General features: G+C 37.6%; 6 protein-coding genes, 1 long non-coding RNA gene and 2 other non-coding genes across 20 annotated transcripts; 4 read left to right on the forward strand and 5 right to left on the reverse strand.

The window, feature by feature from the left end:
- Positions 1-10,108: 10,108 nt before the first annotated feature.
- Positions 10,109-15,456, reverse strand: LOC110841964 (zinc finger protein 729). Of its 3 annotated transcripts, XM_035858951.1 has the most exons (12): positions 15,259-15,456; positions 14,915-15,047; positions 14,426-14,851; positions 14,094-14,360; positions 13,889-14,027; positions 13,754-13,810; positions 13,499-13,680; positions 12,773-13,214; positions 12,584-12,672; positions 12,123-12,522; positions 11,242-11,544; positions 10,109-10,724 (listed from the first exon to the last, which is right to left on the reverse strand). In XM_035858951.1, exons 2-12 carry the CDS (start codon positions 15,036-15,038, stop codon positions 10,304-10,306), a joined length of 2,850 nt encoding a protein of 949 aa, XP_035714844.1. In that variant the 5' UTR covers positions 15,039-15,047; positions 15,259-15,456; the 3' UTR covers positions 10,109-10,303. The 3 variants fall into 3 exon arrangements, with proteins under 3 accessions (XP_035714844.1, XP_035714840.1, XP_035714847.1); XM_035858947.1 differs by having other exon boundaries at positions 13,889-14,360; XM_035858954.1 differs by lacking the exons at positions 10,109-10,724; positions 11,242-11,544 and adding an exon at positions 11,910-12,064 and having other exon boundaries at positions 13,889-14,360.
- Positions 15,457-16,624: 1,168 nt separating this feature from the next.
- On the reverse strand, positions 16,625-16,698 carry Trnan-guu. Its single transcript has one exon. It is a non-coding gene; the product is annotated as a tRNA-Asn (tRNA).
- Positions 16,699-17,103: 405 nt separating this feature from the next.
- On the forward strand, positions 17,104-17,177 carry Trnan-guu. Its single transcript has one exon. It is a non-coding gene; the product is annotated as a tRNA-Asn (tRNA).
- Positions 17,178-17,866: 689 nt separating this feature from the next.
- On the forward strand, positions 17,867-36,230 carry LOC110861576. 9 transcript variants are annotated; one of them, XM_035847019.1, is made up of 14 exons: positions 17,867-18,098; positions 18,193-18,310; positions 18,387-18,794; positions 18,865-19,225; positions 19,312-19,386; positions 19,479-19,660; positions 19,872-20,316; positions 20,429-20,517; positions 20,592-21,000; positions 21,551-21,865; positions 24,178-25,601; positions 25,673-26,026; positions 26,096-26,917; positions 26,993-27,699. In XM_035847019.1, the coding sequence occupies exons 2-11, from the start codon at positions 18,202-18,204 to the stop codon at positions 24,356-24,358; spliced, it is 2,574 nt and encodes an 857-aa protein (XP_035702912.1). In that variant the 5' UTR covers positions 17,867-18,098; positions 18,193-18,201; the 3' UTR covers positions 24,359-25,601; positions 25,673-26,026; positions 26,096-26,917; positions 26,993-27,699. The 9 variants fall into 9 exon arrangements, with proteins under 9 accessions (XP_035702912.1, XP_035702906.1, XP_035702913.1 ...); XM_035847013.1 differs by having other exon boundaries at positions 26,096-26,627; positions 26,726-27,699; XM_035847020.1 differs by having other exon boundaries at positions 25,673-25,724; positions 25,783-26,026; positions 26,096-27,699.
- LOC118434014 lies at positions 25,881-27,485 on the forward strand. Its single transcript, XM_035846645.1, has 4 exons — positions 25,881-26,026; positions 26,183-26,436; positions 26,496-26,670; positions 26,726-27,485. Exons 1-4 carry the CDS (start codon positions 25,881-25,883, stop codon positions 27,483-27,485), a joined length of 1,335 nt encoding a protein of 444 aa, XP_035702538.1.
- Positions 28,399-33,196, reverse strand: LOC118434184. Of its 2 annotated transcripts, none has more exons than XR_004833820.1 (3): positions 33,091-33,196; positions 29,050-32,992; positions 28,399-28,978 (listed from the first exon to the last, which is right to left on the reverse strand). It is a non-coding gene; the product is annotated as an uncharacterized LOC118434184 (long non-coding RNA). The 2 variants fall into 2 exon arrangements; XR_004833819.1 differs by lacking the exon at positions 33,091-33,196 and having other exon boundaries at positions 29,050-32,217; positions 32,348-32,462.
- Positions 36,231-36,526: 296 nt separating the features above from the next.
- LOC110857247 (zinc finger protein 729) lies at positions 36,527-41,095 on the forward strand. The gene is made up of 10 exons (XM_035847041.1): positions 36,527-36,620; positions 36,681-37,072; positions 37,143-37,494; positions 37,551-37,625; positions 37,712-37,914; positions 38,320-38,740; positions 38,831-38,916; positions 39,001-39,415; positions 39,485-39,793; positions 40,164-41,095. Exons 2-10 carry the CDS (start codon positions 36,886-36,888, stop codon positions 40,555-40,557), a joined length of 2,442 nt encoding a protein of 813 aa, XP_035702934.1. The 5' UTR covers positions 36,527-36,620; positions 36,681-36,885; the 3' UTR covers positions 40,558-41,095.
- A 70-nt stretch (positions 41,096-41,165) lies between these two features.
- On the reverse strand, positions 41,166-43,628 carry LOC118434181 (transmembrane protease serine 9-like). Its single transcript, XM_035847051.1, has 4 exons — positions 43,468-43,628; positions 42,810-43,193; positions 42,191-42,379; positions 41,166-41,896 (listed from the first exon to the last, which is right to left on the reverse strand). The coding sequence occupies exons 1-4, from the start codon at positions 43,475-43,477 to the stop codon at positions 41,217-41,219; spliced, it is 1,263 nt and encodes a 420-aa protein (XP_035702944.1). The 5' UTR covers positions 43,478-43,628; the 3' UTR covers positions 41,166-41,216.
- Positions 43,629-54,535: 10,907 nt separating this feature from the next.
- Positions 54,536-57,287, reverse strand: LOC118434019 (serine protease nudel-like). The gene is made up of 4 exons (XM_035846660.1): positions 57,275-57,287; positions 56,796-57,015; positions 56,008-56,189; positions 54,536-55,677 (listed from the first exon to the last, which is right to left on the reverse strand). The coding sequence occupies exons 1-4, from the start codon at positions 57,285-57,287 to the stop codon at positions 54,932-54,934; spliced, it is 1,161 nt and encodes a 386-aa protein (XP_035702553.1). The 3' UTR covers positions 54,536-54,931.
- Between the last annotated feature and the right edge of the window lie 2,496 nt (positions 57,288-59,783).

Genomic DNA, 59,783 nt, shown 5'->3' on the forward strand with positions numbered 1-59,783 from the left:
CCAATGTATCGCGCAACATTATTAAGGAGCTCGTGCAGAAAAGGATTATCAAGGCGAGGAATCTGAACATTTCGGCGGATATTGCGAAGATAAGATAGAATCTGAAGATGCGTAGGAGAGGATTCGTTATGTTGAACATGGACAAGATGTAGTAGAATGGGTCCAACGTAAAGACAATTCCGGCTACCGAGACTACAAAGGGGTAGGTCGTGAAGGCCCAGACGAACACGGTCAGTATTCGCCAAACTGGATTTGTTGATAGGCGATGACATCGTCCTAAAATAATATAAGTTATTTGAGCATTTCAATTCGTAATTTTAGCATAATGGCACAAACACAAAATATTTAGGTGTTTGAACCCTGCAACCTTTGGAACGCTGATGCAAATGTGACATCAGCATTTCAAAGGTCAAGGGATTCAAAATACATAGATTTAAGTTTCATGAGTATCTCGCCTCTCATGTGTGTCCAAACCATATTGTGTGCAGGAGGAGATCTTGAAGGGGAAGAGAGGATAGGAATGAGGAGCACAGAATGATGCCTACGTCATCATGATCATCAAGATCATGAGGGCGTAGTTTGTGCATATGTAGCGTAAGTAAAGGTAGTGATCAAGAAGGCGTGGTTTATGTGATCACGTATATATAGAGTAAGCAGAGAGAAGAGAAGAAGAGTGTAGTTTTAGATTCAGGATCAGCAGGTTAGGTTTAGTGATCATCAAGATCAAGTTCAAGGTTTTAGATCTTCGGAAACTTAATAATAAGTTCCTGTCTGGATAATTAGTTAAAATATAAATTATAGCATTAGCTCTCCCACGTATTAATAATACGAGCATTTCTGTAAAGTCAATATTTTTTCAGTCGGTATTGATGTAAATAAATATATTCATAATTCTTATAAAAAAGTGAGTTTCTACTACGAATTTCTTGCACAACGTCACAAAGAAAAGGGGCATCCGCGAAAGTGGATGTGAATCAGGACACGCAATCCCATAAAAGAATAGGGAGCGTTACAACCCTTAATGTCAAAATTCAAAATATTTAGCTACGAGTCAGAATCTAGATCGGGTAGATACATATATTAGTCCTTCGAAAGTTATTGTCCCCACAGTTCTGTAGCACATGTTTCAAAATGAATTGCATGTTCCAGTATTTACCTCTACGTTGGAGATTAGTCTGCATCTCGAGCAAAGCGTTCCAACCCATGACACACTCCCTCCCGTACAAAATCATTCCCAGGTTGACCGCAAATGCAGCCCCAGAAGTGGCCAACTCTATCCCAAAGATGAATAAGTAAGCTAGTGGGACGGGTGGATAAAATTGGAAAATTTGTGACAAAAGGATGACCACTACTCCACCAGCTGTGCAAAATCCGAGGCCAACAAAGGTGTGAAAGTACCAGAGAAAATTTTGAAGAGGGCAAATGCTGAATAAAAATTTTGATTTTATGGGACACCACTTGATCGGGGGTGAAGTAAAATGTTGCATCCACTTGGAGTACGTTTCAAGAGCGTGAAGCATTACATATATTGATTAATTTTGGCAAGTTAACTCAGATTTTACAAATCATTCCGGTTAGAAAAATGTGTAAGTTGATATCTACATACACAGAATTTTATTTTGGATGGTAGCTAATCCTAAGTACGAAAGCAAGAGTGCTCAATGTATCTGTATATGCAGTGATAAGCAATGATATTGATGATAATCTAATGAGATTTTCAGCTCTACATAGATCCTCGGAATAATAACCTTGAAGATTTTCAAGACTAAAGCAGAGAGTCTAAGATATCAGGATTATGGTTCTCTTTATGTAGATAGATAGATAGATATAAAGCTGATCGATCTGAAGTTATTAGGATGCTTGGCGTGTGTAGAATATTGGGAAATTGCTAAATTGAATACCGGAAAAACAACGCATGGAATATTGATCGGATACATTTATCAACAATGATAAGTAAGTATGCAACAAGACACGAGTAATAATTTTAAATATTGTTTATACCAAAAGCAGTGTGGTATTAACCAGTCGGGAAAATGTATGTGGACAAATTTGAAGGGCAACTTAGGTAGAATTACATATTTATTAAGCGACCTTCTAAAATATATTATGTAGTCTTAGGCGCGTGGGATTTGAAGCAATTGGTCAAATTCATGTGTGTATATTAAATTAAGATAAACACGTGAATGGGATGTGCAGAACGTATGTGAGACAATTCATCCTCAGTATTTTGGCATAAATTGGAGTACAAGAAGTTCGCAAAATATAACAGAAATGAATTTGAGGTGGTAAGGTGAAAGTTAATTAAGCGACTTGAAGAGGGTGGTTCGGTCGCGTTGCATAATTTTCCTTGCATAAACTATATTTACATAATTATTTATTATTTTACATATTGTCAGCACCACTTAACATATAATTACACATTGCATAATTGCATCTAAATTCCACTACGAATCTATTCATACGTAACTGTCATTTAGACTGCGAAGGACGGACATCCTAGATTTTGATACATAGCCTTTGAATATGATTTTTTGGAACTAGGTGTGAATTTCTGAATAAATTGAATTGAATAGCTTGACATTACTTATGGGACGATTTTGAAAAATCGTTAAAATTCGTCTTATTGAGAAAATTTATTGTACATAGTGCACCGAAAACTATATAAATGTTGATCATCTGTCACGCAGTCCCGATTTTCGATTCTTGATTTATAAATCTCAAATCTATACAAAAAACTCAAAAATCTGCATTTGTTAAAGCCTGACTTTGCAATTTCAAACCTTACTCTTAACTTCTCTTAAAAATACCAGGAAAGCAATTCCATTTCCAACCCCGATAATTAAGAAATAGTAGAATGTTGTTGATTGGTCAGGGACGTTTTCGTCATCCTGGGATAATTGCTTGTTCAGCCCGGCTTTTGCGTTCTGTTGCCCCTTAATTCTGTAGTTCTTCCATGAAAACCAGGTTCGGAGAATGCCCGACTCCACGTAGGATCGAACACCTCGGTCCAATGTAACTAGAAGTAAAAAAGTAAATTAATGCATAAAATTAAATTTAAATTTAAATTTAAATTTAAATTTAAATTAAAATTTAATTTAATTTAAATTAAATTGTACCTTGTAAATGGTCCATGTATTTCGAAAAGTGCAATACGCTCAGAACCGGTAGCATGACATCGGCAGACTTGAGAAATAAAATCTCTCCAGATTTAGAAATTAATGATTGATACGCATTCTGTAGCCCAGCTTGAATCGGTCCCATGCAAACGATCCCCCATATTTTCATCCTTGAGAAACATTGCCTCTGAAAGGTAGCATAGTTAGTGTAATTTTCAGTAGTGTAATTCCAAGAAAAGATCTCTGATTCTCACATCTTAAATATGTACATATGTAGATATGTATGTATGCTATGATAATTGTGTACATCGCATGTCATTATTAATGGCATGCATTTTTACCCCACTACTTGGCATGATGAAAAAAATATAATTAATCCTAGATTGTATGACTTTTATCCAACACTAATGTTCATCCAATATTAATAGTCGCAATTTCTTGGAAAATTTTCTGAGAGGTTATTTGGTTTCTAATTGAAAAATAAATAATCTGCCAGGTAACCTTTCAGAATTTGTTGCGACTAATAATACTGGACGAACAGTAATTTTAATGTGACTTAAAAATTAAGAAACGCACCTTCACAAAAATATCTGCGAACGTCCAAGCTGATTCAATTTTGGTTTCCAGTTTCCCAAAAAATGATTCCTTTCCCTCCTCGGCAGAAAGGGTTCGAATAATTTTACTCGCCCCCGTATCGTTTGCAAACAAGGCGATTGAAAATCTTGACCCAACCAATTCTTCAAAATTCTTCGGGGCAACGGCAAATTCAGGGGTGGACAAAGACGAAACGATGACAGACTGCATGTCGGAACTTAGCAAAATTAAAGAGAGAAGCCACGGTCCAAGGACGAGTTTTATCTTTCCTTGAGCTAATTGTCTAAAAATGCGTGTGATATTTAAAAAAAATTTTAAACTTTTAAAACAGTAATACCTATGTACAATGGGGATGCATACTATGTTCAACACTAATTTTTCCACGATATCACTTCAAAAGGCCAACTCTTTAGAAATATTTGACATAAAGTTCGACACTTGCGCAGAATTCAGAGCGTTATGGGCGACTTAAGTTCGCGAAAACTCTCGGTTGCTAACACAAGGCGCTAACGCTCGGGTTCCGCTTGAAACCCAGCGTTTTCGTGTACTTCCGGAGCACATAACACTCTGAATTTTGCGCACCTGCGAAAGTGTCGTACTAAATATTGTTTCCAAAGGCTTGCTATTTCTAACTGAGATTTTCTTAAAAAAATCTGGGTTGAACATGGTTTGCACCCCAATTGTTAATATCTGCATAGATATTTATATACTTTTCAATTTCTACGTTTATGTTCTGTTGTGGAACTAGGCGACAAATTCCTGCCAGCGTGGAAGCCCATAATTCCCCCTGGGTCCATTTTTCCCTTGGATTTGCCATCATAAGGGTGACCGCAATCAAAACTATGCAGGCCACGTGATACGCTATGACGACGAGGTCAAGTTCATTAAATAGGGTGACGATTGGGTGTGCATTCCCAAAATTTTTGGGGAGACTTGTAAAAAACGTGAAACCGTCAGTTATGCCGTCCGACGTGGTCGATACGAATTCTTCAATTGAGTTTGTGGCAACCATCCAGAGAGAGATGTGAACCTCGCCGTTTTCAAGGGAGCCGTATAATCCGTTGTACATTTTTGTGGTGGAATTTAGAGCACCGTAAGTATCGTAGAATGCGTGTGGGGCTAAAGTAGCGTTTAAGTAGTTGGTAAATGCCATAAGAGAAGCAATATAACTCTCGGCAGGGTATAATCCTTCCCTGTAAAGGGAAGGTAACGACCATTAGGTTAGTTTCTTAGTGAAATATTTTTTTAGAAATTTCAGGCGATATTTATAATATGCATTCTAAATATTTTTTGCTAGTCTTTGGGATTTTGTGAGATATCTTATTTTGTATAATTCATGCCAAATTAAAAATTCAGCAAAAGCGTAAATCTGACTGAGATCGATCCATGGGTGGGCAGCTTCCAAGACGTCGGAAACGGAAGAGGTTGGAAGCTGCACACCTATGGACCAATCTCATATTTTATACAAGACTTACCTAAATGATTGAATGGCATCTTTCGTAATAATGTGTCTTCCCACGGACGGATGACCCCATTTGATCGGACGACCTTGGAAGTTTGATCGTTTACGGTAATAGTTACTTTCGTCTTCTACAAATTCTAAAAGGTGCTTGCCGAACATATCAAATTCGTAAATTTTGAATACCTCACGCACCCCTGGGGTGATAATAAATATAATATTTGCATAACCAGAAAACGGGTATGATTTAGCTTCTTGAAAACTTGTACAGATAACGAGATGATAATTAGTACTCCTGCTGCCAAATTGGACATAGTTCCAAGGCATATTTCTCCTCGATAGGGTAGCCGTGATTCCTTTGTATTGGATAAAATTACACATTTTGCCGTATTTTTGGAGGAATTTTGTCGCTAGTAAGACAGGCCGTGAGTCAGCAGTTATGATTAGGTGGACCTGGTATTTTTTAGCGGAAATTGTATCAACACGACCCCAGCGAGTATGTAAACAAGTCGAGTCAGTGTCAACTTTTTGCTTAATTTGTGCTAATTTTGTGGATAAATGTGATCTGCAAAATACTGAGGAAACAAAAATACATAGAATACTTATCAAGAAATATTTCATGATTTTAATGTTACTTATTTGAATATTATATAAATAATGCTTCAAAAGTACTTAAAACAGAAACTTAGATAGTTCGTGAAATTGTAAGTATCGTACAAATATTCGAACTGGTGGGATATTTACTTATGTACATGCTCCCTTTACCGAGTGTGTTTTCTTTGAGACGGAAATACCACAATTATTTTTGTAATGATAAAATGTATATGCAAATAGATATGTATAATTATGAGGATACATAATTCCAATTGCAAACAGAAATTTCATCCGGTACGATAGCAAACTACTTAATAGGAGAAATTGTCGTGTATTTACAGTTTGATTATTTTTTGTTCTAGTATGAAATGCATGAAATTTAGGCCTATGTATATGTACATATATAATATGTATGTAGCTAGCTAGTATTAAATCGGCTTTACTTGAAAATATATGTATTTCCATGTTATGAAACAGTCGGATAATTAAACCTGTTCCTACTTGAATATGTACATATGCGCTGCATCTTTACATAACTCTTTGAATATGCTGCATATCAACTTGAGTCCTCAAATGATTCGTTCTAATTCAGGAAATTTTTGACCGGTGAGCTGGCGCCATGCTCTTATGACCTACGGGGTCCAACTTATAACCATTTTGTCTGACATAAGGAATTCGCTTTCAAAGCTTCAAGTCTCTATTTCGTTGCGCTCGCGAGTTATCGGATCTACAGGCAGACGGACGGACATACGGATTTTATACATAGATGTGGCAGTCATAATTACAAAATTTGCATTTAGTCAATTACTGGTCGGTATAGGATTATGCGAATGGAATTTATGTATACATACATGAATGTGCATACATATACGTATGCACACGTATGTATGTATAACGTATATAACGTACACACGTATGACGAGATGATTAAATTCATAACTTTTGCAAAATGCTTGATCTGAAAAATATTGGTATTTTTGTATTATAAATATTTCACCTTAATTTCAACTGAAACCGGGTTTTACCGGCGACCGAAAATTAGAATAACTTTCAACTCTGCCAAATATTTAGCTAGTACTTTTTTCATTAATATACCCAGGTATATTATTATCTTGAAATGGTTACCTTAGACTAAGCATGCTTTCCAATATGTACATACATACACATGTAAATAAGTATTTAAAAAAGATATTGGCCTGCTCAATGGAAATAAAAAATAGCTTAAGTCTTAAGCTACCAGAACATAAAATAACCCAATCCAATCCAGGTGCCGCGGACATCTGGGGACATTAACATTGTAAGATTGGGGAGGAAGGGGTTTATATAACACGGGCAGATGATGGGGACATCGAATAACCGTGGGAACACAGGCTTCCGCGGCCATTAGTCCAGTCAATATATTATCTAATTAGATAAATTTACTGATATTCTACGTCGAAACTTGGAACTCCACAAAAGTTTTGTAAATACTTTTTTCATTTTCTAATGGAATGGGTGCTTAAGACCAATTTCGTTAAAACCTTGTTTTAAAATTAGTTATCTTTCAGACGATTCCTATCCCATGGACTGCATGTATACATCCTATGAAAACCTTCAATTTAAATTTTTTTTAAATCAATGTTTCACGACGACGCCCTCAAACATCTTCGTCGTGGCGTCCATGTCATTCAGCGGAGTTGCTTCGGCCTGGCGTACTGTTTCGAATGGGATGCCAAAACGAATCGTGCCATCCCACTGCGAAATGGCTCAAAATATCGAAGCTTTCAAATTCTTTGCTATTTGTTCGTATTTTTCGTGGCGCCCGCATTTCTCGCGAGAAGTTATCACTTGGCGGTGATGTCACCACCTGGACAAGAATCTCCGGCCTCGATAGGGGTCACGTACGCAGCTGCGATTATCATAACCGGTTTCGTTCCGATGGCGTGGAATTTGAAGAGAGCATCCGGCCCGAGAAAATATGTTTCCGTGTATCAGGCAACGATGGAGATGGAAAAGCATTTTGAAGGTAGATAAAAGTACAGTGGGGGTTCAATTCAAGTTCGCATCATAGCATACATATTTTTTTAAATATGTTAAATCATTGTGTTTATAAAACGTTTCCTAATCTAATTTTTAGCCCGAGTCAGGGCTTATGGAACCGTCATGTCCGTCCGTCCGTCCGTCCGTCTGTCCGGCACGATAGAGCCAAAACGGCTGAACCGATTGACTTGAAATTTTTACCATATGCATATTGGACAAAATTAGGAAACGAGTTCGAAGATGGGCGAAATCGGTCAAGTGGATGACCGGTGGGGGTCATCGGAGTGGGTGGGGTATCATGCACCAAAATTTCAAAATTGTCGTAGAAAGCTGAAATTTGGTACAGAGGTTGCTAATGGCTCCTAATAGAAAAAAATAACTTCAAGTTGGAAAAATTTTCATATTGAGGGACCCTACAGGGTTACCCATACCGATTTTTCAAAATCGTCATACCAAGCTGAAATTTGGTAGATAGATTGCTAATGGGTCTTAATAGAAGAATATGGCATGAAATTGGTAAAATTCTTATCTGGAGCGACCCTATGGGGTGACCCATACCGATTTTTAGAAATTACTTTAAAAACATTAAATCCGGCACGGTTATACCTAATGGCTTCTCAAGAAAGGATATGAAGCTAAAAGTGAGCAAATTTTAACCAGAGTGACCCTGGAGGAGTCAGGGACTCTGTCCCTGACTCGGGCTATATGGAGTCTGCACTGTAGGTTTTTGTCAAGTGTTTAGTTTCTTGCGGGTCTAACCAATCAAGACATGCTACCACTTCTTTTATATCGGGAGTGGAAATGGAGCTGCTTTTAGGAAAATACCAGGACTTGTATTTTTAAGAGAAGTTAGTAGTGGTAGGGTTGGAATTGAAAACCCATGCTAAATATATAAAAAAAAACATGAATTTTTGTATAGATCTGATCTGTTTCGTCCTTGCAAAAAAAAACTGCAATAAAATGCAGAGCAGTAACGCGACCTGCCGCCCATGACATATAGCGGCGGGAACTAGGTTCTTGCACCTAACTACAGGTCAAAACAGCGAAGTACATAAAACCACCTTCTTGAAAGTCTTCCTTTGCACGCAAATCAATGCTTGAAAACCTCTTGAAATTTAGTTGCCAGATTTTAAAACTCTTGATTGTGAAAACCCGCATTAGAAAAGGACCACCTATAGTATCAATGGTTAGCGATTAATTAAATTATAACATGCTTTCAGCTCTCTGTCGAAATTACGACCTCAACCCAGCAGCCCTTACCGCTGTCCAGACATGCAGCAAAATGTTATCCTCCTACTTCTACCAATTTGACTACATGGCCCCATTGTCCTTCGCAATCATCTCATTCACCCCCATCAGTCCTGTATACACGACAATTCACTCAATTTCGAAAGCTCTAAACCTCAAGTTGATCACTGGTAAAATCGGTACCATTCTAATCTCTGGAGTCCCAGCCTCTCTCGGTGGCATATTCTTAATGGCGACGATGGGGGCCTGCATCCTGATCTCGGGGTATGGCGTGGTCTGTCTGTACGTCTGGACGTTGGCCATCATACCAACTTCGAATCGGGTAGAATTGCCGTTCGAAACAGCCCTTCACGTGTACACGTGCCTCCGCCACGTGACGATACTGCATTCCGAAATGGCCCATGATTTCGTGGCGGTCTGTCTGCACCATGGCACGATGGTCGTCCTATCAACGGGGGCCTTGTTCAATATGATAACCGAGCTGGCGAAGGGGGCAGAGATGTCGGCGATCCTGATTTTTGCCTGTGTCGCACTCATCCTTGTGTGTCTGTGGATCGAAATATTTGCGATTTACTTCACCGCGATGTCATCAACAGCATCGAAAGAGTTTTTTAGGCAGATGCGACTGATACATGGGGAAAATAAGTATAAAAGGAAAGCTTTGAGGTGTCTGCTGCCAAATTATGTCAACTTGGAAGCCGTGAGTTCTGCAGATACTTTTCTGAATGGGGTACAGATGGAGTACTTTTCAAATTATTTGATAAGGGTGACCGATAACACGATAGACTTACTGTTAGCGTATAAATAATGGCTGGGTTAGTACATAAGCTCGACTGTATAAGTGTGTAAAAATTAATTACGAGTACCTCAATTAATTGCACGAGAATGATCTCGTGCAATTCATGTATGAACCATCGTAATTGCAGTGTAGACAAACAGTAATGAAATGCCGGACTAATTACTATGGTAATCCTAAATAAGCATGTATGCCATGTATGCAAATGTATGCAAATTTTGTAGAATTTCAGAAAAAATTGCGAAAACTGTTGATATAATTCGGCGACATTGTTTAGAATTCTTGAGTTCATGTAACTTTTAAATACAGCAGTTTCGGTTCCGTATTTATTTAATTTTTTAGCAAGTATCTAACAATAAAAAAAGTTTTCATTATGTATAACAGTTGGATTCGTTGAATCATTTATGTATAACATGTCATGTGTACTGCATTTCTAATTCACTCTCAAAAACTATTTGCTTTTCGAACGTTAACCAATCACATTCTACCCTCCTCCTCTTCAGTACTGATAAATTGGTCGACGATTATTTCTGCTCCTTTCGAAATATTAGATTTTCGCCTCCTTTTCGGCGCAGTAGTTGGACCACCGGAAATCGCCGCCGCCGCCGCTGCTGCCTCTCTTTTTCTCTGAGTTTGTAGCCTTTTTTCAACCAGAATCCGATACGGATAATGTTTCGTCCAACGATCCGGGTCATGACTGTAATTATGAAGCGTTAAACTGGTACTCGTCTTGAACGCTTTTCCGCACTGGGAGCAAAGGAAGGGACGCTCTTCTCCATGAATTGGTCGATGAGCAGCAAGGTTAGACTTTTTAGTGAAACGCTTCCCACAAATGTCGCACATATGCTTTCCTGGCGCCTTTTCGTGCCCGTGTTTCACGTGGTGGTTGAGATGAGCGCTGTGAATAACGAATAGATAAATGTACATAGATATGTAAAATAAAGACTAATTATTCAATCAGATGTTAAACTGTGCAAAAATATTTTGAAAACTTTTCAAACAAAAAAAACGTGCATGATTTTACAATGTGGGAATCCATATTATATTCCATGTCACCCAAAACTGTTGCTTCGCAACTTAGGATTAGTCTAGACGTTCTCATGTGAATGACATATATATTTTAAATGAAAATTTATAAAGTGAAAATGATACAGAAATTAAACTTTACTTAACGGCGAGTTTGCGAAAAAAACAGGTTACGACTATAATACATGCCTTTTGTATCGCATAAATAAGTCGCAAAAAAAGGATTCTGATTGATAGTCGCATCGTAACTCTTCGCAAAGTCGCGAAGATATGTTGCGAAACGAAAGTTTACGAAAAAGGTGACGTGAATACGGACAATTTAACTGTTTTTTTAGCAAAAATTTGCCAACACGTGAGTGAATCGGTACAATTTTTTTTAAATGACTTACAACTCTGAAAAAACTCTGCCACATTGGTCACACTTGTGTTTTCCTACTCCGTGCGTGGACGCCATGTGTCTTGCGAGTCGACCTTTATTGTTAAATAGCCTCTCGCAATTTTCAACGCGACACTGATGCACAATTGGATGTAAAGTTTCTGCATCGGTTAGAATGTATTTATGACATCGGACCTTGTGGTGTAGGAGGAGGTTTGGATCCGCGAATTTAAAATGGCACTGGGTGCATTTAATTTTCCTATGTTCGGCCAGATGGGCATTCAACTCGGCTTGGCCACGGTACTTGTGCTCGCATCTAAATTAATTTCACATTAAAAATTAAAATCAAAATATTCAACGAGATTTCTAATGGGCGTAGTCACGACGACGTTAGGTTATCGAAGCTCAAAAAATTGAGGAGATTTTGAATTTCAAATCTTGAATTTCACAAAACTATAAAAACAATAAGGAAATTGACGCCGTCACTGGTAACTTGTAAAATCCGTTAGTTTTGTAAAACAATTTTACAACGTTTACAAAATAAAAAGTTTTACTTAGCTTACAAGCATTTGTAAGCTAATTTTCCTATCGATACTGTGAATTATTGGTAAATTTTGTAAAAGTTTGTACTTTTACATAATTTGTGGATTTTACACTGTTACCAAGCACTGCGTGAACTGGTTCCATATTTAATCATGATTTTATTTCCATTAGTTTAATTTTTTCTGTAATTTATGTATGAAGAGGATAACTTGGCGAAACAAAAACACGTCCAGTTTCAGGGTAAATTTGAGAAAAATCGAATCCAGAATTTTTTTGTGAAATCTTGCAAATTTCTGAAATTACGAAAATTGTCGTGAATAAGCCAAATATGAATTTATAAACTTAACAAACCCATCTCTTGGACATTCCACTGGTTCTCCTAATTCCATCATTTTTGCGTGCTCCTCCGATTTGATATGATTCTGCAGCACGGGAAGAGAGATAAACCGCAGCCGACACGGTTTACATATAAAAGGCCACATCCAAAACTTGTTTTCTGGGATCTTGCTAATTTTTCGTTCCTTGGATTTGACACGTTGCTCGGGTAGTTTGGCGTCAGGGTGCTGGGATAATACGTGCGCTTCGCATTCACTGAGCGAAGTGAATTCTTTGAGACACACGAAACACCCGAATTTTGGGGTCTGTTTGTGAGCATCGGCCAAATGTTGGAGGAGATCGGATTGTACGGGGAATTTTGTATTGCAGACCCCGCAGTTGTAAATAATTTTCTTTTTCTTCAGCTTGACTGGAACTAATTGGGAAGAAATGGTTTGTTAGGGATCATAGTAAATTTTAATTAAAGTTAAAATTACCAGGTTGAGTTAGTTCAGTAGGAAAAACGTTGGCATTTGGAGTGGTGGAAATATTCTTTGGTCCAGAATCCGTCCTACTCTTCAGAATTCTACGGAGAGAAATTTTAAAAAAAACATGAATATCTTTCTTTCCATGAATTGGGCACAAATTTGGATAAATTTAATTAGTTAATATGCCATTTTTCTTACTCTTGCTCATTGTTTGATTCGTTCGTCGTTTGAGATACCAAACCAGAGGGGAGAGCTTCATCAACATTTTCACCAATATCTCCACTTTGCTCTTCGACCACTTGTTCAGGAGACGTGTCCTTAATTTCTATCCGTGTTAAGTTAACGCGGAAGAATCCCTGGTCACGTGCTGCCTCCTGGATTTCATCCTTCGTCATAGGGATCACCCACGGGATTAATTTGACATCATATCCTAATTCTGGCAATGGTGGTAACGCAGATCCGTCCTGGTGATGAGCTGCCTTCAGGTGAGATTCCAATCGGTCCGTGGTGGTGAACGATTCCGTGCATTCGGGACACCGTAGAAGTGGATGGCTTTCTATCCTGTGACGTTTTATGTCCCGAGATCTGAATATCTTTCCGCATTGGAGACTAACAACTGGACTAGCGCAAAGGGTGAGACCTAGGTCATAAAATAAATCATAATATAAGTAAACATAAACCCTCACAAAGTAAGTAATTACATAAACAAAATTCAGCATATCATATTTTTACTTGGCAACACGATTTCGCAAACTCAAAACAAGGGAACTATATCAAAATACACGTTTTATAATGCGAAATTATATTTTTAGAATCCCTTCGCGACACGATTTTTTAAGCTTTTCCCAATTGTTGAACAATGAGGGGCGATAATAAATATTTAAAATACTGTCGTAATTACGTATGTATGGACCGATTGTGTACCTGGGTGAATAAATTTCCGGTGCAAGCTAGCTTCCACGAGGGTATCGAACTTATCTGGACAAATGGCACAAGGATAATGCCCCTTTCTTGCGGGGCTGGTGAGGTCAGGTAGCTTTCGAATCTCCGAGACCATCGGTTCGGATAGGTTGGAATTTCCTCGATTTAAATGACGAGCAAAAATGCTGTTTATATAAATGGATAACAAACAAGTATATTAAATGTTGTATGGTAATTTTACTAAATGTCAAAATCTACCCAGTTTTTTGTAACGATGATAATATTACTGCCTGGATTTTTGACACGTTTTCAATGCTGTATGACACAAATTGAAAATAAATAATTAAGCAATGCTTTAATTAGTTGTTTATCACAAATTCTATTCAAACTCACGCTGGTCTTGGGACATATTTTTTCTTCTCCTTGTGCTTCTGTTTCATTAACGGGCTAATCTTGATTGGCGCAACGCTCCTTTTGGGGGTCGTTTTCGAATACGTAGCTACAACTTTGTCCTTGTGCAGTTTCTGAAATTCTGGAAGACTTTGATCATCGTCTTCAATACTTGATTTATTACCAGAAACTTCTGAATTTGGAATACCACTTTTTGAATTTGCAATGCTTGAATCTGCAGCGGGCAACTTATTCGCAATAATTTCAACCCCTGAATCCTCTCCAAATTCTAAATTTACACTACTTGAATCTGCATCTGCAATGGGTGAATTCGTAATAACTTCGTCAACTATTGAATCCTCGCCAAATTCTAAGGGATCATTTTCCATTTCCGGTCTAGAAATATGCTCTTCATTCTCATGAAACTCTACTCCTGACCAGTCCGCGACGATAAAGTTTTCTTCGCCAACAAAATCTAAGCAAATAATTTACAAATCATGAAATATTTACTCACAAATTAAATAATCCTCACTAACTAACCACTCAGCAATTGTTCGCGAATATTTCCGTATATTTTTTCCACCACCAAATTTCCTCCGTCCTCCTGCTTAATGAGGGTGGAATTTTGTACTAATTTCTTCACGTTGTTCTTCACCTGGTCCAAGTCTCTCTCCAGTTTGATAATTGTGCCATGTAGCTGCTCCCCTTGTCCGAGAAGACGCACACATGACGAACAGAGATCGATATATTGTTCAATTTCCTCCTGGCGAAAGGTGGAGTCGCAAAGGAGCGAATATGGGACGACTTGTCCCAGCAGAAATTTCACTCTTGTGGGATACTTTTTGTTCTTTAGGGCGGGACAACAGCAAATGATACATCTTATCGGAACAATAGAATCGTCCTCCTCGTCCTCATCCTCCTCTACAGGCGCTTGTTCCATCATCTCGACCTCATTGTTGCTCAATCCTGCAATAAGTTTGAAAAGTAAAAAAACGTTCTAAAGTAAATCTTAAAAGAAAAAAAACACACCTTGCAATTCTCGAGGTTGTTGGTTGGCTCTATCAGAATGTTGATTTTTGGCAGCACGAACTCTAGCCATGTGTATTTTTCGAGCCTGCCGAAGTTGTCTTTTTGCTCCGGGTTTACGCTTCATGATTGATTTCTGTAAAAGATTTTGTTTTTAAATATATTTTTTAAATATTAAGGACCAATAGACGATCTGTATGACGATCTGAAATTGACATCGTACTTTCTTACCACCTTCTCAGGGATAGAAATTCACAAGATAAAAATATGAATATGAATAACACATATATTTATTTAGAAAGGAATAATAAGAAATATTTTTAGAAAATAAACAATAGTTCACTCACTGCAGCTTATTATTTCATCCGGGCAAAGAAAATATGAAACGGGCCCGAAATAGTTTTATGGTGGTGATTTTGAAACTAATTGTGTAAGAAATTAAGTACTTAAGTAGCAAAATAAGTATTAAGAAAGTACAAAATTAATTATTTTGTATTCGAAGAAATTCTTCAATTTGATGTCAACTCTTTTGGAAGAACATGTGTTGTTTGGTTGGCGCTTGTGGCCATCACGTTTCATACGAACAAAGTCTTTTTCATGCAATTTTATTTCTCAACGCGTTACAATGTATGCACTTTCCAAGAAAATGCTGATTTTGCTGGTTTAAGTAATAAAATAACTAGCATTATATTTATATTAATAACCAAACTCCGGTTATTATTGATTCAGTTCGTACAAAAATTTCATCGTAGTTTTCCCTTATGAACTTACATATAAATATGTACAAGAAGTTCGACCTTAGTTTTAGCGAATTTGTATTATGTATTATTTGGTATTATCTTTTAACTTATTTTTTCCATCAGAATTTATCCGATGTGAATATAATTAAGGGGCCGTTCATAAACTACGTAACGCTTGGAGGTGGGTGGGTGGGTGTAGGGTGGCGTCACGCATAGTCACGTAGGAGGGAGGGTGGTATGAGACTATCGTCACGTCACACTCGCAAAAATTATAAAAAGTGTAAAGAAACCACGCGTTTCGATTTACGGCTTTGGTTATGTTACTCTCTAAAATAACTTTCTGATTTAAATTTGCTGAGTTTCATTTCGAAATGTCAACTGAAAGATATTCACTCTACGACGATGACTCTGGTTAAATGACGATGAATGCTTCTATTTTACACTGTTTAGTTTAAAATTTCATAGAAAATTAAAAACATAACTTGATTAAGTTAATTTAAATTAAATTTAAAGTACTTAAACTAGTGGGAAATTTGAGATTTTCCGTGACGTTATGAGGGAGGGGGGGGGTGGGTGGCTTGAAGCGTCACGCAAGCGTCACAAGGGAGGGAGGGAGGGGTAAAAATATTCGAGTTTAGCGTTACATAGTTTATGAACGGCCCCTAAGACAAAATAGATATCATTTCGAACTTATTTTTGTACAGGTTTAAAAGGTATAAAAGATATTTTCTTGTATATTAGACAACTCCACAGACATATGTATGCATGGCCACTTGGCCAGCCAACCTGTATATTGATGACTATTGCTATTTAAAAAAATATTTACCAATTAGATTTCAAATCGCGTACTCAAAGAAAATATACAAGTATACAAGAAATTTAGTAATATGTCTTCACTGGAAATTTCCCATAACATGAATTTGTTACAACCTGGTAAAAAAACATGATCAGTTTGCCGGAAATCAAAATGTAACGCCCCCGGGTGGGCTTGAACCACCAACCTTTCGGTTAACAGCCGAATGCGCTAGCCGTTTGCGCCACGGAGGCGAGCGATGAATAATTAATGAATGAAGTAGTGTCAAATTTTCAAAAATTAATGACCTCTCAGACTGTTAGGATATTCTATTTACAAGGAAAAGGGTAATTAGTGCATTGGCCATCGTAATTACAGTGGGCACAAGTCAGTAATGAGGGCTAATTAGTTAAATAAGAAAATTAGTTCTGATAGGGGAACATCCATACCTTGGGTTGGGTCATGAAAAAACGTCAAAGTTTTTACCATCCACCCATCCCATCCCTACCGCATCCTACTCATGTAACTAGTAATATAGGTCATCCAAAACCGCCATCTTTTTGATGGCGTATTTAGTACATGGATGTCCCCTAGCAGATACATTAAGTGCTATTTTTTGAAAATTTCACAGTATTTCACTCATTAATTATTCATCGCTCGCCTCCGTGGCGCAAACGGCTAGCGCATTCGGCTGTTAACCGAAAGGTTGGTGGTTCAAGCCCACCCGGGGGCGTTACATTTTGATTCACAGGGAACTGGTCATATTTTTTGACCCCTTAATAAATTCATGAGATGGACAAACTTCCAGCGGTAAGATTCATGATTCAGGTTCAGACGGCTCATATTATCCGATGTATTTTATAGTTATAAATTTTCTTTGAGTATCTGTTTGGTTTGAAACAGAACTAGTGAATATTTTTTTAGATGGCAATATTCAAATGGTCATTAAGATGTAATGTAATCAAGGTTTGACTACACAAACCCGGCCATTATTTATAGTTTGACTGTCAAACTATAAATAAGCAATGGCCGGGTTTATGTATGGAGGTGACACTGGAACTATCTAGTTTGTATGTAAACAAATTATACCTTTTAAATCTGTACAAAAATGAGCTCCTCATTGTACCGATTTTGTCATGAAATTTTGAAGGAACAAAATTTAAATCGAATACAAAAAATATTTAAAAAGTACGAAGTTCATGATTAAATTAAGCTCGTACGTCTTGTGCGTAAGAGGTAATGATTTTTCCAAAAGCGAAAGCCACAACAAACTTTCTATACGAAATTAATAAAAATAAAATAACTAAACTAGTAAAAATTTGCATTTTCATGGACAGTGTACGCACGCAATCCACTCGTTTACATATGTATATTTGCATGAGAAAGTCGACTTTGTTCGCATGAAACGAAACTCAACCGCGAACCAAATAACACATGTTCGACAGAATTTGCATCCGCAATTTACACAAGAATACAAAATTTCAAGAATTTCAAATTTGTTGCAATAATAAATAAGACAAATATGTTTTCAAATCGGGATAAAACAACTAAGGATCCATTTAATTGTTTCTTGTGCGGATGAAATAACAAACTGCAGTGAATTGTTTATTTTACTTAAATTCCCGCGTGCACTCTTATCCTAACTGAAAAAGTGGTAAGATAATACGATGCTAATTGTTACTGTCATGAATCATTCCAACATCAAAGAACAATGAAGAACATTATTGTTTAATATTTTTGCCAAACAGAAATAAATCATGGCGCGTCTAAGCAAAAGGCAAATTCAACGTCGAGCCGCCAGTCAGAAGGCCAGAGAACTAAGCAAAACTAAAGCTCGTAACAATAACCAAGGGGCCAGCGAACAAGGTACAGAATTCAAAGGTATACTTTTGTTTTAAAGTTTAAAACGTTTTTAACTGTGTAACTTTTTAAATTATTGCAGAAATTAGCAACAATGATGCTGAGATTATAGAATCGGTTCCTGTAAAGGAGGAGGAGGACGTGATTGTTTCAATTTGTATAATTTGCTGTTGTCCCGCCCCAAAGAACAAGTATCCCACAAGGGTCAAGTTTCTGCTGGGACAAGTCGTCCCATATTCGCTTCTTTGCGACTCCCCGTATCGCCAGGAGGAAATTGAACAACACATTGACCTCTGTTCGTCATGTGTGCGTCTTCTGGGTCAGGGGGAACAGCTACATGAGCGGATTGTCAAACTGGAGAGGGAGTTGGACCAGGTGAAGAACAACGTGAAGAAATTGGTACAGAATTCCACCCTCGTTAAGCAGGAGGACGGAGGAAATTTGGTGGTGGAACAAATATACGGAAATATTAGAGAACAATTGTTGAGTGGTTAGGATAATTTAACGTTTGATTAGTAAATTGTAAATATTTCGTAAGTGTTTATGACAAATTTTCATAGATTTCGTGGGAGGAGAGGACGGAAACTTTCACTGGTCAGGAATCGAGTTCGATGAAAATGAACAACAAATGGAGAATATTTATACACCTGAAATTGGAGATGATCCCTTAGAATTCGGAGAGGCTTCAGTTGCAAATTCAAATGCAAATTCTGCACTTTCCTTCCGTGCAGATTCACTAGCTTCCAGTAATCCGCTTAGCTTAAGTCTTGAAGAAGATTATAGAAATTTTCCAGAATTTGAAAGGGACAAAGTTGTGACAACGTATTCGAAAAGCACCCACAAACGAAGCGTTAAACCACTCCAGATTAGCCAATTAATGAAACGGAAACACAAAGAGAAAAAATATGCTCCAAAGACAACGTGAGTGTCGATGCAATTTGTGACAACGAATTAAGTAATTAGTGAATTAATTAACTAATTACTCTAAATTTGTATTTATTACACAGAATTGAAAGAAGGAGAGAAAACGTGACAAAAACCCCGATAGTAAAGAGACCTAGATCATCATCAAGTAAAACTGGGTAGGTTTTGACATTAGATAAAATTATCAGAACATTTATTTAAAATATTTGGTATCCATTTATGTAAACGGAGATTTTGTAAACCACTTTAGCTCACTGATAACTGACACCAGTCTGTCCCTATTCAGTGAATCGTTGACTTTGCCGGTCCTTGAGGTTCGAAAACTACCTGACCTCACTACCCCTTCAAAAGGGAGTCATCCTTGTGTAATTTGTCCAGATAAGTTGGATACCCTCGTGGAGGCTGCCTTGCACCGGAAATTTATTCACCCAGGTACACAATGAGAGATTCGCAAACCTGTAAGAAATTATGTTTTGTTTTGATTCCCATCGCTTAAGATAAGTTTGCGAAATCATTTTGCGAAATAAAAATACGCTGAGTAATTACATAAATTTGGAAAAATTCTATTGTTTTTCAGCAAATGCAATTTTGTTATTATTTTATTCTACTTGGTGTCGAATAACTGATTTGTTTTACGACCTAGGTTTCTCCCTGTGCACTAGTCCAGTTCGTACCCTCCAATGCGGAAAGATATTCAGATCGTGCGACATAAAGCGCCATAGGATAGAAAGTCATCCACTTGTTCGATGTCCCGAATGCAGGGAATCCTTCACCACCACGGACAGATTAGAATCCCACATGAAGGCTGTCCATTACCGTGACGGATCTGAGCTACCCCCACTCCCAGAATTTGGATATGATGTCAAATTAATTCCATGGATGCTCCCCTTGACTACGGAGGAAATCCGGGAAGTGACCCGGGATCAAGGATTCTTCTACATTAACTTAAAACGGCTAGAAATTAAAGAAACGCCGGAACACGTGGTCGCTGAGCAAAGTATCGGTAAAAATGTTGAAGAAGTGCCCATCCCATCATTCCCATCCACTTCGATATCTAATTTGACTGACGAATCCAACCAGGAGCACGAGTAAGAAAATTTATTAATTGAACTTATGTTCGAACTTATGTGATTCTCAGTTTATGCTCCAATCTTTAAAATCAAGTTACATATTTATAATTTTGTTTAAATTTCTCCACAGAATTCTAAACAGGAGGAAGGTTTCTGTAGCAAAAAATATTTCCACAACTGAAAATGCTAGAGTTTTTCCTACGGAACTAACTCAACCTGGTAATTTTAGAGTGTGTACATAACTTTAATTAAAATTTATTACGATACATAACAATTACTTAATTACTAATTAGTTCCAGTCAAACGAAAAAGAAAGAAGATTATTTACAACTGTGGCGTCTGCAATACAAAATTCCCCGTACAATCCGATCTCCTCCAACATTTGGCCGATGCTCATAACCAGACCCCGAAATTCGGGTGTTTCGTGTGTCTCAAAGAATTCACTTCGCTCAGTGAATGCGAAGCTCACGTTTTATCAGACCACCCTGACGCCAAGCTACCAGAGACACCTATGAGATATAAGTCTCCAAAAACTACGAAAGTCACAGAAAGTGGCCAGGACAAGAGGTGGATGTGGCCATTTATGTGTAAAACATGTCGGTTACGGTTCAAATCGCTTCCTGCCCTGCAGACTCATTTGAAATCAGAAGACCACACGCTAAACTTAGAGTTAGGCCCGTTGGAAATTTGTCCACGTGATGGGTTCGTCAAGTTTTAATATTGGGCGTACTCACGACAATTTTCGCATCTGATATTTAATTTACAAGATTTTGCAAAAATGTTTGTCGGAAAACTATGGGATTTATTTTTCCTCAAATTTACCCACCACATGTTTTTATTGCGTAAAATTATCTCGCAAAGCGATAGAAATTGCAGAAATCGAGGTCAACAAAATGAAAATAATGATTGTTGAGGCAATTTAAGCAATTTAGTTCAGGTAGCATTGTGAAATTAGTAAATTCCATAAATTTTACAACTATTTCTAATGAACAGCTTAGATTTTTAAAACTTGCTCAGATCAAAGGCACCTTTTTGTTTTACAAAAGTTTTAAAAATTATTTTACAAAACTTACAGATTTTATTAGTTTCCAAAGACTTTACTCAATTGTTTTTATGACTTATGCAAATATGATGTGAAATCTTAAATTTTGTTAGCTTTGATGTTACGATATGACCTTGCCGTGAGTACACCCATTAAAAATATTGGTAAAGATTATTTTTTTATGATATTTTTTATATGAAATTAATTTAGATGTAAGCATGAGTATCGTGGACAAGCAGAGTTGGATTCTCATCTAGCCAAACATGATCAGCTCGACAATCAAATTAAATGCCCCCAGTGCTATTTTAGATTTGCCGATTCAAACCTGCTCTTGCACCACCGGGTCCGATGTCATAAATACGTTCCCACTGAAGCAGAATCTTTACAGCCAATTGTGCATCCATGTCAGGTTGAAAATTGTGGGAAGCTATTCAACCACAAGGAGCCACTCGCAAGGCACATGGCGTCCATGCACGGAATAGGAAAACACATGTGTGAACAATGTGGAAAAGTTTTTTCACAATTGTAAGTCATTCCAAAAAATCAATTTGTATCGATCGTATAAATTCACTCGGATGTTTACAATCCTGTAAATCATGCACATTTTTCCGTAAAAAATCATTGAAAATTAGAAAATAGAAAATAGAAAATAGAAAATTCTGACAAACATGAGTTTACTAAACATTAAGCAAAGCTGAAATGATAGGTTATTAAAAGTTGTAATTTTCATCTGAAATTTGGTATGTAGGCTAAAAACCGCTTCTGGATAACACACAGCTTTAGAAGTTCAAGATGTTAAAGAAGCCCACTGGTCCTGGTAATCAAGTGGAAAGATTTGTAAACAATTCAAAAATTTGGTGCTAAATAATAGAAAATATCCAACAAACATTTAATCATCCATCACGGACGTTGGTTATGTCGGTCAATTCGGAGAAAAATTTAGAAGTGGGAGTCAGAGAGTCCCCGAGTCAGAGACTCTGTCCCTAACTCGGGCTAAATGGAGTCTGCACTGTAGGTTTTTAATGGTTTATACCAACAATGAATCACGAAATTATAGCCAAATGAGTCTGAGTTTTTGTGCATGCCATCTAAAAAGGCCCCGCGAAGTTGCTTGAAGTAGGTTTTTAATAAATTAACGTCATGTAAAACTAACTATCTTCAAATTAAGGTTTGCAACGTATATTTGTTCAATGTTCATTTGCATTATTTTTTTCGCCAAGCCTTAAATAGGTTTTATAAAATTTGTATATAACCCGAGTCAGAGCTTATGTAGAACGATAACGATTATGACCGTCCGTCCGAATGCCAACACGGTTGAACCGATTGAGCATTAATTTTGCATACAGAAGCATATTTGACCAAGTTAGAAGCTATATCTAGTTTGGCAGATGAGAAAAATCGGTCAACTGGTTGACAGTTGGGGCCATATACGTGGGGGCATTAATTGTGCATAATTTGTCCACTAAACTTTCAAAATAGTGTTTGAAAGCAGCTGAAACTTGGCCCATAGATATTTAGATTGGTCGAAAGCTTCTGCCGTGAAACTGGAGAGATTTTCAACCAGAGGAGTTCACCCATATCGATTTTCGGAAATTGTCTTGAAAAGCTTAAGTTGGTCATATGTATAAAATACAGAACTACGATAAAATAAAATAAAAAATACCTATGTACATACAAAAATACATGTACATACATCACTTCTTGTAATAACTTACAAGGGACACTCACGACCTGTCGTTTGAGTCCAGGGTACCCACTATGTTTTTTAGAATCTACTAGGACCCCAGATGAAGGATTCATTCATATTTCTGTGTAAAACTCATATTTGGCGCCATGGCGTGGCGCCAAATTCGCCAAATTTGATGGTTTTTCATTTTAAAACCGCCGTAACTTTTGAAATCCTGGACGGATTTTCAAAATTTTTGGCAAAAATCACGACAAGGAGTTCAACTTTCGTATTCTATGAAATTTTTTCCAAAATTGTCGCTTTTAACTTTTCGCAAAATTTCGAAATTTCGGGTTCGTCGAAAAAATGCTAAAAATATCTCAAAAATTAAAATTTTTTTATTTTTATTTTTTCTCTAAAATTTCGACTTTTCTGATCATTTTAAGCATAAAATTTTAAAAATCCGACATAAACTGCAAAAGTTATGGGGGTTTGAAATTGGTCGAAAATGCAAATTTTTAAGTTTGGCGCCACGCCATGGCGCCAAATATGAGTTTTACACGGAAATATGAATGAATCCTTCATCTGGGGTCCTAGTAGATTCTGAAAAACATAGTGGGTACCCTGGACTCAAACGACAGGTCGTGAGTGTCCCTTGTTAGTGATTCTTCTAACAATGAAAAACTACGCATTTTTGTATGAAATTAATTAATAGTTGGTGATTACTAATTACTAAACTAGCAAAATTAGTATTTTCATAGAAAGAGCACGAATTACCATTTGCATGAAAAACATTACGCAACTTTGTTTGCATGAAACTTTGTCATGCTGCCACAACCCGCCAACCAAAAAACACATGTTGTTCAACAAAAGTTGACATCAACTTGAAGAATTTCTTCAAATACGAAATAATTTAGCAAATTTGACATTTGTTTTAAAATCAATTCAATCAAGTAAATCAATTAAAGATCCGTTGCATGCTTTCTTTGTCCAGATAAAGTAATGAACTGCGGTAAGTGAAGTATTTTCTAAAAATTTACTCCAATTTCAAATTTGTTATTTCTTATCACTTATTAAATGTATTCGTTATAATATTTCATATTTCATATCTATATCTTTTTTCCACAGAATAATGTGAAAAGTAAGGTAATAATGATGTTAATTGTTACAGATCGGGTGCGGGAAGTTGGCGAACGGCGAACGTGAAGTTAGCGAACGCGAACCAAACCGTGAACTTGGCGAATCGTCGAACGGCGAACGTGAATTTGGCGAACCATCGAACGGCGAACGTGAATTTGGCGAACCATCGAACGGCGAACGTGAATTTGGCGAACCAGCGAACAAAAACGTGAATTTGGCGAACCAGCGAACAAAAACGTGAAGTTTGCGAACCAGCGAACAAAAACGTGAATTTGGCGAACCATCGAACGGCGAACGCGAACCAGCTAACCAAAAGGACATTTATTGGACTGCGTGTATAGAAGTCACCAAATTCAAATTTTTTAAAATGCGTAGAAAGTGATGGTCTCGCCCATCCTTGAAGAATTTCTGGACAAGGGGTCATATCAATTCAAAAGTTCTCCATTTTTTATAGATTTTAAAATTTGGTAATACGAGTTATTTTTTGCTCAGAGAGTTTGCTTGTCAAGAAAGATAAAATACTCAGATGTCCTACAAAATGCAAGCGAGTAATTTGTGGGTATCGTTTTATGCTGGATTTTGATGCAAGCGTGTAAAACGTTGCAGAATACAAAAATTCACCTATTTCAGCATAATTACTTAAAACATAGCTATTTTAATTAACAACCAACACGTATCCTCACTAATGGTACAATTGACGGGAAGTTCCTATTCAAGCTCGTGTCCAGTGCTTCTAATTCTTTACATACATCCTTCAACTTCTTCTGAATCCTGTTTATTATGCAGCGAATTCTTCAGATAATTCCTACGTTTGTTGTTTCAAATTCTTGTTCATCATCTTCTGTTTGTGACTGGATTTGTTGTCTTCTCACGTCTGACCTTTAATATTCCCTTGTTAATCAGTTGCCTCCCAAGCACATTAAAGTCATGTGGCGCACAAGCCGTCGCTAAGGGCCCAAGTACATCAAAGTCATGCACTCCTTGAACAGTTACCATGCGCCCAAATACATGAACGTCGTGTACTCCGACTGCGGTAGCTATGGGCCCAAGCACATCAATGTCATGTAATTACAAAAAGAAAATTTTCCGCTACGGAAATTCCGCCCGAGCACATCAAATAATTTTAAAAATCAGTAAAAATTTCTAAATAGCTGTAGTTTGTTTGGAGCGTGTATATTACACTTGTGTAGATCTTCAGGCATGTCTGGTGAGTATTTATCATCAACACACATATATGTATGTATAAATATATATACTATTTTCTCATACTTGAAAATACGTGCAGACAGTGAAGAAGTCGAATTTTCTCTCGGGTAGATTGCGACTCCGATGAGGAATTCTTGCGACACGAACACAACGACGACGATGACGATCAACTTCTCGGAACATGAAGATGATCAAGGCCCGGAAGTAGATTCCGAGCACGAGTTAGGTGACCTCGATGAACACACCGATGTACGTATATTAATTGTACATATGTATATTACTAAATAATGTTACTTCCGCCAAATTGATTCATATTTCAGACCAATGTGATCCGCTACCGTAGTTAATGAATCGCAAGTTAATGAGTATGAGGTACCGGGGAAATTTCTAAAGTCGAATTTTGAGGTCAAGATTGAATTTACTGCTCTAGAGATTTAGTAAAAATTCTTGGACACCGAAATGTTGGATGAAATCGTCCTTCAGACAAACATTTATTTTCAATACCTAAAACGCGCGAATCAGAACACCATGAAGGATTGCACTGTAGTGAATGGTGAAGAAATGTGGCAATTCTTTGCACTGGCGCTGATTATCAAGCTGGATACCAAGGACGACTGGTCCACAAGTTCGATGTTTTCTACCCGATTTTTTGGTCAGGTCATGTCAAGGAATAGGTATATATACAACAATAAAATACAATATATATTTATGTACACTACTTGTGCTAGCTATTTGTTTACTAGGTTTGAGTCAATCCTTCGTGGATTCCTGACACCGTCCCACCCAACAATAACCATCGGTGTATAAAGTTTGAAAATTTTATGGACAAGCTGTTTCAACATTTCCGAAAAGCTGTCAGGCTGGGATCTTTCTCGCGGTGGACGAATCCTTACTTTCCTTCAAAGGGAGATTATTATTCAAGCAATATCTCAAATTGGAATGAAGCTGTATCTCCTCTGCGATTCGGCCGGCAGATTCGTGCTCAAAGTTCTCCCGTACCAAGAAAGAACGACAAGAACTAAAAATTCAAACTGGATTCAAGAACTCGGATTTGGTGGCGCCACAGTGATGACCCTTCTTCATGGTTATTTTAACAAATTTCATAGAATCACTATCGACAACTTTTTGTGTCACCGATCTTAGCTATACGATTGAAGCAACTTGGTACTTACATTCTTGGAACCGTGCAGAAGTGGAGAAAACTGATGCGAAAATTAACGGACAAAGGGACAAGTTGCGACTTATTCTTCCTCCGACATTTTAGTGGAACGGGTTGTGTGTGCAAATTTACCAATAAAAACAATACACTAAAATGGAGGTTAAAATTTTGACAGAATGACCCGTATATTAAACGTTTGTTTCATGAATTTTAGTTGGTCTGATCGTAGAGAAATGGTGTTGAACACCTTCATGGGACACCGAATGGAAGAAGTCGCAACCACAAACCCAAACAATAACCGAGAGAAACCTGCAACTGACCTCGTCTACAATGTGACAATGGGAGCTGTGGATAACATCGACAGAGTGACAAAGCCATTCACATCTGTCCGCAAATCTTGCAAGTGGTACAAAAAATATTATTCTACTTCTTGGACATTTACAATTCGCACATCATTCACTCTTCTTTCCGCCCAACGAAGTTATAAGGACTTTGTACGAGTACTTGTCCGGGAAATATTGGAAAAATATTCACCACAACATAGATCATTGGGGAGGAAGTCGAACAGCCAGTTAGAACGGCAAATCGGCACCCACTTTCCAGAAAAGATTGTGGTGGATAATGTCTCGGTCTTCCGGGATTGCCAGCTATGCTGCTTGGAAGGAAAAATGTGTACCACAGCTTTCAGATGCGAAACGTGTCTGAAGTCTCTCTGCATAAGGAGCAAAGACTCGTGTTTCAAGAGATTTCATACGCTTTCGAAATTACCCGTCAAAAGAAAGCGATCTAACGCCAATGCATCTTCGGGATCGACGAGTCAAAGCATTGTGGATGTGGACCAATCAGTACCTCGGCCTGACTCTGAAATAGGATTAGGATTCGGTGAAGCGAATGAAGTGAGATTTCAAGAAGCGAATGTTGAATCAAATGTTGAAGGAATGGAGGAGGAGGAGGAAGAACTGTTTTCTATTTAAAATATGAGATTACTTGTCCTTGTGTGAAAATATTTTGCCGAACTGTGAATAAGTTTGTGAAATTTTATAATTAGTGATTTATAATTGTTATGCCGACTTTTTCCGGCCTATATTCGAATTGGCTATCATGATGTAGTGTTTTATTGTGAAAAAAATTTCTTCGCTGCGTAAGTAATGATAATTAAAATGATTTCCACATATCATATTATCCGTATCACCCTTGCAATAATTTGGACTATAGCGTACTTGTCAGCATTTAATATCTTGGGCAGCATTGAAAATACTCATCCAACAAAAGTGATACAAGGATCACTAAATTCGAAGCCTTATCTTGGGGCTTAGCCACTATATTAAAAAAATACCATGGCTTCAAATGTGTGCTAGGCAACTGGTTAACGCCTTATTTAGAGTATTATTTTCAGTTTGGGTTTCTTGAAGTTTTACTTTCTTTACCTTACTTCTCACAATACCAATTTATAGTAAAAAGTGAATATTTAAGAAATAATTTTATCTACACTCGCAAAAAGGTGATTGCATAGCAACTTTGCAAAATGAAGCAAAACCGAAACAAAAGCAACGTTAATTGCACTATAAATTAACAAAAAATAAATTAAAACGAAAATGTTGACATACAATTAATTTTTAACGAAATCAAAATTAAAGGAATTTACTATAAATTGATGTCTTGAAACACAAATTACGCAGAAATTAATACGACATTAATTCGTTACTCTAAATAAGGCGTCCTGGATGAAATGAAATTCCAATTTTATTTCAGACTTTCACATAGAGCGTACTCACGTCAACCTTCGCATATCTAGCATATCTCGCAAATTGAGCATAGCAACATAACTTGCGAAGTTTTGCGAGATATGCGAGATTTCGCAAAGAATTTGCTGGAAAACCATGGGATTTTTGTTCGCAAATTTACCCAGCAATCGAGCATGTCCTTATTTCGCAAAATTATTTCGCAAAGTAATTACAAGAGAAATTGCAAGAGAAATTACAGAAATCCATGGAAACAATACCAAAATAAGTGTTTTTTAGTAGATTTACGAGATAAGAGAGTTTTGCGAAGTCATATTTTGCGAATCCCCTCACGACAGAAATATTTTGATCTTCGCAAGTTTGCTAAATGAGTTGCGACGCGAAATAAGAAGTTGTCGTGAGTACGCCCATAGTAATTACTTTGAGAGAAATTGCAGGATATCGTTGATGTAAAACTTACCAGGTATACTATGGTTTGTTCCATTAGTTCTCTAGGACTAAGGATTTATTCCAACTGATCTAATAGAAAAAACTGTAAATAACTCGTATTACCAAATTTTAAAATCTATAAAAAATGGAGAACTTTTGAACTGATATGACCCCTTGTCCAGAAATTCTTCAAGGATGGGCGAGACCATCACTTTCTACGCATTTTAAAAAATTTCCCCGGTACCTCATACTCATTAACTTGCGATTCATTAACTACGGTAGCGGATCACATTGGTCTGAAATATGAATCAATTTGGCGGAAGTAACATTATTTAGTAATATACATATGTACAATTAATATACGTACATCGGTGTGTTCATCGAGGTCACCTAACTCGTGCTCGGAATCTACTTCCGGGCCTTGATCATCTTCATGTTCCGAGAAGTTGATCGTCATCGTCGTCGTTGTGTTCGTGTCGCAAGAATTCCTCATCGGAGTCGCAATCTACCCGAGAGAAAATTCGACTTCTTCACTGTCTGCACGTATTTTCAAGTATGAGAAAATAGTATATATATTTATACATACATATATGTGTGTTGATGATAAATACTCACCAGACATGCCTGAAGATCTACACAAGTGTAATATACACGCTCCAAACAAACTACAGCTATTTAGAAATTTTTACTGATTTTTAAAATTATTTGATGTGCTCGGGCGGAATTTCCGTAGCGGAAAATTTTCTTTTTGTAATTACATGACATTGATGTGCTTGGGCCCATAGCTACCGCAGTCGGAGTACACGACGTTCATGTATTTGGGCGCATGGTAACTGTTCAAGGAGTGCATGACTTTGATGTACTTGGGCCCTTAGCGACGGCTTGTGCGCCACATGACTTTAATGTGCTTGGGAGGCAACTGATTAACAAGGGAATATTAAAGGTCAGACGTGAGAAGACAACAAATCCAGTCACAAACAGAAGATGATGAACAAGAATTTGAAACAACAAACGTAGGAATTATCTGAAGAATTCGCTGCATAATAAACAGGATTCAGAAGAAGTTGAAGGATGTATGTAAAGAATTAGAAGCACTGGACACGAGCTTGAATAGGAACTTCCCGTCAATTGTACCATTAGTGAGGATACGTGTTGGTTGTTAATTAAAATAGCTATGTTTTAAGTAATTATGCTGAAATAGGTGAATTTTTGTATTCTGCAACGTTTTACACGCTTGCATCAAAATCCAGCATAAAACGATACCCACAAATTACTCGCTTGCATTTTGTAGGACATCTGAGTATTTTATCTTTCTTGACAAGCAAACTCTCTGAGCAAAAAATAACTCGTATTACCAAATTTTAAAATCTATAAAAAATGGAGAACTTTTGAATTGATATGACCCCTTGTCCAGAAATTCTTCAAGGATGGGCGAGACCATCACTTTCTACGCATTTTAAAAAATTTGAATTTGGTGACTTCTATACACGCAGTCCAATAAATGTCCTTTTGGTTAGCTGGTTCGCGTTCGCCGTTCGATGGTTCGCCAAATTCACGTTTTTGTTCGCTGGTTCGCAAACTTCACGTTTTTGTTCGCTGGTTCGCCAAATTCACGTTTTTGTTCGCTGGTTCGCCAAATTCACGTTCGCCGTTCGCCAACTTCCCGCACCCTTACAGATCGTGATTAGTTCACGCGGCGAACCCAACTGGCATTTGAGAGTTGGAGGTGCCAGAAAGGGTTCGCGGAAAGTGCATAAGGAAAAACGCATCGATGGAGGGTTCATTTCTCCCCCTTAATCGGTAGCATTCACGAAGCGCGTGGTGGCTGCTGCACGCCCATGCAGTGTGTGCTTCACTCCACGACGGTGGTGGACCACCCTGCCTCACCGCCACCACCACCAATCCCCACATATCCTGGCATCAAAAAATGAGGTTGAACTCACATAGGTGGCCTGGGCACCCTAATTTGAGCATATTCTCTCGAATGTCGGAGTCGTGTCTCCCCAAACTTTAGGTTCTACGATGGTGGGTCTGGTGCAGAAATAGGGGTGCCGACGCCACCTATGTGAGTTCAACCTCATTTTTTGATGCCATGATATATGGGGTGGCGGTGAGAGTTGCAGCCACCACGTTTTGGCAACGAAATCGTGTGTGCTCCAAAAATCTCACTTTTTCATCTGTTTTGCGGTGGCTTTTTTTCAAATACACTTTCCAGGAACTCTAACTGGTTCAGTTAGAGTCCTCGCAGGAACTAGATCGTGATAGTGAATCAAAACAATGTCAACAAATAAAACCATAATTCTTTACTATTTTTAAAAATTTTCCACAGAAATCAATCATGCCTCGCCCAAGCCTCAGAAAAATACAACTGCGGCAGCGGGCTCGATTAGCAGTGTTGGTTAAAGCTCATAAAAAACAACAACGTTCTAATGGAGGCAACGAACAAGTTCGTAGTCCAAGTGTTGAACTCAACTTACTATCCCCGTACTTAGGCTTTGCACCTCATTTGCATAAATCTCAATAGCCCATTTTCGGCGATACGAGCTTTCCATGTTGAATAAACTCTATGGCTCTCGCGAATGCGTTAAAATATGCAAATGAGGTGCAAGGGCTGAGTGCGAGGATAGTACAGTAGAGTTCAATCCATTTCTACTTGGACTGTTGGCTCTGCCACCACCACCGCCGCACTGTGTTCAAAATATCCTTATCCGCGGCAAAAATAATTAAGGGTATGAAATGGACCCCCAAGGTGGAAATTCAATCTGGGTTTGGGTTATTTCGATTTCAGGGTGTGGGTGTGGTTGAAATAATTAAGTTTTTATCGAAATTTCGTAAAACTCTGAAAAATTATATTTTTTCGGATTGATGGGGAATCTTTTTTGGCAAACACCATCTTGTTTAAAAATAGTTTTCTTGCTGTGATGCGCAAAAATAAAATGTTCTTTAAATAAAAAAATAACGTCTCCACCCCCATAGTGCACAACTTTTTGAATCAGGGTATAAGTATTATTAATTAATAACAACATAATGGTGTTATACTTCTGCCAACGTAAATTTTTAAAATCATATTATTTTTAACAATGGTATGGAAAAACTTAGGCTATACTAGTATAACTTGAGAAATTATCTTGCTCCAACACTTTAACTCCAACGTGCATGTCGATGGCATATTTTCTATTTTGTATGCGCGATATTTTTGACAGGTTTTTGGATAAGTTTTTCATAGTCTTTTCATATTCAAAGTAATTCCCGATATACATGAAATCGCTATTGAAATTTTCAAACCCGGAATGCACTCTAATTTTGGAAAGATTTGTGTGCTTAACAAATAAATTTTCGCACTCTGAAACTAAATATTGTGAGCAGTCTGTTACTTCCTGCAAAAACCTATGAGCTTTCCCAACAACTGGGGTGAACTCTTCTCCCATAAGCTCTTTTGCAGCGCGCTTTTCAATTTCTGCAAGGTTTCCTCCTGTGGATCCACGAATTCTTATCATCTTTTCCGTGAGTTTCCCACTTGAATGAGAGAAGGCTTCTGCAACATTTATTATAATATTACGGTACGTAAGTAACATATCACCATCTCGGCAACATTTTTATTCTGGTTCCCTAGATGGTGATACGTTACTTGCGAACCGTAGTAACAGTTGCATTAAGATACTAACCCTTCGTGTCGCCAACTACAAATTCCGTCACTATATCATGCGGGTTATTTTTGTTCTGTCCACCATTAGTATTGCAAGTTGAATTCCATTTCATGGCATGAGCTACATGTTCAGGTGCAAACCCATGCAGTAAACTCAGATAATAGTGTGTTAAATTTAGATAGTTCTTGTGTGACTTTCCTTGGTATGTTATGAGATGTAATTTGCGGAAGATCATTATATTGTCACCGTGATTAAAGTTAATGGCGGACCTGAAACACTGCAAATCGCACAGCATATTAATATACAACCTTATCATCGAAGGTGGCTTATTCTACCTCTAAGTTTAGAATGGAATACAGAAGAGTTTTCGTGTATTTGAATACTTGATCTGCGTCGTCTTTCATGCATTTCTCTGTGCAGTACCATTTACCAGTGAAACTATCTTTAGTGATTTTTTTCCATTTCATATTTCCTCGTTTAGCTGTATACTTCTTTATACAGGCCTGGGAAAAATTCAACCGGTTTAATTTATATCACATTAAAGCAAACAAAAATATTCTTACTTGGTGATACCACTGGTTTTCACTACAGTCATAGTTATCGCAACAAATCCATTCCGTTGTTTTATCTTTGGCGTCATATGGTTTGAGGCAGAAACAATATCTGTGATATATATTTAATTTGCAATTTAATAATGTACAACTTATTTAACACAAACATATGTGAAAAATCCTTCTATTTTAACAAATTGTGTGCCGTACTGTTTCTGTTTACATGGCCTAAGAATGTCCGCAAATTCCATTTCCATCAGATCCATGCCTATTTTGCTCATGAGTTGATTGAGCTGAGCTTTTGATAACCCAGAAATATTAATAGTTGCCAGTCTCAGCCTTGCATATGCTACAACATAGCTCCGAAGTGCAAATCGCAAGAATCGCATACAAGGATTGAATTGATGAATAACATCCTGCGAGACCAGTTTATGCTTGTATCTGAAAGTATCATTCATTTATCATGTAAGCCAACCCCTTGGTATGCAACTGTTTTCTGGCTAACTTCAACTTTAAATCGTTAAGGCTGCCTTTGGTCTCCCACACTCTTTGGTTCGATAAGAGGCTTTTCATAATTTCGGTCCCGACTATTGCTCTCTCATGCCAGTAACTATGAATACCGAACATGCTCCTCACTTTGTCCTCTTCAGTAAGTGAATGGCACCTGTGGTCCTGGGATGCTTTCTGATTTATTGCGGTGAGACCTTGGGACGATAAGTATGACTACTACTGAGTAAGCATACCAAATGAAGTTGCACAATAAATAGTATACCATCTCCCCAGGTAACAATAGGAAGAAAGTTGCCATCTGGTTTCTTGGGGACATAATCTTGCATTTCTTTCAAACAGTTAATCATGCTGTCAATTGTCCCCTATTCAAATGAAACTGTTGACTTTACCCGGTTACTGAATATTAGCCGCTCGCTATTACTTCTCTCCGTCTCATATACAAATTAACTCTCCGTACTCTCCGTGTTGTAGAGTGTAGAGCGTGTATACTGACTGTGTTGTAGACACCGTTAATTGGTGTATGAGACGGAGACAAGTAATGGCCCGCGGCTTATACTATCCAACATGTACCTCGTTGTGTGGAATCACCCCAAGGTTTACAATTTCGCTTTTTTTTGCAGACTCAACCATATATTCGTGCTCTGGGTATCGACTGAGGCGTTTATCGGTTTTAAAGAAGACGTCAAGGTTTTCTTGTAAGATGAGAATGATTTCCCGTAGGTGCAACTGCTTCATGGTAGTTACTTCTGAATCTTGTAACACAAAGGCTGACATTGGAATGTCGATAGGGTCAAGAACTGGCCTAGGACTTAACACCATCCTCCAGGGGGTGGCAATCCTATCCCGAATTGCAATGAATACCACCACGTTCAAACTGTGCAAGGTATTGGTGTTCCCGTAGTGTCTGGGATGTATGCTTTTATTTAAGTTGTCATAACTTAAACAAAAGCTTTTAAAACTTTCCTCTTGCGTTGAGACATCAGAAAAATTCAATTTCTTTCTTGCCAAACTACCTCTTTTCAGAGATAGTGGGAGTGCAGGGGTTGATGTTATCCCTGGAGTTACGTTAATCTCATCGTCCGAACTCTCATAAATTCTCAAGCAACTTAGAGAACTGGTAGCCTCTTCTGGTTGAAACACAGGCCGGGCATTTCTGCTCTGAGGATTTTGGGAGGAAACTAGTTCGTCTTCTATCTCCTATAATAATTTATTCTGAATTATCCTCTCTTATTCATGTGTTACCTGCTAACTATTAGAATTTAAGCCTACGGCTATTATTTAAAATTAAATATCTCGCCAATTTCAATTAAAATTTTTCAGACTAAATTTTGACATAATTTAACAAAATCTATGGTTGCTAACCGGCTTTACCTTCTTCCAATCCCGCACAGGTTTATCAAATGTCTTCTGTTGTGTCTCCATGTAATTTAGTATAGTCTTGTAGCAGACTGATATGCCCATTTCATGAAATAATGTGTATGTCTGTGTAAGTGGTAATATTGGCTGAATTAAGTATTTAAGAATTAAACTTAAAAAGATTAAAACCGGATCATACCTTAACGGATACCCCGTTCTTCCAAAGGAGAGCACCAACACTTTTAGCGAAAATGTTGTCGTGCATTCTCCGCTGGTATAAGGCAATCCCAACTATGCTCCGCATGGCAGGAGTGAACAGACCTTCCTCTAAGCCAACGAATCCTCCAAGAATTGATAGCGTAACGGGCGCAAAGTTCTCGCATTCCTCATAGATTACATCAAGCGATGGGAATAGATCACCAGAACTCTGACTCCCGAATGATGAGTTGTCACCCAGTACAGCAAGTTCGGCATTTATAATTCGATTTATGTTACTACGTAATGATTTGAAACTCTTCTGATTGGTGCGACTAAACACGTTTTTTAACTTTTGACCAATAGGAGTTGATTTACGTTGTAATGTTCCTTCATATCTCTCAACTGGATGTTGTGCTTCATTTTCTGATTCCACTTCGGATTCTTCCTCTTGCAAAAGTGAAGCCCGTTCAAGATCGTTATTTTCGCTTATGCAATATTCTGCGTTTTCTGATGAGTGTGAGTCTAGTGCACTTGCAGAAGTACATGGTTGTTCATATTGTTGAGGTAGATGCTGGACACTGATGACCAATTTTCTTCCAATATAGGTGTTGTCTTTGGTACGTTCTTTAAATTCCTGTAACTTAATATATGCCGTCCCAAGCTACAAACTACACTTTTGGCACAAATACCTCAAGTCCTTCTTTGGGCGGGATGGTGTTGTGGTCAGCACGGATGGGAAAAACAGTTGAATAGCCTGATTCACAGTGCAATCCACATTTTTTATTCGTGATGAAAAATTTACGCGGTTTTTATCTGTAACACCTCCGCAATTATCACAATTTACCAACTTGTCTTTTACCATCTCAGCGAACGTAAACCCACTTCTTACACATAAAAAATGATTTCTGGATAAAGTCGATGTCGTACTCGTGAACCATATGAAACCATAACTAAGTTTACTTTGTAAGATGTGATTTATTGAAATATTTATAACTTTCTATGTTCACATACAGCACAATTGTACATACAGACTTTCTATTTCAACATTGTGGCAGGCGAGTTTGAAACATCAAACCAATAGAACAATGGGAACTTTCATTTGTAGAAAGCGAAATCCTTAAGTTATGGTAAACAAAACTTGTTTTAAATAAACAATACATGTTGACTTTCATTTTTATAATATTTTTTGTTTGATATAAACTATGGAACCGTTCGTAAGGCATGTTATCCATGTTACGTATGATAAGAATCGTTAATAATAGAATGTTGTATATTAAATTACTACTAATATTTAACGTTAAAACTTCTCCAAATTTACGTCATATTTTGTGTACGGCCCTTCTGAAATGCATAGATTTAAATCGCATAAAAGTTTGTCCTATATCGCCCGTTATAATGCAATTTTTCCTAGAGTTTTACGAAAATCCGACTAAACCCCATTGTCGGCCACTCCCATAGCCGGGAACCATAATAACATGCATTCAGATGAAGTCCACACGATTTGCTTCCATTTTATGCATTGAATCATTTTTTACCGTTTTATGAGGTATTTGTGCACTGTGCAATCCTCACTTTTCCTCAGATATCGGAGGAAACACCGGGGCAAAATCCAAGTGGACTTTCATTGAACTGAAACACACTGTGTCTCAGTTGGACAACAAGTTCGAGAATTCGAAGTACACTGTTTGAAATTTGAATAAAATTTTTCGAGTTTTTTTTAAAGTTTAACTTTTTAGAATTGGGCAGCAATGAGGTCGAGGTCATGGAAGGGGTACCTGTCGACATTGTTCCGATCTGTATCATTTGCTGTTGTCCCTCCCACAATTGTAAATATCCCACAAAAGTAAAATTTCTGTTGGGACAAGTCGTCCCATATTCGCTCCTTTGCGACTCCACCTTTCGCCAGGAGGAAATTGAACAACATATTGACCTCTGTTCGTCATGTGTGCGTCTTCTAGGACAAGGGAACAGTTACACGAGAGGATTGTCAAACTGGAGAGGGAGCTGGACCAGGTGAAGAACACCGTGAAGAAATTCGTACAGAATTCCACCCTCGTTAAGCATGAGGACGGAGGAAATTTGGTGGTGGAACAAATATACGTAAATATTCGTGAACAATTGCTGAGTGGTTAGTTAGTCAGATAATTTAATCTGTGATTAGTATATATTTCTTAATTATTTATGTCAAATTTGCATAGATTTCGTGGGAGAAGAAGATGAAGAAAATTTTGTCGTCACGGACTACTGGTCAGGGGTAGAGTTTGCTGAGAATGAGGAACGAACGGAGAATATTTTTAGAACGGAGCATGGAAATGATCCATTAGAATTTGAAGGAGATTCAATTGTTGAAGTTGTTCCAAATTCAGACGTTGCAAATTCACCAGTTTCCAGTAATACTCGTATTGAAGAAGATTACAGAAATTTTCCAGACTTTGAAAGGGAAAAAGTTGTGGCTACGTATTCGAAAACGACCCCCAAACGAAGCGTTAAACCAATCAAGATTAGCCAAATATTGAAAGCGAAACGAAAAAAATATACCCCAAAATCAACGTGAGTCGATACAACTTGTGATAACCAATTAATTATTATAAATATGAATCATATAGAATTAAAAGAAGTCAGGAAAACGTGTCAACAATCCCGACAGTAAGTAAATCTAGATCAACGTCACACAAAACTGGGTAGGTTTTGACATTAAATTAAGTTATCACCACATTCAAAATACCATTATCTGTAATATACATACAATTCTAATCCGTTTTAATAGTGTTGATCACTTGACCTCACGGAACACTGGAGTAAAATCCAACCTGCCTAGTTTCATCGAACCCATGTCCCTACCGGTCCCGGAGGTTCGAAAGCTACCTGACCCCACCAAGCCTGCAAAAGGAAGCTATCCTTGTGCCATTTGTCCAGATAAGTTAGATACCCTTTTGGAGGCCATCTTGCACCGGAAATTTATTCACCCAGGTACGCAATTGACCTATGTATGTACATACATATGTACATACAACGTCTTAAACGTATGTACGGCGCTGGTCGTTTAGCTTTGTCGAAATAAATGTATGTAAAATGAACATGGAAAGAACAATAATAAATACAATTATCAACGTCTTAAATATTTAGCTCATGTAGCAAATTTTGGAAATATTCGTGTCGTAAAGGGATTCGCAAAATGATCTTGTAAAGCCGTAAAAATTCCGTTATCCTATTTTGATTTGGTCGTCCCCTCCCCACGTAGGATGACTTTCCGAAATCATTTTAAAAATGAATTTGAAAAAACCTGTTAGAAAAGATTGTTTGTGAAAACTTGCAAATTTTTGCTGTTAAACCAATTTGATATTGAGTACGTAACTGATTTATTTTATAACGTAGGTCTCTCCGTATGCACTAGTCCAGTTCTTACTCTCCAATGTGGAAAGATATTCAGATCGTGCGACATAAAGCGCCACAGGATAGAAAGTCATCCACTTGTTCGGTGTCTCGAATGCAGGGAATCCTTCACCACCACGGACAGATTAGAGTCTCATATGAAGGCAGTTCATTATAAGGACGGATCTGCGTTACCACCACTGCCAGAATTTGGATATGATGTCAAATTAATCCCGTGGGTGATCCCTATGACGAAGGAAGAAGTCCAAGAGGCGACCCGGGACCAAGGATTTTTTCGAGTTAACTTAAATCGGGTAGAAATTAAGGACGCGCCGGAGCAGCAAAGTATCGATCAAATAGTTGATAAAGTCGGCCCATCTACTTCAAAATCTCAAACGACGGAAGAATGCAACAAGGTGCCAAAGTAAGAAAATTTATTGACTGATCTATGTTCATGTTTAATTCTTTGAAAGGATGGTACATATACATATTTTTTTTTAATTTCTATCCACAGAATTCTAGAGAGTGGGACGGCTTCCGTAGCAGAAAATATTCACATCACGGAAACTGCAAGAGTTTTTCCTACTGAACTAACTCAAGGTGGTAATTTTAGACTGTTTATTAACTTTAATAAAATGTATAAAATATATGCCAATTGACAATTACTTATTTACTAATTATTAGTTCCAGTCAAACCAAAGAAAAAGAAAATTATTTACAACTGCGGCGTCTGCAATACAAAATTCCTCGTACAATCCGATCTCCTCCAGCATTTGGCCGATGCTCACAACCAGACCCCAAAATTCGGTTGCATCGTCTGTCTCAAAGAATTCGCTTCCCTCACTGAATGCGAAGCTCACGTTTTTGCGAACCATCCTGGCGCCAACGCCAAGGTACCAGAGAAAGCTATGAAACATACTACTCCAAAAATCAGGAAATCCACAGAAAGTGGAATTAACAAGAGATGGTTGTGGCCATTTATGTGCAAAACATGTCGGTTACGGTTCAAAACACTTCCGTCGTTGCAGACTCATTTGAAATCAGAAGATCACAAATTAACCTTGGAGTTAGGACCGTTGGAAGTTTGTCCACGTGATGGGTTGGTTAAATTATAATGCAAAGTCTCGCTAAATTGTATTCTGAATATGAAAAAATTATGCAATTACAGATGTCCGTTCGAGTACCGTACTCAATCGGAGTTGGACTCTCACTTAGCAGAACATCCCATCGACGATAAACTTGAATGCCCAGAATGCCATAAAAAATTTACCTCTGATCCAAACTACCTGTTGCACCACCGAGTTCGGGCCCATGGTTACATTTCGGCGGAACCTTTACCCCCAATTGTCTTCAGGTGCCGTGTTGAAAATTGTGGCGAAGAATTTCCCGAGAAAGGACGATTCCTACGGCACATGAGGAACATTCATGCAGAAGGGAAGTACAAGTGTGCTCCTTGCGGGAAAGCATTTTTACATCAGTAAGTTACATATCCTACTCAATTTGTGCGGAGGCAACATTGGCAGCGGAAGTTGGGGGGATTGTGAGATAGAATTGTTAAATAGGACGGGGGACTTATTAGCTGGAAAGATAGGATTTTTCTGAATTTTTGGGGGGGAAATGTCCCTGTCCCCCCGCTTCTGCCGCCACTGAGAGACAATTCACTTGGAGATACAAACCCCTTTACCTTGGAAAATCAGCTTGTGAGCTTTGTAAAGTTACACAAGCATCAAACACGTTTCTTATTTGCAAAAGTTTGTAAAGAATGTTAAAGTGGTTTAGCAACATTCTGTGTGAATTTCATTACTATGATAACTACCTTTTTATACTTATCTTAGTTTGAATTGCAGGAAACAATTCAATTACCACATGAAATATGTGCATGAGAAATTACCAGGAGATTTTGGCTGTGATATTTGTGGGAAACGTTTCAAGAACAATTCTAACCTTGCTGCTCATCGACCAATTCACAGAGAAGAGCGTCCCTTCCTTTGCTCCCAATGCGGAAAGTCGTTCAAAACCAGGACTAGTCTGACGATTCATAATTACAGTCATGACCCGGATCGTTGGACGAAACATTACCCGTATCGAGTTCTGGTACAAAAACGGCTACAAACCCAGAGAAAAAGAGAGGCAGCTGCAGCTTCCGGCCGAGCAAGTTGGACAAAGCGACGAAAATCCAATATTTCGAAAGAAGTTCCCAACCAGTTTGACCATACTGAACAGGAGGAGAGTCAAATTTGAAATTTCTGTTCAAAAATGATCAAGCCAAGAAGTTGTACAAAACTTTGTTCAATTCAAAAATATTGGAGTTTAGGATTTGTGCAAATTTTACGTGCATATCTGAACAGTTGCGTAATCTGCGTGTGTTTATAAAAATTAGGAACATACAATTTACTTCCATCCAATATTAATAGTCTAAAAAACGCTGGACAAAATTTTACACAACTTGGTGGAAATTATATACACTTTCATTTAGAGTTCAAATAGTTCTTTTTTTTATTATGTGCTTTTTGTTTGTTGAACTTGCTAAAAAATAAGGTGGTCATTGCAAAGCTTAGATACTTAATTAATTCGTAAAGATTATTCCCACCAAACGCTTCCAGGCAAAAAATAATATTTAATTCACATCCATGAACTAGACTTGGATTTATGTATGCGGAAATGTCAAATTTACATAGTTACTAAATAGTTTAGAAATATATTTTTGCCTGATGAAGAAATTCTGTATATATGAATATCGAAAGGTTGCAACAATAATAAATATATCTTTTGATTCCGATGTAATTGATCAAAACTATATAAATATTTAGCCAACTTATTACATGCGAAATAAATAAAGTGATCATAAATTAAATATTGGTAAAGTATTAAAGAATCGTGATACAAATGTTTAACACAAATTAAACTTTCCAATTAGCAAAAGACAGATCAAAGTCATCTAGATCGATGATCTGATACATTGGCGTTGCTCGAGTCACTTTTTCGGTGGTTGTTGTGGGGTAATTTTCAGCAGTCGGGGTCGTTGTTGTGGGGTCAGCTTCAGTGATCGGAGTGGTCATTGTTGTCGGTAAGTTTTCGGTGGTCGTTGTGGGCATGTTTTCGGTGGTCGGGGTGGTCGTGGTTGGTAAACTTTCGGTAATCGGGGTGGTCGTTGAGGGTATGTTTTCGGTGGGTGGGGTCGTTGTTTTGGGAAAGTTTTCAGTGACCGTCTCATATTCATATTCGTACTCGTCCTGAATTTCGCAATCCATCTCGTCTGACCCATCTTCACAGTCTACGTGCGAATTGCACTTCTCGAATTTGTAGACGTACTGGAGATTAGACTTGCAAAGAAAATGGGATTCAATCTTTCTCCCCTGTATCGCATGAGAAACCCAATCCGAGAAATGCGAGACTTTTGTGAAGACTTGGGCCCATGGTTCTGAGCGAAATGATCCGTTCCAATGTGCCATACACTCTACTAAAGGTCCACCCCAGGAAACGATTCCGCACAGAATATCTCGCGAGGGTTGTCGTCCAAGAGGAAGTGACGAGATATGAATCGAGTCATCCTGACAGACCACGGGGGAACCGGAATCCCCTAAAAATATTGTATTTAATTTTTTGACTTGATATAAATTTGTATTTACTAAAAGTTACAATGTATGTATTTAGTAATTAATTTTCGGAAATCTTAGTTGCTCAAGAAATCATAAGAACGAACGCAATTTTTTTATATAAATTGGAGATATTCATTAGCACATATGAATCGGATTAAAAAAAACATACTTTTCGAAGTACATAATAAGTCTACTTTACTAATGACGCGCAACTTCTCAAATTATTTTTAGGCGAATTATAAAAAAAACTGGTTTTCATGGATCGAACTAAATACCTGGACAAAGTGCTGTTTTCTTTGACACTGCGCACATCATGTGATGCGTCACTAATGATGGGTTGTGGAGCCTGGAACACTCGGAAGTACTTATAATTTGAAGGGTGGAGACCCGTGAGGTCTCAGGAAACTGGGAGAGATCGCCAGGGAAGGTTCGAGTTATGCCGAATCCATAGACGGAAACCTGACCTAAAATTAAAAGTAAGATAAAATAACACTAAGCGTACTCATGACAACGTCGAATTTTGCATTACAATTAATTTAGCATGTTTCTGAATCTCAAAAAAATTGGGCCATGGAAGGATTAGAAAACTGTACTACTATTATCCGATATTGTGTAAATACATAGGTGGATTATTTGCAATTTCTAAAGCATTTAACAGAGAGGATAATTTTGTAAAATAAAGTTGCGAAATAAAAGTGTGCTCACTTTCTGGATAAATTTGCGAAAAAAATCGTATAGTTTTTCAGCATAAGTTTTTCGAAGGCTCCGAAATTTTGGAAAACTTTGCTAGTTTGACATACTCAAAATATGCTAAGGTTGACGTGAGTACTCATTTATTAATTTTCCCCTGCCAATTTAAATAGCAATCTTAAATTCAACGGAAAAAGCACTAACCAGTAAATTGTCGAAAGTCCATCGCCATTGGGATTGGCTGTACGTAGCGATTGAACTTCAAGGGGTGGCTGACCCTTAACAGGGCAATATCGTTGAGCAAGTAGCGTTTGTCGTAAAACGGGTGCGCAATAATTTCCAGTATATTGCGAACTTGCTGGGTTTCGTCATACCCACTGGTCTTATACTTTCCAGCGACTATGCGAATTTCGGAGGGGTGGCGATACATCTTTGACGAACCCCGCCGAACCAAGCAGTGTGCCGCTGTTAGTATGAAGAAGGCGTTGATGATAGTCGCACCGCAGTTGGGTTGATTGGTGCTACTGTACACCATTTGCACCTGGTAAGGTGCATAACCTGGGATGCTGTCCGTTGCCCGTGGAATTCCTAGAAAAATGAACAAAATTGAAATCAAATAATGCTTAGACATTTTTATCCTATGTAAAATTCAAGGTACAGAATTTCACACTCTTGGGAAAGGAAAATATAAATAATACGAATAGCTTAATAAGCTAGCGTCAGTTATGGAATCTTTCAGGGAGATTATTTCTAACAAATTGGAAATTTTTTAATTAATAGAAATTGACGGGTGGGTGTGATGGGCGCTAATGTAGTAAAACCACTATAGATTAAAATTGTATTAAAATATTTAAGTACTTACTTATTCTCATCGTACGAAATCTTGGACGTTCAAACGTCTCACTTTTTATTCGTGCCTAAATTCGGCGTAAATATATTCGTAAATTGGCTTAAAATGCTGGAAAACGTGCTTAGATTGTGGGTCAATTGCAGACTGAGGGCTGAAGACTTGGATCATCTCAATTAAACAATTGGCCTAGAATGACTCAGTGAGTCAGACTCACTCATAGTCGGTTATCATTCTTCCATCAAAATTTTAATGTAAAGAGACTCCTTAAAAGAGTGTGCTGAGCATTAAATACTAATCAAAACGCAAATAGGTAGCCAAGCGGGATGTGTACATATCTACTTTAGATTGACTATGCCAACAATCGTAGCATTGTTTGCATTGGGGGTGTTCATAAATTATGTTGCGCGAGAGGGGTAACGGGGGTCTAAAGCTCCTATGATATCGTGCCTTTGTGACGCATAGTAAAACGGATGAGGGGTCTAGAAAATCACGATTTTACATAAGTTATGAACGCTGGGTCGGGTTAACCCGGACCAAACCCGGGGTTTTGGCAAAATTGTCCCTTTACATGGGTCCGGCTCGGGTAGAAGAAGTTTTTGTCGGGTCGGGATTTCTATGACTTCATTGCGATTGGGTTGGGCTGGGTACAAATTAAAGAATGCCGGGTCGGGTTTTACAAAATGCAGCCCGAACCATACCTAATACATATCCAACTTGACAGGTTTCATCGGAATTATTTTTCTCCTATTCTTATCGACCATAACAGATGTGCAATTATTTATACGCCATGACTCAGCTTAAATACATAAGTTGTAACATGAAAAAAAAAACATGGCATTTTATCAAATTCCGTTCTTGTGAAGTTTACACTGTAGATTAGTTCCTAAGACAGGCCTCATGCTATAGAATCAACAAATAGATAACTCGTTAAGCTATCCGGGTGTAGCTTGAAAAAGGTTCTATTGTCAGTCTCATAGGGAATGTTCATAAAATACGTAACGTAGGAAGGAGACAGGCTGTTTTGTCAGGCTGTTACAGGTCAATATGTGCCACATGCTAAAAACTGGGTCTAACCCGCAACAAGGGGGAAGGAAGGGTCTGAAATCTGCATTTTCCGTGACATAATTTATGGACGTCCCTGATATAAAATGATTCATTGATAACCAATTGAAAATTTACTTAAAATTAAATAAATACGAGAAACGAATGCAAGAGTTATATACATATGTGCGTATTTGCATGAAATTACATATATACATAAGTCGTGTTTTATTTTTCCTAAAATTACACAGCAACTAAATAATTTACATTATTGCTTCCATATGAATAACAAAATATATTAATGATGTATGCCAAAAATTTAGCAAAACCACGGCACGGCTTTATCAATAATTTTTTACAGCTCTGAATTATGTATTCATCATTATTTCGGTCTTGTTCTAGACCACATACATATTAGACGCCCCTAATTTCGTTCCTTCACGCAGTTTAGTCTTCAAAAAGTCTGGTATTATTTATGTAGAAAGGCCATTGTCCTTGGTAATTGTGATTTGTCCGTCGGTAATTATGCTTGAGTAATGATAATCATCTTAAAACAAATACGCCGCCCTTTCTATCACATCCTGCGGAACCGTGAGTAACAAATTGATCGTGTGTGTCACAAACATGACGAGATACGTAACTTTTGTACATCGCCTATAAATGAAGAACTTGTATCCGGCCAGGATTGGCGAAATTGTAATATTCTTCATTGACTTGAGTTGTTTATGCGATATTTTTCGGGCTTCCATTAGCCTCAAAATCGAAAACAAGGTCAAAATTTTCAGCAATTTCTCCGAAAAGTCTAGCACATTATGCAAACATGGCATCGTGACGTGAATTGTGATTAAAATCATCACCGCAACACAAGGGTATATTGTGTAAATCCAAATTGGCACAGTTGTATACAATTTTAGACTTGCAAAGTTGCACAATACCCCATTTGCTAGCCCTAAACCTTGCGCGAATAGGCAAATGCAGCCAAGTAACGCTTCCATTGATACCACTATGATTTGAACTTGGCGGTACTGCGATTCCACGAGCGTACCGCGCATTCTCGCAAGAATGACGAGGAATCGGGTGGAATTTCCTTTAATTAAGGCTTTCAACGTGTTCCGCAACATGTGAAACGTGCTGATGGAAAAGAGGATCACCAAGGCGAGTGATCTGCATAGTTCGGCAGGTCCTGTGACGATAAGATAAAATCTGAAGATGTGCAAGAGAGGATTCGTGATTTTGAGCATGGACAAGATGTGACCGTATCGGTCCAACTGGAAGAAAATGGCGGATACAGAGAGGAGTAATGGGTACGTGGTGAAAGCCCAGATGAAGCCGGTCATCGTAATCCAGAGAAGGCTTCGTGACGAACTGTCAGGTTGGTCGCGTCGCCGTTCTACAGAAAAAGGAAAGAAATACATATAATAAGATATTTTGCATGAAAAAACAACTTTGAGACTAGATAAGATTAGATACAATATAACCCGAATATTAACACGATAAGTAATTATTTCATGGGTTAGGGAATTCGTGAAGTAGATAATTTTAGTGAATGTCTGAAGATTAGGCACCTTTTGTCATTTTTACTTTTATTCTGACCCTGCGACATTTGCACACACATACATGCATATGCATTTAGTATGTTTAGGTTTCGCTAATGTTGGTTGTATAGAAATTTCGGCGATTTTAAAAAATACAACTAAAACACGAAAATATTTTTACAATCAACTGCAAGAATGAGACGGGGTTGAAAAAATGTTCTACCGTAGTTTCAAGGAATTTTATTGTAGATCCCGCCACTGGTCCACAACCAGAATCAGAGTAAAAATTACTATTTCGAAAGGTGTCTGATGCGGGAATATCGACTGTTTTTGATAGTAAAAAGTGTCACCTTGAAGTTTAGCCTCCATGGCGACCAAAGTGTTCCAACCCTGGACACAGTCGCTCCCGTACAACATCATTCCCAAGTTCATAGCAAATATGGCCCCTCCTGAAGATAGCTGGACGACAAAGATGAATATATATACGGCATGGAAAGCTTGGTAAAATTTGAAGATTTGCGACAAAAGTATCACTATTAGGCCGCCAACAGTGCAAAATCCTAAGCCGACAAATATGTGGAAGTACCAGAGATAACTTTTAAATTGTCCAGAAACGAAGACGAACTTTTTCTTTATATGACACCACTCGATCGGGGGCGAAGTGAAGTGTTGCATTCGGCGGGAATATTCCTGATATGTGAGAAACATGGCGGCAGGGTAAAATATATAGGCTTATTTTTGTAGTTGATATATTTGAATGGGGAGAGTTTTGTTGTACTGTCAAAGGAAATATGTAGACCGTTTTCTGATTCAAACTATTGATAATTTGGGAAATAAACTGCTGATGGTCCGAAATGATATAATATTTATGTATTTATTTATCATGATATTTTATGTTGGTTAGTACTGACAATAAAGTAAATACACTCTTAGAAATCCAGTATTAAAATAATACCAATTCATATTCATGTATGACTCTACCAAAATGGCTCTGATAAGTTTTACCGTGTAGGAATAGTTCGATATTAAAGTTTACTACATCGGTAGCACATTTTTACGGACCGGCATAATTTTGATGCCAAGCGGTAGCAACCGAGAAATCAATATCTGCGTGACCATACCAGATTTCTAATAGTGTATCGGAAAATGAAATACAGAGGTATGAGGATAATTGTTTATTAGCGGATTGGCGGATAGGGATCGATGGTTTGGTTATGAATTTTATTACTTGAATTGACTTTACTAAACTTTGGATTAATTTAAACAGTGGATAAATATTTTATACGCATTTCGAAGATTAGAGGAACCACACAATATATAGATAAGTACGTAAATAGGTAAATATGTGTGTGCATACATACATATGTATGTTTCAAAGTATGTATTATTGTATATATCCTTTAAGGCATGAATGCATGTAAGTACATATATGTATATGTACACATAACCCTTTGTGTATTTATTTCGTCCCGATTTTTCATGCTATTATGAATATGTATTTGAGAGCTTGTTTCTTAAAAACGGTAAAAACCTAAAGTATTTAGAAATTTGTTGAAATTTTACTCAGCTGGAACAATTGTTAAACCCTTGTTTTGCCAGGATTTTTTAAATTCTGCACGTTTCCTTCCGTATGTACTGCGAAATTAAATTAACTTACCTTATTCGCCTTCAAGATATAAAATCATACCTACAGACGTACATATGTATGAACATATTGCTGTAAAATTTATCCTGCCCGGAACAATTTAAGCTGACTTGTGTGGCAGAGGAATTTAAATGTCAGTTTACACATATGTACATATCTAGATATGTACATACATATTCTACACATTTAATCGCAATGTGTATATAAATGTATCTACATATTTAATGGTGGGCTTTGCTATGTGTTAGTTGCACACATTTTAGTCATTTTTTCTAAATTTTATTTTATTACCTTTTTTGCATAGATATCTTTACACGAGAAAATAGGAAGGTTATTGCAAAACGTGAATAATTATATAGTTATTGTTATAGTTACAGTTACACATGGCTCATTATTATTAATCAAACCAGAACAATATTCAGACAAAAAATATTTGATTTATGTATGTACATCAATTAATTAGAGTTGGATTTAAATAAGTGTAGGTAAATATCGAATTTTTATAGTAACTATAAAGATAGATCTACTTACTTAGCTAACCTATGTATGTATGCATTGATGTATGTATGTAATAAAGCGGTAAATATCTGTAAAACACTGGTAAAATGTTAAAGAATGTCGCATACAAATGCGGCACGCAAATTAATCTTCTCAATCAGAAAACGAGAGATCAAAGTCATCTTGTTTGACAGTCGGAGATGGTCCAGTCGCATTTTCGGTGGTCAGGTCATCTTCCATGATTGGCGTGGTTGTTGGAGGGTCGTGATCAGTGTTTGAGGTGGTGGTGGGTAGGTCATTTTCAGTGATCGGGGTCGTTGTTGTGGGGTCATCTTCAGCGATCGGGGTCGTTGTTGTGGGGTCAGTGTCTATCTCCTCGGTCTCATATTTATACTCATACTCTTCTGGAATTCGCAATTCATCTCGTCTTCCCCATCTTGGCAGTCCCGGTACGAGTCGCACACCTCAAATTTGTACACGTACTGAAGATCAGACTTGCAAAGAAAGTGGGATTTCATGTATCTTTCCTGTATCACAGAAGAAGCCCATTCCGAGAAATGTGACACTTTCGTGAAGACGCCAGCTTTAGGTTCTGAATGAAATGATCCGTTCCAATGTGCCATACACTCGACTGAAGGTCCACCCCAGGAAACGATTCCTCACAGAATATCTCGCGAGGGTTGTCGTCCAAAAGGGAGTAAAGAGATGGGAATCAAGTCATCCTGACAAACCAAGGGAGAACCAGAATCACCTGAAAATATTGCATTTCATTTTAGTGATTTATTTGACCTACTCCATTATAATGTCTTATTTCGTATTCCAACTCATTGCATCCCAACTCTACAACTCATTGTAGCGAATCTCAAAAAAAAATTCCGAAGGAGATTCGCAAAATTTTTGTCGAAGGAGATTCGCAAAATTTTTTTCGAAGGAGATTCGCAAATTTTTTGTAGAAGGAGATTCGCAAATTTTTTGTAGCAAGGAGATTCGTAATTTTTTTTGTCGAAGGAGATTCGCAAAAGTTTTGTCAAAGGTGATTTGCAGAAGTTTTGTCGTAAAGAGATTCGCAAAATATGATTTCGCAAATCTGTGCAAAGAGTACAGATTTTCAGAAGTTTAACTTTCCATGGTTTATTTGGAATTTGTAAAGCTTAGGGGCTGTTGTTAAATTATGTAAAGCTTGAAGGGGGGGAGGGGGTTTAGGCCCCAATGATATTGTGCCTACATATGTACGCCATGTTAAAGGGGGAGGGGGGGTCAAGAAAATCAAGTTTTAGCGTAATTTAATTTAAGAACGGCCCCTTATAATAAGGAGGAATAGTTTACGAAATAATCTTGCGAATTAAAAACCTGCCAAATTGGTGCGTAAATTTGCAAAACTAAATCGTATAATTTGCAGCAAAATGTTTGCAAAATCTCGCAAATTTCGTAAAGCTTAACAAGTAACGTTGCTAGGCTCAATTTGCTAGATATAAATACGAAATATGGAAAGGTTGAAGATGCGTTCGCAACTTTTTTTCAGGTCATTAATTTTTACGAACTTATTTTGTTAGTAACGTATCGAACTGGTAAAGATTAACTGGTTTTCACAAATCTAATTATGTAAAGATTTGCATACCTGGACAAACTGCTGTATTCTTTGACACTCCACACATCATAGAGTGCCACATTGTGGATCTTTTTGCACTCTGAATGACTTATGATTCGAAAACTGGAGACCTGCGAGGTCTCAGGATACTGGGAGCGACCGCCAGGATAGACTTTAGTTATGCCGAATCCGTAGAGTGAAGCCTGACCTAAAATTAAAAATAAGAAAAAACTAAAAACTTATATAAATACATATGGTTTTAAAGCAAAAGTTTTTCAAAAGTCTCGCAAATTTCGCAAAACTTTGCAAATTGCTCAATTTGCAAGATATGTATGTCAAGGCTGATTATAGAAATATGCACTCACATATTTCACAGATTTCACATGAAACGTTCTGCGAAATCTCGTAAATTTCGCAAAACTTATGTTGCTACGCTAAATTTGCGAGATGTGTAAGGTTGACTTGAGTACGCTAATTTACTCATTTTAAGTACCTTGCAAAATATAATTTGTCATCTTTAATTCAAGGGAAAATACTAACCAGTAAATTGTCGAAAGTCCATCGCCATCTGGATTGGTTGAACGTAGCGATTGAATTTCAAGGGGTGGCTGACCCTAACAAGTGCGATGTCGTGAGACCAGTAGTCATCGGTGTACTCCGGGTGTCCAATACTTTCCTGGATTTTGCGAGTCTGTTGGGTCTCGTCATACCCACTGGTCGTATACTTTCCGGCGACAACGAGAATTTCGGAGGGGTCTCGATAATCTTCCACCTCATACCTCGAACCTGGCCGAGTCAGGCAGTGTGCCGCGGTTAGGATGAAAAAAGCGTTGATGATCGCCCCACCGCAGTTGGGTTGATTGGTGCTACTGTACACCATTTGCACCTGGTACGGTGCATAACCTGGGACGCCGTCCGTTGCCCGTGGAATTCCTAGAAAAAAATCAATTAGAATATGTTGACATTTCTATTTTGTTTAAAATCCGGGGTGGGTAAATAATTTTCCACGCTTCGTTGGTCACAGAGAATACTTGATTCGAATTTCTACATAGGTGAGTCAGTTATGGAATCTTTGAGACATTATTTCTAGTAAAATTTCAATTTTTCATTAATAAAAATTTCCTGCAATAGGAATTTTTCAATTTTTCCTGACGCAACGCAGAAGTTCCTCAAATTTTATTAAGGTACAATTGTATGTTTTACATTCTACTTACTTATACTCATCGTACGAAATCTTGGACTTTCAAACGTCTCACTTTTTATTGGTGCCTAATTCGGCGTAGCTTTATGCTAAATTATGTAGCTGGATATGCTCCAAGGCGTATGCAGCTTGCGGGTCAATTGCGGACTGAGGGATCATCTCATTTAATCAATTGGCCTAAATGCTACATACAATGACTCACTCATGCCTAGTCGGCTTTCATCTCCATGAAAATTTGCATGCAAAAAGACTCTCCTTAAAAGAGTGTGCTGATCGTTATATAATAATCAAGACAGAAATATTTAGGTAAGTCACCCATGCCGGATACATTTCTACTTTAGATGGCTGTACCAAATTACCGCTGGATTATTTGCGTCAGAGTGGAGTCGAATGAGGGGTCGGGTCTTTAAACTCTGCTCGCCCTTTGGACCGTTGAAAACACTCTTAGAAAACTTGCATTATATTACTTATTACTGGTCGGAGTACAAATGTGACTCTACCGGCATGGTAATAACGAGCATTATGGTTTAGTAATGTCGTGGCAATGAAAAATTTACCACTCAGAAACCAACTACTACCAGTATGGTAAAGAATTACTACCAAATCAGTACCAGTACAGAGTATACATACATATATGTGATTCGGCCGGATTTTTAAGTGTACTTCGACAGATTTCATCAGAATTATTTTTTGTCCAATTTTTATTGATCTTAGCAGATGCGTGAAATTACGTAAGTACATACACCATGACTCAACTAAAGTAAATAAGCATGTACAAGAAATCATAATTTACGTCACGAAAAAAGAACATGGCACATTATCAGAATCCATTTTGTGAAGTTTACACAGTATATAGATTACTTCCTAAGACGGGGTTCATGTTACAGAATACGTCAACTGTTATAGATAGATATGTGTACCTAAGTAATGTAAAATAGAAATGGATCGTGCTTCTTACAGCAATATTTTTAGTTCTGAAAAGTAATTTCGCTTATACATACATATGAGCATGTCGTACGCATTACATGAGATATGATAAGCGACTTCTAAGTACATAAGTACCGATTTGGCTATTGACTCATTCTTGTTAAAACGACATCTTATACGACATAGAAGACACAAAAGGATAAAATGATGACAAAAGTAAAATAAAGGGTGTTAATAAAGTCCGATCCCATGAATTTTTTGGAGCGCGGTTGTTACAAATTCAGCTGGAACTTTTGAACCAGTGAAGTTATTTATTTCAAATTTTTACCATGGGAGGAACAACTAAACGTGTAAGTCATGAGCATCTTAGAGTTAAGATACAAACATTGCATCAGCAGGGGTTTAAACCTGCAGAAATTGTGCAAAAATTGGGCTGCAGCCGCAGAACTGTTTGGAAATGGAAGAACAAAAATTTTGTCCACGACAAAAAGCGACCCGGGCGACCCAGAAAGGTGTCACCTACCACAAAGAGAATGATTAAAAACAGACTTTACAAGAAAACCAGTAGTTCATTACGTAATTGTGCAAGGGAGTTAAATGACTCAAAACGCTATAAAGAGAAGAAGAAGCAAATTAACTATGTGACCGTGCAAAAATTTGTGAAATCTACGAGGTGGGGTCACACAGCTTACAAACTAACCAAAAAACCTCTCATGTCACAAAAAAATATCGATGACCGTCTGAAATTTGGAGAACTCCTTCAGAAAAGTGGCCATTTGAGTGAAAAAAGACTTGGTGAAGAATTGCGCAGTCACATCCTTTGGACTGACGAATCTATTATTGAGCTATATCCAAAATTGAACCAACAAAATGTTCGTTAAATATGGGAGAGGACAGAAAACAAATCGGATGTACCATCAAGAGCAGTCCCAAAATTCGGGCTTAAAGTTATGGTAGCGGGTGGATTTTGTGCACGTGGCGTGACTCCTCTACATATCATACCAAAAGGCCAAACAGTCAATGCAAAGTATTATATGGAAAAAATATTACCTATCTATTTCGATAGCATGGGGAACAAGGAAATATTTCCGAATGAAAGAAAAATAGTTTTCATGCAGGATGGTGCTACAGCCCATACAGCAAAAGCGAGTTTGAGTCTCATCAAGACGCAAGTTTCAACGGTCTGGAGCAAGGGGGTGTGGCCCGGAAACAGCCCAGATTTGAATCCCCTGGAGAACCTGTGGTCCATACTTAAGGAAAATGTATACAAAGAACCACAACCCCGGACGAGGGAAGAGCTAGTAAAAAAAGTTCAAGATGTATGGAATTCGATTCCCACAGACACATTGGAAAAATTAGCACAGAGCCTTAAACAAAGAGTTGAGGGCATGGTTAAAGTAAATGGTAACAAGACCAAATACTAAGGTAAATATGTCGAACATTTTTTGTAAGTATCACGGGTAGTTTTTTTTATACTAGCCTTCACTTTTTTATAGGAAAAATGGGATCGGACTTTATTAACACCCTTTATATAAATATTCAAAGATTTATTTTATTTCAGCGTCCAAGTCTAAGTTAACATAACGAAGGCACTAGTTTTTTGAGACACGAATTTGCTATTAATTAGTTATTATACATATTACATATTACATATTAGTTATTAATGAATGTGATTTGATAGCTGAATAAAAAAATATAATCAAAATAACTGTACATTATAAGCCACATAATTTTGTAATTACATATGAGCAATTACAATATTACGTAATTACAATTCCGATGTTGTATATTAAAATTAAGTAGTCAAAACCTTAATTATTTTCCACGTAAGAAATTACCTGTACCTGCAAAGAACGATTTCTTGCTGTACTTGGTTTCATGCAGGTGCATGGTTTTTTAACGGCAAGCATGATACATATATACATATGTGCGTATGTAAATCTAAATATGTAATTGTGACGTATTTATTTTTTCAGCAGAATTGCATAATTCTGTAAATGAATAGTTTTATTTCAAATTTAGGACGCATAGAAATTTTTGGCAGTTGCATTTTCATGCGAGGGTGAAATTTATAATAAAACAGCTTCCATACCGCATTTCACCTTAACCACCGAAATTTTGATTCACTCGTAAACTTTTTATAATGGCAGTGCAAATTGGTCATTTTCAGAGATTCATTCCCGCCGTTTAATCTAGATAAGCATTTAGTTGATGAACCAAAGTAGCAAAGTATAAGTAAAAAGAGTTGTCGGGGAAATGTCATTCCTACTTTTTCGAAAATTCTGGTCGGTTTGGACAAGACGATTCTTAATATTTCACTTACAAAAATTGTAACTGAATATGGGAGAAAATGTGTAAAAAAATATATACATAATTTTGGATAGAAATCACAAATTTGATGGTCCCCATGTTGCATCCCAACTGTGTAATTTGTGAGACGAAGATTTTAGCCAAAGATATGAATGTAGTAGAAATTAATTAAATTATCTATTAAATCTCCATAAATTTGACATAACTTTTATTTAGCGTTGCAATTCATTTGGTAAATAGATTGCGAAATCATCTCACAAAATACTAACATGCTAAATGTGTACATAAATTTAGAAACAAGAATAAATTATCCGTAAATATTGCAATGTGTCAACTTTAGTATTATAACTAGGTTTCAAAAATATTCATTAAATAATAATATTCAGGAAACAGGAATGAATGTACCAATACATTAAATCCATCTACATACATATTTACAAATAAACCGTGTTTCTTTAATTAGTTCCAATTTTAGCGCTTCACTACGTTACACACAATTCAGTAATTTTTTCTAAATATCTATTGTTTTATTTTTTATTTCATTTTGCTATAAGTACTTCCTCAAGAAATTTAGAAGGTTATTGTAAAATATAAATAATTAATTAATTCATAGAGATTTAGCCAAACCAGAAAGGCTGTCAGGAAAAATTTGATTCACCTCCATTAATTAGACTTGGGTTTAAATATATATGATTATAAATAAATGTCATGCCACAAATGTTTAGCACAACTTAATCTCTCCAATTAGAAAACGTGAGGTCAAAATCATCAAGATCGATTATCTCATATGCTGGCGTTGTTCGAGCCACATTTGTGGTGGTGGTGGCGAGGTCATCTTCAGTGACAGGTGTGTTCGTTGTGGGGTCATTTTTAGTAATCGGGGTGTTTGTTGTGGGGTCATTTTTAGTAATCGGGGTGGTTGTTGTGGGGTCATTTTTAGTAATCTGGGTGGTTGTTTTGAGGTAATTTTTAGTAATCGGGGTGGTTCTTGTGGGGTCATCTTCAGGGGCAGGGGTGGTCGTTGTGGGGTTATTTCCGGTGATGGTGGTCGTGGGGATTCTTTGTGTTGTTGTGGGGTTTTCAGTTACAGTCGAATTTGCGTCTCCAGTTTTATTTCCATCGTGCTGAAGATGAATTTTGCAATTCATCTCGTCTGACCCATCGTCACAATCCACGTACGAGTCGCACTTCTCAAATTTGTAGACGTACTGAAGCTCCGACTTGCAAAGAAAGTGGGATTTTATCTTTCTCCCCTGTATCGCACGAGAAACCCAATCTGAGAAATGTGAGACTTTTGTGAAGACTTGTGCCCATGGTTCTGAATGAAATGATCCATTCCAATGTGCCATACACTCTACTAAAGGTCCACCCCAGGACACGATTCCGCACAGGATATCTCGCGACGGTTGGCGTCCAAGGGGGAGTGACGAGATTGGAAGAGAGTCATCCTGACAGACCACGGGGGAACCAGAATCCCCTAAAAGTGTTCAATTTTATTTTAATGACTTGTAAATATTTGCTAAAAATTATAATTAATTTTCGTAAATCCTAGTTGCTCAGGAAACCACAAGCACGTAATTGTTTTGTATAAATTGGAGATACATTTGAATCGCAAATTTTTTTACACGTTATTTTTCGAAGGTTACTTATTTTTGGAGACAAATCGCAAATTACGCGATATAATTGCAAATAACTTCTCAGACCGCTTATTTTTTCGAAGGTTGTTTCATTACGATAATGCTAACCTTGCAAACTGGCAATGAACTGGTTTTCATAGATTGACATGAGTACATGTGCAGATACATACCTGGACAAAGCGCTGTTTTCTTTGACACTGCACACATCACGTCACTAATGATGGGTTGTGGAGCCTGGCACACTCGGAAGTACTTATAATTTGAAGGGTGGACACCTGCGATGTATCCGGATACTGGGATAAATGGCCAGGATAAGTTCGAGTTATGCCGAATCCATAGACTGAAACCTGACCTAAAATTACATACATACAGGTAAGAAAAAAGTAGTAACATTAAGCGTACTCACGACGACAGCGTCTAATTTAGCATTGCAGTCAAATTTAGCATATTTGCGACGCTAAAAAATTTGGGTCGTGAAGGGATTTGTAAATTTGTACTGTTATTAGGAATCCATTAATTATTTGATAGAGGGGATAGTGAGAAATTATCTTGCGAAATAAAAATCTGCGCAATTACTTTGTGAATTTGCGAAAAAAACAAGTTTTTCTAACAACAGTTTTCCGAAATCTAGCAAATTTCGCAAAATAACTTCATCCGCCACATACACATCTACATATGCTGCCTGCTCAATTTGCGAGATACTGGAGACATGTAAACGTAAACTCATTTTTACTTTTATGATTCTAATTTAATTAGTAGTCTTGAATTCTGTGAAAAGAAACACTAACCAGTAAATTGTCGAAAGTCCATCGCCATTCGGATTGGTTGCACGTACCGATTAAATCTTAGGGGGTGGCTAACTCTCAACAGCGCGATGTCATTTTACAACTCAACTTTGTCATAATGCGGGTGCGCAATAATTTCCTGTATTTTGCGAATTTGCTGGGTCTCGTCGTACCCATTCCTTTGATACTTTCCGGCGACGATGAGAATTTCGGAGGCGTTACGATACTCTTTGGACGAACCCGTACGTGGTCGAATCAGGCAGTGTGCCGCGGTCAAGATAAAGAAGGCGTTGATGATCGCCCCACAGCACATGTGATGATTTGTGGTACTGTTCAACATTTGCACCTGGTACGGTGCATAACCTGGGACGCCGTCCGTTGCCCGAGAAAATCCTGCAAATTTTAAACAAACTCAATTCAGATAGTGCTTTGATATTTGCATATATGCTATTAATGCTTCGGGGTACAGAATTTTGCACTTTTCGTTGGGAAAAGAAAATATCTACGTGAATTGCTAAAAAGGTAGAGTGTCAGTTGTGGAATCTTTCAGGGACATCATTTACATATTTATGCGAAATTGTCCATTTTTACTGGATACAAGATATGAAATTTTGTTCTCCTAGGTGTCTCAAATTTTTAAAATTGTACTTACTTTGTATTCCCATTGTAGGAAATTATACACTTTTAAACGTCTCACTTTTTATTAGGGCTTAATTCAGCGTAAATATATTAGTAAATTGGCTAGATTTGTATGCTGGAAGACGTGTTTAGATTGTGGTCAATTGCAGACTGAGGACTGGACTGAGGGATCATCTCAATTAAACTATTGGCCTAGAATGACTCACTTACAGTCGGCTATCATTTTTCCATGAAAATTTTAATGTAAAGAGACTGCTTAAGAGAGTGTGCTGATCATTACATAATAATCAAAACACAAATACGGCATACAAGCGGGATATGTACATACATTTCTACTTTATGTAGATTGTCTATACGAACAAAAGTTCGATTGTCTGCATTTGGGGGAGAGTCATAAATTATGTAACACGAGAGAGGGAAGGGGGTCTATGTAAAGCTCCTATGATATCATGGCTATGTGGCGCATATTAAAGGGGGAAGGGGTCTAGAAAATACATTATTTATGAACGTCCCCTCATCCTCAGTCGGATTAGCTCTTTAAACCCTTGTCGCCCTTTTGGACCGTTGAGAACACTAGTGCCGACAGGAGATGAGTTGGGTGTTGCTTTAAGTCGGGTTCCCGACCCGGTTGAGCATTAAAAATATCCACGAAGTTTTTTTCGATGCCTCAAATTTTTTTAGAAAAATAATCCGGACCTTTCACTAGGTTTTGACCTGAATGCGACATTAAAAATGACTGACGGGAAAATGGCTGACGGGAAAATGTTCGTAGATACATACTTCTGACACTTTTTGTACGGAGCTATATATTTTTAAAATTACGAGATCATGTTGATACAAAAATTGTATCATCGTTGCATTAAATAAGTTAGATATGTACATACGTAGATTGAAACCCGACTCATCTCTGGGCCGACCAGATCCACCTCGAAATATATCGATATATCTGTACTTCGATCTATATCAACCTCTGAAGGTTTCATCGGAATTATTTTTCTCCAAATTCTTATATGTAGATCAGTGTAATTATTTAAGTAAGTAGATATCTACGTACATATGCAATGACTCAACTTCATAAATATGTACAATCAATCATAGCTTGCATCATGAAAAAACATGTCACATTCTGTATCAAAATCCACTTTGTGAAGTTTACACTGTAGATTACTTCCTACTACTTCAGACAGGGAGTAAATAGAGACTTAGAGATTTTTTGTATTTTTACTTGTACTGTACTGTGACTACAGTACAATACAAAAATTAGTACAAAATTCAAAAGACCTAGAGAATTTCCATTATTTTGTACTCTGAAAAATTGTACTGTAAAACTCCGCGAAATAGATGCGTCAAAAATTGAGACAAATCAACTCATGATATACGAAATGAACCTCCTTCCACAAAGTGTGTTTAAAATTTCAAAACTTAAAATTCGATATTTTTGACCCTTGACCTCGTTTACAACAGTCACCAGGCTGATGTAATCCGAAATGATAGTGATTTTTGAACTCCTCGCCTCAAACTAAACACGTCTGCAACGGTGCAAATAAAAAATAAACATTTTTGACCTTTGACCTGGTCTACGTGGTCACGGGGTCTTCGTACGTTAAAACTGTGTCGATTTCTGAAATTCTCGCCCAAACCCAAGTCTAAAACAGTCGACACTTAAATTTTGACCTTTGACCTCGTCCTCTCGGTTATGGGTTGGTCGGAGGTCAAAAGTATTGGCGAATATGAATTTTTCGTTAAATTTCCTTTAAAATGATACCGCACATGAAAACTAAGGTAGAATTTTGCGTTTACTTCACGCCAGGGTGACCTTGACCTTGACCACAGGGCGCCCATCTTCGAACTCGACCTAGGGTCAAAAATTAGAAACAAAATGGCGAAAACGGCGTCTGATTATATTGAGGCGTTCTACTTGCCAACCCTTGACTCTTCCACAGTAGTACAAACTGAGCCCGTGTTTCAATTTGTCTACTGTAGACTGTAGAATTAGTACAAAAAGCTGATGACGTCATCATCTAGAGTCCACAGTACAGTCTACAGTCGAAGTACAAGGAATCTCTAACTCTCTAATGTCAACTGTTGTATCAACTGATTTTGCTGTGTATATAGGATCCTATGTATGGACGCATTCCTGCGCATTTTTCTTGTCATGTGTACATATATTTACGATGTCATGGGTGAAAATGCACAAAAAAATTGATTTTTAGCCCGAGTCAGGGCTTATGGAACCGTCATGTCCGTCCGTCCGTCTGTCTGTCTGTCTGTCTGTCTGTCTGTCTGTCCGGCACGATAGAGCCAAAACGGCTGAACCGATTGACCTGAAATTTTTACCATATGCATATTGGACAAAGTTAGGAAACGAGTTCGAAGATGGGCGAACTCGGTCCAGTGGTTGACCGGTGGGGGTCATCGGAGTGGGTGGGGTATTATGCACCAAAATTTCGAAATTGTTATAGAAAGCTGAAATTTGGTACAGAGGTTGCTAATGGCTCCTACGAGATAAAAATGACTTCAAG

Source organism: Folsomia candida, unplaced genomic scaffold (assembly GCF_002217175.1).
Source record: "Folsomia candida strain VU population unplaced genomic scaffold, ASM221717v1 Fcan01_Sc001, whole genome shotgun sequence".
Classification (NCBI taxonomy): Eukaryota; Metazoa; Arthropoda; class Collembola; order Entomobryomorpha; family Isotomidae; genus Folsomia; species Folsomia candida.

Bases quoted from the DNA above. Each gene is read 5' to 3' on its own strand.
- LOC110841964 (XM_035858947.1), bottom strand. From the start codon at position 15,038: ATGAAGCGTAAACCCGGAGCAAAAAGACAACTTCGGCAGGCTCGAAAA. The intron at 11,545-12,122 runs GTTTGTTAAGTT...AAATTAATTTAG, and splicing joins GTGGAATGTCCAAGAGATGG to ATGCGAGCACAAGTACCGTG. The intron at 10,725-11,241 runs GTAAGTCATTTA...CGTTATTCACAG, and splicing joins GGCAGAGTTTTTTCAGAGTT to CGCTCATCTCAACCACCACG.
- LOC110861576 (XM_035847004.1), top strand. From the start codon at position 18,202: ATGGCGCGTCTAAGCAAAAGGCAAATTCAACGTCGAGCCGCCAGTCAG. The intron at 18,311-18,386 runs GTACAGAATTCA...AAATTATTGCAG, and splicing joins CCAAGGGGCCAGCGAACAAG to AAATTAGCAACAATGATGCT. The intron at 21,866-24,177 runs GTAAGTCATTCC...TAATTGTTACAG, and splicing joins GGAAAAGTTTTTTCACAATT to ATCGGGTGCGGGAAGTTGGC.
- LOC118434014 (XM_035846645.1), top strand. From the start codon at position 25,881: ATGAAGGATTGCACTGTAGTGAATGGTGAAGAAATGTGGCAATTCTTT. The intron at 26,437-26,495 runs GTTATTTTAACA...CACCGATCTTAG, and splicing joins AGTGATGACCCTTCTTCATG to CTATACGATTGAAGCAACTT. The intron at 26,671-26,725 runs GTTAAAATTTTG...CATGAATTTTAG, and splicing joins AACAATACACTAAAATGGAG to TTGGTCTGATCGTAGAGAAA.
- LOC110857247 (XM_035847041.1), top strand. From the start codon at position 36,886: ATGTGTGCGTCTTCTAGGACAAGGGAACAGTTACACGAGAGGATTGTC. The intron at 37,495-37,550 runs GTGAGTCGATAC...TGAATCATATAG, and splicing joins AAATATACCCCAAAATCAAC to AATTAAAAGAAGTCAGGAAA. The intron at 37,915-38,319 runs GTACGCAATTGA...TTTATAACGTAG, and splicing joins CCGGAAATTTATTCACCCAG to GTCTCTCCGTATGCACTAGT.
- LOC118434181 (XM_035847051.1), bottom strand. The intron at 42,380-42,809 runs GTTAGTGCTTTT...TTTTAATTTTAG, and splicing joins GGACTTTCGACAATTTACTG to GTCAGGTTTCCGTCTATGGA. The intron at 41,897-42,190 runs GTATTTAGTTCG...CAATATTTTTAG, and splicing joins GAAAACAGCACTTTGTCCAG to GGGATTCCGGTTCCCCCGTG.
- LOC118434019 (XM_035846660.1), bottom strand. The intron at 56,190-56,795 runs GTACGACGAGAC...ATGTAATTTTAG, and splicing joins GGAAAGTATCAAAGGAATGG to GTCAGGTTTCAGTCTATGGA. The intron at 55,678-56,007 runs GTATGTATCTGC...GAACACTTTTAG, and splicing joins GAAAACAGCGCTTTGTCCAG to GGGATTCTGGTTCCCCCGTG.